Raw genomic sequence first — 72,089 nt, 5'->3', positions numbered from 1 at the left:
ATATGTTTATGTTCACCCTTGGTTTGCATGTATTCCTCTGGGTGCTTTCGGTTTGACTTACATTCTAGGGATAAGGTTTGGGTTTAGTTCTACCATTGGGCACAGTGAAGCTGCAGATGGGCACAGTGAGGCTGCAGATGGGCATTGTTTACCAGTAGCTGCTGCATTTCCGACCCTAGGGTTATACTCGAGTCAATAAGTTTTCCCAGTTTCTTGTGGTAAAATTAGGTGTCTCGGCTTATATTCGGATCACTTATACTCGAGTATATACAGTAAATATAGAAAATATTCATATTGATTTTATCAGTAACATCTGCAGTGGGTGATTGATAGCCCTCTGTAATCTAGGTCTATTTGACTATAATAAATGTCAGATTTTTAGTCAAAAATTCCCCCCGCTGTACTGAAGTCCCTCCCTGACATGAAGCAAGGCAGGCTAGTACCTTAGGTATGTATTTGGCCAACAGCAAAAGCGGTACATCCATGTAGTCTATTGATATACAGTATATATATATAAAATAAAATGCAGCTGGCTGCTGAGTTCCTAGGAGGAGTAAGATTATCTGGCAAAGCAGAGAAAGTGCAGAGTTGCCTGGCCTGTGCTGTGTACAGTCCCACATCACAACCAAACAAACAAAAAAAAAAATGAAAACCTTTAAATACATATAAGAATAAAAAAAAAACATAATAATAATTTGCCACTCTGGAGAAATCAGGCCAGGAATTTTCCACTAAATTATGTAGATAATTTAGTAAAGTCCTGGAACTGCACACTACTTCCAACAGGTAAAATAACTTTATTGTTCAGCACATGCACAAACAGACACTCTATTTAGAATCCTCCCTCTAATGCCGCGTACACACAAGCGGACTTTCCAGCATACTTGGTCCGGTGGACCAGAGCCCACCGGACAATCCGACCGTGTGTAGGCTCCGGCCACGCCCCCTAAAACATCACAGTCCCAGCATGCCCAGGGACTGTGACATCATAAGGGGCGGGGTCTCCGCCTATATAAGTCACAACAGAGCACTCATTGAGCAGTCCAGCTGGAAAGAGCATCGTGTCAACATCTGGAGAAGAGAAGAGGGAAGAAGACAAGAAGCCCAGAAGTCCGGACCTCTGCTGGCAAAAGAGCGGCATGAAGACAGCGGAGGAGCCGGCAGAAGAACTGGAACACCGGGAGAAGAGGCCAGAGGGAGCAGAGAAGAACCAACCGGACGCCGGGAGAAGAGGAACCGGAGGGACCCCCGAACCCGGAAGAAGACCCCGAAGCCAGAGGAAGACCCCCGAAGCCGGAGGAAGACCCCCCCGAGCTGTTTAATAAGTTATTTTAAAAACCTGTGTAGTGTGTTTTATTATTGACACTTTTTCCCTAGGTGAATGGGTAGGGGTACCATGTACCCCATACTCATTCACATAGGGTGGGGGGGCCGGGATCTGGGGGCCCTCTTATTATAGGGGGGCTCCCGAATTCCTATAAGCCCCCCGCCCGCAGACCCCGACAACCAACAGCCAGGGTTGTCGGGAAGAGGCCCTTGTCCTCATCAACATGGGGACAAGGTGCTTTGGGGTGGGGGGCCCCGCAGGGCGCTCCCTCCCCCAAAGCACCCACCCCCCATGTTGAGGGCATGTGGCCTGGTATGGCTCAGGAGGGGGGGCACTCGCTCGTCCCCACCCCCTTTCCTGACCGGCCGGGCTGTGTGCTCGGATCAGGGTCTGGTATGAATTTTAGGGGGGATCCCACGCCGTTTTTTCGGCGTAGGGGCTTTCCTTTATAATCCATACCAGACCTAAGGGCTTGGTATGCCCCACGATGGGGCTCGCAAGGTGTCAATCTCGTCGATAAAAGCGGCAAGATTGACTTCCTTTTCTAGTCCCGTCGTACCTGAGTCACGTTCAAAATGAACGGACTTGTCCATGTGTGGGCAAGTCCGTTCATTCTAAAAGTGCGCCGTAACTCCGGCGAAAGTCCGTCGGAAAGACGGGCGGACCTAGCCTGCCGGAAAGTCCGGTCGTGTGTGGGCAAGTCCGTCCGTTTTAAAGTCCGTTGCACCTGGCGGACAAAGTCCATCGGAAAGTCTGCCGGACCAAGTATGCCAGAAAGTCCGATCGTGTGTACGCGGCATAAGTTGTTTTGCCCCCAAGTGTCGTGAGCACTATTGTGCCAAACTAGATTTCTATATTGTATTCAGTCTTCCTAGCAAAGATTGAACAGAGACATGACACCTGGAAGTAGTCAGTGGACAGAAGATCTTTCAAACTTTATCTTTCACAATTTATAAGTTTTACATGCGTGACATGATAAAGCCCTCTCTGTTTTCAGACTCAGAAAGTTTCTCTGTCTGATGAAAGAGAGAATACCACAATAATCTCTAATTTCTCAGTGGCTCACAAGTCAGTGGAGATATTGAGATGAGAACAAGAGCACAAATTGTTTCTGCATCACAGACACTTGTACCCAGTGGTGACCAACATTCTGAACACTTAAACGCTTTTGAGAAGGTCATGGAACGTTGTTTGAAAAATCCTGTAGCACAAACAGGGTATGGATATTGGAAGCTGTGCAAACCTATTCCTGAGGTGCAAAAGCAGCAGCAAATCATGTAAGGCTTAAGAGGACATGCTACAGAAGTGATTTGCAAACTACAGTTGAAAAAGCAAGACTGTTATGCTGCGTACACACGATCCGACTTTCCGACAACAAAACCGTGGAATATTGTTCGAAGGGTGTTGGCTCTAACTTGTCTTACATACACATGGCTACACAAATGTTGGCCAACAATTACGAACGTAGTGACATACAAGACATACGGCGAGCCGATAAAAAGGAAGTTCAATAGTCGTGCACCACCCTTTGGGCTCCTTCTGCTAATCTCGTGTTTATCTCATGTTTGTAGAAGTTTGGTGAGTGACGATTCGTGCTTTTCAGCCTTGTGCTTTTCAGTTTGTTTCTGCTTTTCAGGTTGTGCTTGGCGGTTCGTATCTGTTTTTCAGTGCGTGCTTGTCAGGTCGTTTCTGTTTTTCAGTGCGTTCTATTTATAGTTTGCCTCTGATATTCAGTGCATGCTTGTCTGGTCGTTTCTGATTTTCAGGTCATGCTTGTCAGGTCCTTTCTGATTTTCAGTGCGTTCTGTCAGTTCGTTCTGAGCAGCCATTCGTTTACTAGCCATGTTGTGTTCTTGTCGGAGACATCGTGCTGTTATTGGGCTTGGTGTTATTGCTTTGACCTGAGTACAGTCCATGAACAGGGGGAGGAGGAGTTCTTGGACCAAGAATTGGTTGCTTAATCGTGACCAATTCTGTCATATGCCTTTGCTGCGGGAGCTCCAGGAGAATAATCCTGATTATTTCAGGAATTATCTCCGGATGACGGACCCAGTCTTTCACCATCTATTGGCTTTGCTGTCCCCTTATATTATGAAGCAGGACACCTGCATATGGCATATGGCAAGTTCACCACTGGGATCTCCCCCCAGGCTCTGGGAATCATTATTCCAGAGACCTGTTCTGCCATCATTCAAGTCCTGCAGAAGGACTATATTAGGGTAAGTTTTATCCTTTAACATCACATTCTATGTATTTTATGTTTGCTAATGTATTGTATTAATTTCTTCATTCCATAATTACCATGATTGTAATATGCTGTGAATGTCCTCTTTGTCCTCATGCATGCTGTAAGCTTTTAATGCTCCTTTTTTTCCTTCATGCATATTTGCCTTCACTAACCTTCCCAGCATGCTATCCTGGGCCCATACACACCTAGCCTACTAACTTTAACAATGTATTTTGTCAGCTCCATTGTAGTGCTTTGCCCTAAACACACCCTAAAATGTGTCCAAATGTTATTGTTGTCCTTATATTCAGGCAGAGTGCAAGAGGCTTTTTTTGGGGGGCCCAAACTCATTTTGAACCCTCCCTCCCCCCCAACCGCTAAGTCAACTGATACCAATACTCTATCTGCTGTCTTTGCCAAACCCATACACACTATGCCTACCTCTTTTGTGGTCAGATTTATGGATGAATTCATCAAAGAATGTAGTGCAAGTGCCTGCCTAAATACTTTCAAATGGTACTGTTTAAAATTTTGTTCTCCTATTATCTTGATAGGTAATTGCAGAATGTTAAAATGTGCTTCAATTTGGACAGTGTGTATTCATATTTTTGTATTATGACACTTCTTACCTGTCCAGTGGGCTGTCAATAGTGTAAGTAAGGAGGGGCTGGCCAAAGTAACACACATTATTTATGCATTCAGCTCTCAATGAAGTGGAGAGGGTTACCTGTCCAAAACATCTATCCACCCCCCCACCATAAAACTTTTCTAATGAGAATGGCAAATGAAAATGGCACCTTGGGGTTGCCACCTCCAGAGGAGAATCTTGAGGGCCTCAATTTCGTGTTTGTGGTGGATGAAGCCTTTGCTCTAGGGGAACATCTGATGAGACCGTTCCCCATGAGGAACATGACCCCAGAGCAGAGGGTTTTTAATTACCGGCTGGCACATACCAGAAGAGTGGTTGAGAATGCCTTTTGCATAATGGCCAGCTGGTTCAGGCTATTCCTTACGTCCATCAACCTGGCCGAATACAAACTTAATCACGTTGTGTTGTGCTGCTGCATTTTGCACAACTTCCTTCAAAAGAATGCAGCCAGCTATCTGGCCTCAGTTGCGACTGAGGCCGACTTTTCAGCAGAACCTGCAGCAATGACGGCGCTCTAAAGTGGCCGTCCTGGCTTGCCCCCCCAAATCGCCCGGGAAGTCAGGCAAAACTATGTAGATTACTTCGTGGGTATGGGGGCATTCACATGTGCGTTATACACGGTTTTGGAACAAACCACCATCTTGGTGTATAACATGTATGTTTGACATAAATTTGCCTTTTTTGGGGCTAAACAGGCATGTTTAAACATTACATACACATCCCCGACTCAGGAACTTACAAAGTTCGACTTTGCTAAAGTGAAGGCCATATGAGATATTAGTATGTCAAAACTGTGTTGATCTTGCCTTCATCAGATGGGGTGATATCACCCCTCTAAAAGCCAAATTTTGAAGATGCACACAAATTGGGACTCAAAATTTGGATTTCCCTCATGATCCCATGCCTAAATTGTGTGTCTTTTCCCTACATCTATTTTGCTAAAGCCACAAAACACGCAGTGCGTCAACGTGCTATCTCCCATCATGGGATATCAATGTACGTATTTTGTGGGTGCAGCCCCTTCCTCCAAACTAAAGTAGGTGAGAGGAAGGGGTTGCACACCCGAAAGACATCCATTGATCCCCCATGACGGGAGCTAGCACATGTTGACAAACTGGGGCTTATTTCAGAAAGGACAATCCACTTTGCCCTACAAGTGCACTTACATTGCACTTGTAGGGCAAAGTGGTTTTGCCTTTTTGAAATAAGCCCCAGTGTGCCAACATGTGCTAGCTCCCATCATGAGGGATCAATGGATGTGTTTCGGGGGTGCAACCCCTTCCTCTCACCTACTTTAGTTTGGAAGAAGGGGTTGTACCCACAAAACGCGTACATTGATATCCCATGATGGGAGATAGCACATGTTGACACACTGTGTGCATTTTCAAAATTTGGCTTTGCAATTCATTTAAAACTGTAAAAACATGTACAACATAACGACAACTTTAATTTTTTTTTTTTTTTTAACTTTGACTAAAATATCTATGATGTTGCTCAGTCTTTTTTGAACATCATTGACTCTTTTCATCCTTTCCAAATCACGATAGCACACCATGATCTCACTGATCAGGATTTGTGCACTTGCACTGCTGAAATTAGTTTCTTCTTCCACAACATCCACATCTCCTAAAAAAAAAAAAAAACACACCATGTATTAAAAATATGCAGACATCCATCTATTACCTGAAGCTGTGGTCTCAGACACTGACCTGTGGTCGTCACCATTTCTAACACTTCACCCAGCACTTCCTGAACCTCTGCATCCACATCTTCAGGGTGTGCGGTGAGTTGCCTTTCTGCATTTGGTGTGGGGTTACTGTCCTCAGGTGTCCCTATTATTTTCTCCCCTATGTGAATACAAAAAAGGTATACTTAGCAGTGTCTTCCAATTATCTGTTTTGGCAGAGTTCCAAGCTGAATTCATGATTTTTTCACTTTCAAAAGCTGGAATACTTACCTGTTTTGTGCAAGTTTTATACATGGAGAGACCCCTAGTATCCACTGGAGCACCTGCGTGGTACACCATAACAAGGGTGCTCCTGTGTCCAGATGTATAAACAGCTGCTGAGTGTCCTCTCCTGACACTGAATAAAGTTGTCATTTTATTATAGTTTCAAACACATCTAGATAACAATGTAATAAACTTATTTTAATCAAAATAAGCATGAACAAATGTAGTTAACCTGCATCTGCCAAAAACGACGTATTAGTGGTCGAATTAATGATGTTTAATACGAACGATTCCTGTGTCCACGAACCTCAAACTTGGCATTTTAAACTGTACAACAGTAAAGAAAAGCACATGGACAGCACGAAAGTAATAATAATAATAGGAACACATGACAAATACTTACTTTTTTGCAGCACTTTCCTGATCTTTCTATACTGATCTTGCTCCCTCAATTTCAGGTCTGACCAATTGATCCTTGGATTGTCGTACCCCAAAATTCCTGTGCAGACTTCTGATAACTTTAGCCATGAGCTTGGCCTTTCTTACATTAGGGTTTCTGTACGGCCCATGATTCCCATCATAGTCTGTCCTCTTTAGGATGTCCACCATCTTCACCATTTCTTCAAAGGACATATTTGAGGCCTTATATCTCCTCCTGGATCTGGAACTGCCTTGCTCTGGGCTTTCGTCATTGCTAATAACAGCACACACCTGCTGTGTCTCCGCCATGTGCTCTCCAACTGCCCTGAAAGAGAAGAGGTGGGGAATACACTAGAAAGGACAGGGGCAGAGTTTCACGCATGCGCAGTGTATATAAAACATAACACGCAGACGATGTAATGGACGTACTTACGATCTGTGAGTGGAGGATGGAGGATCCTTCTCACCGATCGTTCGAACAAAGGTACAATTATAACTTGGGGCATCAGTGGTTAGTGGCCTATACTGCTTTTAGATTGAGGCCTATATTGGGACAAGATTAGGAGAGTTTAGCCTGACATTAGGGTTTGTCTTGTGTTGTGTCTTGCAGATAAAATGGTTGATAAATTTACAGCCCCAGATTTTCTGCCAGACTTTGAAAAATACAGGGAGCTGCCATGACTCTGGCAAGTACAAAGCATGGACTATTCAAACAAGCTAAAGAGAAAGGCAGCGTTGGAAAAACTGTTGGAATTAGTGAAGCCTGTGTATCCCACGGCAGACATCACCTATTTGAAGGCCAAAATTGGTAGCCTAAGGAGCACATTTAATAGGGAGCGCAAGAAAGTCCAGGATTCCCTGAGATCCGGAGCATCAGCAGATGACTTATATGTCCCCAGCCTGTGGTACAACAACAACCTGAGTTTTTTGTCCGACCAGACGGAACCAAGGCCATCGCTCTCAACACTTCCTTCAATATCAGCTGAGGCTCCTGAGGTCCACCCTGGGCCTTCCACCCAGGAAGAAGATGTGGAGGAGCCCATCTTGACCCAGGTATAGCATTGTTGAACATATTTCTTGTCAAAAATTGAATGATGTTAACTAGATGTTAGTGATCACAAATTTCTGATTTAACAAAGTGGTTTACATATCAATAGGCAGTTGTAGCCAAAAATGATTGGGACAAGAATGAAAAATGCCAAGGTCAGAATGATTTTCTATTAGTTAACATTCAATTTGCAACAGTCATGAGCTCAAAATTTTGTGTGATTGATGACCAAAAACCTAAAACTGTGTACCATTTTTATACACAGGAAAGTCACAGGTTCCTCCCCTCCACCCTCCAACCAAAAGGACCAGGAAGGCAAGGAACCTGGAGGAGGCCACGGCTGCTTTCCTTTAACATGCTACTGTGGCAATTAGCACGGTCCCTGATGGCCAGTAGGCATTTGGATGTGTCACAGCAAATAAATTAAAACAGATGGTGGAGGCCCAGTGCACTATATGCAAGGAGATTGTCATAAACAGGTGTGACCAGAACCATGTGATCTGCGACAGAGGACACCAAAACGTATATAAGTGAAAATATAATAATTTATTAAAGTGAGTGAGTAATATAGTACAACCAACTCCAATATGACACAGTGCAATAACCAACCACAGACAGAGACCCACAAATAACAACAGACAGATAAGTACAATAAATGGGAAATACCAGGATCATAAACAGTAGCCAGGCCAGGGTCATACACAGCAGATCAGCAGAAGGACAGGGGATGTTCCAGAGACATAAACGTAAGCCAGGCCAAGGTCATACACAGGGAGATCAGCAGATGGGGTATGGAACACAGGACAGGGAGAGGATGGATGGGTCAGACTGCAGGCAGGGATGCAAGGTAACAGGTGGGACAGGATAGGGATCTGGACGGGGAGACAGGATCAGGTTCAGGGCACAGGATCAGGTTCAGGGCACAGGATCAGGTTCAGGGCACAAGATCAGATCGCTAGCAGGTCAGGAGGCAATGAAGAAACCAAGGCAAACATGTGAGTGCTTGCCGGGTATTTATAGGTCTGTGATTGGCCTCAAGTGACACCTGATTGTAGGAGGTACTGTCTGCTCCACACTGCCAGGATCCATCCGCTGGTGGACGCCAGTACTGCGGCCCAAAGATGACATAACATTAACAGGGAAAAGCTCTCCTGACAGTTCCAAACTGTCAGGAGACACCTGCTGGTGGACCTCAGTACTGCATGTCAAATAACAGATATTACCAGCGGATGGAACATTTCCTGACAGTACCTTCCCTCAAAGGAGCGGCCTCCGGACGCTCCAACTGGTTGTAATTGTCCATAGTCTATGGCATCAAGCAGAACAACAGATGGGGGTACGTCAGGCTGGGCATCAGGCACCTCAGGGCAGACAGCGGGCACATCAGGGCAGAGAGCGGGCTCTGGGTCCTGGAGCTGGGCAGCAGGCTCTGGGTCCTCGAGCTGGGCAGCAGACTCATCGGACTGGACAGCGGGTACCGAGACATCAGACCAGGCAGCAGGTACTGGACCTTCAGATTGGGCAGCAGACACAGGCGCTGGCACATCAGGCAGAACAACAGGTGGTGGCACAACAGGCTGAACGACGGGTGCATCAGACTGGGCAGTAGTCACTGGAGCATCAGACTGGAACATGGACACTGGGATGTCAGGCTGAGCAGCAGGCACTGGGACCTCAAACTGGATAGCGGGCACAGGCATTGGTACAACAGGCTGGGCAGCAGACGGTGGCACCTCAGGCTGGGCAGCAGACAGTGGCACCTCAGGCTGGGCAGCAGGCATGGGCACCTCAGGCTGGGCAGCAGGCATTGGCACCTCAGGCTGGGCAGCAGGCATGGGCACCTCAGGCTGGGCAGCAGGCATGGGCACTTCAAGCTGGGCAGCGGGCTCATCAGGCTGGGCAGCGGGCTCATCAGGCTGGGCAGCGGGCTCATCAAGCTGGGCAGCGGGCTCATCAGGCTGGAGAGCGGGCTCATCAAGCTGGAGAGCAGGCACTGGTACTTCCGGCTGGAACACTGGCACCTCAGGCTGGAACACTGGCACCTAAAGCTGGAACACTGGCACTGAGACATCAGGCTGGAAGGCAGACACCGAGACATCAGGCTGGAGGGCAGGCACGAGACGTCAGGCTGGAGGGCAGGCACCGAGACGTCAGGCTGGAGGGCAGGCACCGAGACGTCAGGCTGGAGGGTAGGCACCGAGATGTTAGGCTGGAGGGCAGGCACCGAGACGTCAGGCTGGAGAGCAGGCACCGAGACGTCAGGCTGGAGGGCAGGCACCGAGACGTCAGGCTGGAGGGCAGGCACCGAGACCTCAGGCTGGAGGGCAGGCACCGAGACGTCAGGCGGGAAGGCAGGCACCAAGACGTCAGGCTGGAAGGCAGGCACCGAGACGTCAGGCTGGAAGGCAGGCACCGAGACATCAGGCTGGAAGGCAGGCACAGAGACATCAGGCTGGAAGGCAGGCACAGAGACATCAGGCTGGAATGCAGGCACCGAGACATCAGGCTGGAAGGCAGGCACCGAGACATCAAGCTGTAAGGCAGGCACCAAGACATCAGGCTGGAAGGCAGGCACTGGGATGTCAGACGGGGTTGGATTAGCTGGTGCGGAGGCAGGTTGGGTTACTGGCAGGATCGTCTTGGTTGGAAAAAACTTTCGTTTTTTCTTTGGCTTAGCCATTGAAGCTCTGTAGGTGAAGGGTGCAGCAGACTGGAAAGGAGGATTGGGATATGGCAGAGAAGAGGTAACAGTAGCTGAAGGAAGTTCCTGTGGGTTTGTGGGCAGCTGAGAAGAGGCAGGTGAGTTGAATGCAGGATAGGTGCAGCGGGTAGAGACAGGGTATTGATATTTGGTGGGAAGCAGGGTATATTGGGCTGAAACGGAGGTTGCCATGGGTGAAGGGGAAAAAGACTCCTGGGCAGGCAGGTGTCTAATAGCAGGTCTGGGTTGTAAAGAGCTGACCGAGGCTGGAAATAATAAGTCTGACCATGCCTGTAGTACAGGTTGAACAAACGTGGGTTCACATACTGTCTGTCTAACCAGGGACTGCACCGAATCTATACAATCCACTAGCACCTGTTTAGGACAAGCTGAATAATGCTCCAGAAAGTATACAGCATCATCCTCCAACAGCCATACCAGAGACTCCACCTGATCACTACTGAAGGGGGGAGAAAAATCATCACTTCCTTTAGGACGGCTAGACAAGGCTAGCTCAGCACACACCTGTATCAGGGGCTGAACGTTTTCAAACAGTAATCTACCCTCATCAACCAGAGAATGGGCCAGACGGATACACTCCAGGAGCTGATCCCTGGCCCACTCTTTCAATACCAGATGACAGTAATTGTTATCCTCCAACACCAGTGAGGCAAGGAGAACAACTGTTTCTGATTGCATTTTAGTAGCAGTAACAGCACTACAATGGTTCCTCTGTGCAGTCACTTCTGGTCAGAGATGGCCTTGGTTTACTGTCATGAACAGGTGTGACCAGAACCATGTGATCTGCGACAGAGGACACAAAAACGTATATAAGTGAAAATATAATAATTTATTAATTTATAATAATTTATTAAAGTGAGTGAGTAATATAGTACAACCAACTCCAATATGACACAGTGCAATAACCAACCACAGACAGAGACCCACAAATAACAACAGACAGATAAGTACAATAAATGGGAAATACCAGGATCATAAACAGTAGCCAGGCCAGGGTCATACACAGCAGATCAGCAGAAGGACAGGGGATGTTCCAGAGACATAAACGTAAGCCAGGCCAAGGTCATACATAGGGAGATCAGCAGATGGGGTATGGAACACAGGACAGGGAGACGATGGATGGGTCAGACTGCAGGCAGGGATGCAAGGTAACAGGTGGGACAGAATAGGGATCTGGATGGGGAGACAGGATCAGGTTCAGGGCACAGGATCAGGTTCAGTGCACAGGATCAGATCGCTAGCAGGTCAGGAGGCAATGAAGAAACCAAGGCAAACATGTGAGTGCTTGTCGGGTATTTATAGGTCTGTGATTGGCCTCAAGTGACACCTTATTGTAGGAGGTACTGTCTGCTCCACACTGCCAGGATCCATCCGCTGGTGGACGCCAGTACTGCGGCCCAAAGATGACATAACATTAACAGGGAAAAGCTCTCCTGACAGTTCCAAACTGCCAGGAGACACCTGCTGGTGGACCTCAGTACTGCATGCCAAATAACAGATATTACCAGCGGATGGAACATTTCCTGACAGAGATAATTCTGTAGGCCCTAAACAAGGGGACGACAGGTGAACTCACCCATCAAACACTCCTCTGTGAGTTGGACTACGCTCCTCCACCACCTCCACCAACAACACAGCCACCCCACCCACCACAGCAGCATGGATGGAAGTCTGGAAGGAAGTGTTGAAAGTGATGGCCTGGGTTTGGTCTGGTCTGGCAAAAAACACAGGCTGTTGTAAATGTACTCCTCAGGTTAACAATTTTAACAGTCAAATAATTGATGTCTGCCCTGGGGTACAAAGGGTTCACCAATTCCAACTGTTTCTCCATTGTTGCCTTCCTCTTTTATTTTGATTATGACCTTGTGCTCCCCATTCAATAAAAAATGTTTGTTTTGACAAATACTTGGCTATGTGTTTTACTTCAAAAAGGACAGTTTGTTTCAGAGTAGGCAGGTACATTTCAAAAATAAAATGTCAAATTAAGGCCAACATAGTTGTATCTTTGAGGTTAAAAAATACAAGATAACAATGGTGTTGTGGTAACTTGACACACAAAACTAACAAAAAAAATTATTCTGGAGATCACTAGAAAAAAAACACAAATATATATATATATATAGATATATATCTATATATATATATATATATATATATATAGATATATATCTATATATATATACAGTGGGGACGGAAAGTATTCAGACCCCCTTAAATTTTTCACTCTTTGTTATATTGCACCCATTTGCTAAAATCATTTAAGTTCATTTTTTTCCTCATTAATGTACACACAGCACCCCATATTGACAGAAAAACACAGAATTCTTGACATTTTTGCAGATTTAGGAACAGATTGGTAGTGTCTTGCTCAGTTGGGAGAAGAAGAATCTGTTTCTGAATCTAATTCAATCCTACTCTGAGATGCAAAGGTTACTGGCCCATGTAGTAAAGGCTCAGGAGATGCAGAAGACAGTAGTTCAAGTGATTCAGACTTCAGGTGGGGATGCTGTAATCACTCACTGATGATCATAAGGCTGTAAATTCCATGGTCACAGAAAGAATGGCAGCATCAGAAGCTAAGTTGGCTAATGGCAGCTTGCTGGCAAGAAATGTTTTTGCTGTGGATGAGTATGTCACTATAAATTACAGTGGTCATTTGCACAGGAGAATGAAAAGGAGTTAGCTGACTGTTTTTAGTTTTTAGGAGCTTTAAGAAATCTGACACTCAAAAAGCTACCCATACTACTTTGAACCTTCAGCTAGGGGAGGTAAAGAAAAATTAATTGCGTCTGCTTCAAAGTCACCTAAGTGGATCAGAGACAGCAGAAGAGCAGCTCAAAGAGTTTCTCTGTTGCATGGCGGAGAAATTTCCACCTCCAAATGAAGTTGCTAGAACCAAATCATTTGTGTAGCACAAATCATAGGACTGCTAGTAAACAAAAGAGAGAACGCTTACTCAAGAGCCCGGTGGGACCTTCTATTCTAGTGTTGATGGTGATAGAAACAGTGTATAGTTGAGCTCTGCTGGATACTGGTGTGTAAAGTATCGTTCTGTATTGAGATTCCTACAAGAAGCACTTGAGACTGCTACCATTAAAGAGAATAGAACACAGATATGTGGCCTAACAATAAGTTACTATGTTATTGATTTTTCTCTGTCAAATTAGAAGTTCTCCACCTCTGTTGGAGGATTTCCAGAGGTCTTCAAAACTCCTACTGTAGTGGGCTCTAGTAGGCATAAGTGCTACAATCCTAGTGAAGGCTAACACAGAATTTGCTTGAAGGATACAGAACATACAATCACTGATGGCCCTACTCAGAGTGCAGGAGAATATTGTCTGAGTAAAATTCCTGACAGCAATCCTCATGTTGAATCTGCACGATTTGAAAGACAGGGTGTTGTTCATATTGAGCTTGTGTCTGAAGAAAGTTCTTTATCTGTCTCAAGAACCTAAAAGCAAGTGCTCAGAGAATGCCCATCCTTTGAACTTTCCCTAGTTGTAAGTTTTGAGCCCCCAGAACGATTAGGTCTCCACAGTGACTCAATTATGATGCCTTGGGTCATAGAGCTCACAAAGCTGCTAACCATTGCTCATTGACAAACCTACACCCATGCACCAATAGCCATTTTCATTAACTGTTCACACCTAGAATTTTGTTTGTCACTGTTTTTACAAACTATCCTTACTAAGTTATAGCATACAGTCACCACAGAATGATGGTGCATATTATTTACAATTGTCTGCATCACTGCGTTTTTAGATTTAGAGGGAGCCATCTGATTCAGGTAGGAGCTGTAACTCATACTTATCAAAGCCAACATCTGGCCTACACATGGCTAATTCTATGGTGTTATATTTGAACAGATATTTTATGGTATCTCATTATTTATAATATTTTATTTAATTCTATTTTTATTAATAAATGTTTAATAAACGATACTTTCATGCTTCAGTATATGCAGTGCATGCTGGGCTATCTAACATGACAACCCAGCATTAGCTCTTTGCTTGCTGACTGCATCTCCAGGCAGGACACCATTTCTAAGGACTCGCTTACACCATGTGCAGTGACCAGCATTAATCTTTACAGATCAACCCAGATTTACAACTAGGGCACATGGAAACTAGTTGTATTCTATGTGTCCTGTTCACATTACAATGCTGCCTTGAGGTGGGTTGCAGTGCATTGCTGCATTTTTCCTGCAATACACCACAGCTCAAATTAAATCACTGTCTGTAACCATACTGCAGCTCCATTGTGGTACACAGGAATGAATGTATTGCCATGTATTGCCATTTGAACATTTCAGTAAAGGTAAAAAAACAAAAAGACAAGGCACCACCCTTCACCGCCACTACACTTTGGACACCAGCCCACACACTGAAAAAGATTGTTTTAGCTTGCGGGTTGGTATGAACAAGTCCTAAAGGAAAGGGGTAGGAGCACAGGTGTGAGCAGCCTATGGCATTAGGATATGTGCTACACAGCTCAAACAGTGCAACAGAAGCAGTGGCTAGGGCCATGGTCGCAATGCTATGTTTCGCAGCCATGGCAGAAATTAGAGAGCAAGCACATGTGAACAAGTCCTTACTTTAACCACTTAAGCCCCGGAGGATTTGGCTCCTCAATGACCAGAGAAATTTTTACAATTTGGCACTGCGCTGTTTTAACTGTTAATTGTGCGGTCATGCAATGCTGTACCCAAACAAAATTTGCGTACTTTTTTTCCCCACAAATAGAGCTTTCTTTTTATGGTATTTGATCGCCTCTGTGATTTTTATTTTTTGAGATATAAACGGAAAAAGACCGAAAATTTTGAAAAGAAAAATGATATTTTCTACTTTTTGTTATAAAAAAATCCAATAATCTCAATTTTAGTCATACATTTAGGCCAAAATGTATTCAGCCACATGTCTTTGGTAAAAAATGTCAATAAGCATATATTTATTGTTTGCGCAAAAGTTATACCGTCTACAAAGTAGGGTAAATTTTCTGGAATTCATGCAGCTTTTAGTTTATGACTGCCCACCTCATTTCTTGAGGTACTAAAATGGCAGGGTAGTACAAACCCCCCAAATGACCCCATTTTGGAAAGTAGACACCCCAAGGAAATTGCTGAGAGGCATGTTGAGCCCATTGAATATTTTTTTTTTTGTCACAAGTGATTGAAAAATGACAAAAAAAAAAAAAATACACAAAGTTGTCACTAAATGATATATTGCTCACACGTGCCATGGTTATATGTGGTATTACACCCCAAAATACATTCTGCTGCTTATAGCACAACCCCCCCCCCCCCCAAATGACCCCTTTTTGGAAAGTAGAGTATTTTGCAGCTGTCAAAAAGTTTTGAAAATTGAAAAAGAGAAAAAAATACATTTTTCTTTTCTTTCTTCATTTTCAAAAATAAATGAGAGCTTATGTCACACATCACCCATTCTTCTAACCACTTGAAGACAAAGCCCTTTCTGACACTTTTTGTTTACATGAAAACTTTTTTTTTTGCAAGAAAATTACTTTGAACCCCCAAACATTATATATTTTTTAAAGCAAAGGCACTACAGATCAAAATGGTGGGTGTCTGCACAGCGATTTTTCAAACGCAATTTTTTTTTGAAAAAACACACCTTTTTTTTCATTTTAATGCACTAAAACACATTATATTGCCCAAATATTTGATGATATAAAAAAGATGATCATATGCCGAGTACATGGATATCAAACATGACATGCTTTAAAATTGCGCACAAACGTGCCGCGGTGAAAAACTACATTTTTAAAAGCCTTTAAAAGCCTTTATAGGTTACCACTTTAGATTTACAGAGGAGGTCCACTGCTAAAGTTACTCCCCCCAATCTGACCTTTTGCGGTGATACCCCACATGCATTGGTCAATTGCTGTTTACATATGACACCAGACTGACGCTTGCGTACGCCTTTGTGTGTGAGCATGGGGGGGGGGGGGGCAGGGGTGATTTTATTTTATTATCATTATTTATTTTGCTTTTTTATTTTATTTTTAAACTGTTCCTTTCAATTTTTTTATCATTGTTATTGTTATCTCAGGGAATGTAAATTTTTTTTTTGAAAAAAATTGGGGTCTATTAGACCCTAGATCTCTCCTCTTCCCTCAAAGTATCTGACTGCACCAAGATCGGTGTGATAAAATGCTTTCCTAATTTCCCAATGGCGCTGTTTATATCCGGCGAAACCTAAGTCATGTAATGCTCGTAGCTTCCAGTTTCTTAAGGCCATACAGATGATTGGAGCCATTCTGGTCTCTGATCAGCTCTATGGTCAGCTGGCGAAAGCACCGGCTGCATTCTTGGGTTCCCTGTTGGGACAGGATAGTCAGAGAAAAACCATGGAAGACAGTGGGGAGGGGTGTTCCCTCCCACTGCTTGTAAAAGCAATCTAGAGGCTAATTAGCCGCTAGGATTGCTTTTACATGAAAGCCGACCGCTGGCTGAAAAGAATGATACCAAGATGATACCTAAACCTGCAGGCATCATTCTGGTATAACCACTCAAAGTCCAGCAACATGCCAGTATATTGCTGGTCCTTGTTGGGCATACATTGTAATGTTCTTTTTTTCATGCAGCCTGTGGCTGCACGAAAAAAAAGATTGATTGGTGGGTATGCCTCACTTTTTTGTAACAGCGTCTGGCCTTATGGGCAACTAGGTACGGTGCCAACAACTGGTCATTGAGGTCAACCCCTCCCATATTAAGGTTATATTCGTGGACACAGAGGGGTTTCTCCACAACACCAGTCGCTGTAGGAATTTGGACCGTCGTGTCTGCATGAAGGGAGGACAGAACAAAAACATTCTTATTATCCCTCACTTCACAGCAAGCAAATTATTACACTTCAAGCAGGCTCTCTCCCCCAGCCTAAGACGGGAATCTACAAGCCGCTGGGGTAAGCCCTGGCGATTAGATCGCACGGTGCCACATGCGCCAATTCCATGTTCAATCAAGTGACTAAAAAGTGGCATGCTCATGTAATGGTTGTCCACATACAAGTGGTACCCCTTTCTGAATAAGGGAGACACCAAGTCCCACACAATCTTACCAGCGCTCCCTATGTAGTCTGAGCAGTTCTCCGGCTCTGCGTAACTATCGCTTCCCTCGTAAACCATAAAACTATATGTATAGCCTGGTGCCCTGTCACAGAGCTTATACATCTTGACCCCATATCTGGCACGCTTGCTGGGAAGATATTGTTTGAAAGACAAGCGGCCAGAAAATTTGATCGGGAGTAAACAAGGCTGCTGGTTGAAGTGGTTTACTAGGTGCCGAATTTTGTAGAGCCGATCATATCCAAGGTCACACTGAGGATGACAGAGTTCATTATCATTGAAGTGCATGAACCGCAAGATCTGTTTGTATCTTGCCCTGGCCATGGAGGCAGAGAACACGGGCATATGGTGAATTGGGTCTTTGGACCAATATGACTACAACTCACTCTTTTTAGTTATGCCCATGAGGAGGGATAGGCCCAGAAAGGTCTTAAATTTGGAAACCGTAATAGGTTTCCATTCTCTGGCAAGGGTCAAATGGGGATTAGCGGTGATGAATTGACCAGCATAAAAATTGCTTTGGTCCACAATAGATCTATAGAGATCTTCCGTGAAAAACAGCGAATAAAAATCAAGTGACTTAAAATCAACTGTTTCCACCTGAATTCCGGGTTGGCCAGTGAATGGGGGAAGTACGGGTGCTGCAGAAGTGGTGGGCTCCCAATTGGGATTGGCAAATGCAGCAGGAAGGGCACTATGGGCTCAACGGGCCTGTCTTTGTCTTCTTGGCTGCGGGACACTAGTTGTGCTAGCCACCTCACCAGCTTGAACTGCACTTATGGGACTCACCACGTCACCACGTGATACTGCAGTGCTGGTTTGACTACGACCAGGGTGTACTAGGCCGCTGGTGCTTGCCAGTTCACCAGAAGGATGAGCGGAACACTAGTACTGCAGAAGAACGGGGTCGGGTATGCCTAAACTTAGCTCTGGCGATGGAGTAGTGGTCCCTGTCATCTGTCAGGGTGCCACTGCTGTCTACAGGATCATATTCTGAGCCTGAATCTGACAGATGAGTGACTTCCTCTTCACTATCTGTCATACTCAGAAACGTGTAGGCCTCTACACTACTGTACCTTTTACATTTTGGTCTCTAAATTTACTGGTACAGTAGTGAGACTCACAGGAAAAAGGGATCCTGACTGTCAGCAACTGCTTCAAATGCTACCCAAAAAACTGTTATGCCCCATACACACGAGCGGATTTTCCGTCGAAAAAAACTTGGATGGTTTTTCCGACGGAAATCCGCTCAAGCTTGCCTTGCATACATATGGTCACACAAAAGTTCTCTAAACTTTCGACCATCAAGAACGCGGTGATGAACAACACTATGACGAGCCAAGAAAATTAAGTTTAATGCTTCCCAGCATGCGTCGAATTGTTTCCGAGCATGCATAGGAATTTTGCGCGTCGGAATTTGTACAGACGATCTCATTTTCGGATAGAAACTTTTCCCGACTGAAAAATAGAGAACATGCTCCCAATCTTTTGCTGGCTGGAATTCCGCCAGCAAAAGACAGATGGAGCATAAACACGGTCGCACTTTCTGCCAAAAAGCTCTCATCTGAGTTTTGCTGGTGGAATTTCCGATCATGTGTATGCGGCATTAGCGTTCTCAGGGGTCAGGCCTGACTCTGCAAACTCTGCAGTTATGTGTGTTATGTTTTTGTAAATGACCGTGATCGATTCATACTGCACTTGGGTAAGCTGGGCTGGGCTGGGCTGGGCTGGGCGGAGGGGCTAAATGCAAGTGCTAGTAGGTATCTGGGCTGATTCCACTATCGCTGATTTTTTGGGAACCCTAAACTATTGGGGATGCTAATATCAAAGATCAAAGATATTGATGCGTTCAGACACTATACTACTAAGGGAGGTGTATGGTGTGTGCGTGGGTGTTAGCGCTACTGGCACTAATCTGACGCTGCCTGGGGCTACGCAGAACCTGACTGATGCTAAAACCTAACTGATATCACCCACTGGGCGATCAGGGAGTTAAACCTTTATTGGGTAATATACGGTGGGTGTCCTGATGCTATAAAAAACAAACTAACTAACCATCATCACCCGTAACACTAATACAGTAATCACTGGTGACAGGGGGTGAAAGGTTTAACTAGGGGGCAATCAGGGGGTTAAACCCTTTATTAGGTAATATATGGGGGTACCTGACGCAATAAAAACCTGACGGTGAAACTAATCAACTAACTGACTAACTAGCGTTACCTGTGACACAAATACGGTGATCAGAAAAAAGATTGATTAGTGACACTGGCGACAGGGGGTGAAAGGGTTAACTGGGGGGCGATCAAGCGGTTAAACCTTTATTAGGGGGGTTTAATGGGGTACCCTAGACCCACCTGGGCCTACTACTAACTTCCCTAACACTTATTACAGTCACAAATAACACCAATGCAGTGATCAGTGAAAAATCTGAAAACTGCAATTGGTGACACAGTGACAGGGAGTGAAGGGGTTAACTGGGGGGGGGGCGATCGGGGGGTGACAAGTGTACCTATGTGTACTGGTGTTAGTGCAGTGTTGTGCAACTCACGTTTAGACGTCCTCTCACTGGAATCAAAAAGACTCCACGAGGAGAGATGAATCACTTCCCCTGTCTGTGTTTACATTTACACAGGCAGGGGAAGAATTTCATTTGTCAGGACCGATCAGCAGGTCCAGGCCATAAATCATTGGCCTGGACCTGAGGACTGATCGGTTCTCTAATGAATCCGACTGCTGCAGGCACGGGGGGCGCAGTTGCCCCCCCGCCCAAGGGAAGGGAGGGATGTACAGGTACGCCCATTTGGTAATATAGTTCTGATCAGATCAAAGATATTGATCCGTTCAGACACTATACTACTAAGGGAGGTGTATGGTGCGTGCGTGGGTGTTAGCGCTACTGGCACTAATCTGACGCTGCCTGGGGCTACGCAGACCCTGACTGATGCTAAAACCTAACTGATATCACCCACCGGCGATCAGGGAGTGAAACCTTTATTGAGTAATATACGGCGGGTGTCTTGACGCTATAAAAAACAAACTAACTAACCATCATCACTCGTAACACTAATACAGTAATAACTGGTGACAGGGGGTGAAAGGGTTAACTAGGGGGCAATCAGGGGGTTAAAACCTTTATTAGGTAATATATGGAGGTACCTGACGCTATAAAAACCTGACGGTGAAACTAATCAACTAACTTGCTAACTAGCGTTACCTGTGACACAAATATGGTGATCAGAAAAAGGATCTATTAGTGACACTGGCGACAGGGGGTGAAAGGGTTAACTGGGGGTCGATCAAGGGGTTAAACTTTTATTAGGGGGGTTTAGTGGGGTACCCTAGACCAACCTGGGCTTACTACTAACTTCCCTAATGCTTATTACAGTCACAAATAACACCAATGCAGTGATCAGTGAAAAATCTGAAAACTGCAATTGGTGACACAGTGACAGGGTGTGAAGGGGTTAACTGGGGGGCAATCAGGGGGTTAAAACCTTTATTAGGTAATATATGGAGGTACCTGACGCTATAAAAACCTGACAGTGAAACTAATCAACTAACTTGCTAACTAGCGTTACCTGTGACACAAATATGGTGATCAGAAAAAGGATCTATTAGTGACACTGGCGACAGGGGGTGAAAGGGTTAACTGGGGGTCGATCAAGGGGTTAAACTTTTATTAGGGGGGTTTAGTGGGGTACCCTAGACCTACCTGGGCTTACTACTAACTTCCCTAATGCTTATTACAGTCACAAATAACACCAATGCAGTGATCAGTGAAAAATCTGAAAACTGCAATTGGTGACACAGTGACAGGGTGTGAAGGGGTTAACTGGGGGGGGGGGATCGGGGGGTGACAAGTGTACCTATGTGTACTGGTGTTAGTGCAGTGTTGTGCAACTCACGTTTAGACGTCCTCTCACCTCTCACTGGAATCAAGAAGACTCCAAGAGGAGAGATGACATCACTTCCCCTGTCTGCGTTTACATTTACACAGGTAGGGGAAGAATTTCATTCGTCAGAACTGATCAGCAGGTCCAGGCCATAAATCATTGGCCTGGACCTGAGGACTGATCGGTTCTCCCCACCCATGGGGAGGGAGGGACGTACAGGTATGCCCATTTGCCCACCTGTGCCATTCTGCCGACGTATATCGGCGTGTGGCGGTCGGCAAATGGTTAAAAACTTTTTTTAGAATTTTACTGTTTTTTCTTTTTTGTTTAGATTTTATTTACTTACATTTTTTAGCTGCCTTAGTGGGGAGCTTTGGTGAAATATCGTGTCTAAACAGACCCCTGATGTCTCATATTTAAGACTAAGAAAGGGACTAAGGACATAGATTCATCAGTGCCTTTCTCTGTGGCCTCTCTCATGCCTCTGTAGAATGTTTCAGGATGGAGAGCCGGGTAAGGGGCAGCGAGGGAAGCCAGCATTGCTGCGGGGGAAAGGGACACACAGGGGGGTCCAGACAGCAGAGGGATGGGGGGCAGATACTAGAACTGATCCCCCTGCAGCACAGCCATAGGGAGGGAGAGGAGAAGCCGGCAGTGCTGCAGGTGGAGGAACAATAGAATCTGTGCCTACAATAAGGCAGTACAGCTGGTCCTCCTGCTCAACAGGTGCCTGGGCTCCCCTTTTGAACTGAGAGGGCTTGGGACAGGAGGGCCAGCTGTACTGCCTTGTGAGCGGCTCTGGCGCACAGGATGAGTAGGCACACAGGCACATCGGAACACCCTGTGCACACGCCTATGAGTAGGAGTATCTGACTCATTCAGCTGTTTGTATGTGTCACCTGAGATCTTGCTATTAGGCCTATAGTCACAGTTCAGCTGTAAACCAGCAATCTTGAGTACTAGATTACAAAAAGTTAAATATGAAACGTGTATGTGCAACATATTTTCCAAATCGGAATATATATATATTACTAAGGACTGACTGACTGACTTTTATAAATGTCCTGCATATAATGAACCACAAAAGTCAAATTTGCATAGACGTGTACATGTCTCGACTCTGTATGTTAATGTGCACAAAAAGATATGTATCTTGAAACCAGTGGCTTGAACATTGCCTAGGTGTATAATAATTGCAGCAGAGAGAGGGACACGAGATTTGAGATGGATGAGATCCTTATTTGTTGAAAGTGGTGACACAGAGGATTAACAGCATGTAGAAGGCCGGGTTCCTGTGTTTTAAAATTGTTTGGAAGCCAATTGAAGGTTGACAAATTAGTCTAGACAACCATCCATCGTTGCTACTTATGGCGAGACTAGAATGGCAAGAGAATGAATAGACAGTTCTTGATCAGTCTGAAAGAACTAAATTGGCTTTTCCTTCTAAATCTACAAATAGACCCCGGTTTTTAATACTTATCAAGTAACTTGGAAGATTCTGATCTACTTCTGATTGCTCATGCAAAATCCTTAATGGGTTGAAATCTTGATTGTGTGCGTATGCACATATATGTGCATTAATGCATGTAAACACACATGCACACACATAAACGCATATGTGCCAACATTTGTAGTTAATCATTGCAATGAAAGAAAAATTGAATACAGTACGTCTAATTGCTGTGCACATCTATATGTATCTAATAGAGATAGGCCGAACCCCTCCCTAACCCGAACCCCGTTGAAGTTCATGGGAGCTGAACAGGAAAAATCAAAAGTGCCCATTTTGAAGGCTTATATGCAAGTAATTTGCCATAAAAGGGGTATGGGGGTCTGGATACTGCCCTGGGGGACATTAATGCAAAACTTTTTTTTTTAAAACAATCGTTTTTTCAGAAGCAGTGATTTTAATGATGCTTAAGGTGCAACAATAAAAATGAAAAAGTCCTTTAAATATAGTGCTTGGGGGGTCCCCTTAGTCTGCCTGTAAAGTGGCGCATCTGTAGCACATATAGAACATGCAGCAAAAATGACATTTCTAAAAAAAAAGTCAAATCACATTTAAATTGACTCGCGGTTGCAATTGCCGACACCCGGCTATTGAAAAAAAACAAAAAAAAAGAGCACCGCCCCCCTTGTGACACCAAAGACGGTGCATGCTGGGTCGTTGACATCACAAGGGGTTGTGCAATAAGGTGATGTCGCCAGGTGGCTCCACCCTTACCTATATAAGAACTGTCAAACAGGTGGGAACAGCTTCAACATGGGGACAAGGAGAGAGCTTGCCCCGCCCCTTTCCTGACCTGCCAGGTTGCATAGTTGGATAAGGGTCTGGCATGGATTCTGGGGGGACCCCATGCCGTTTTTTTTTTTGTTTGTTTGTTTTTAGTATTTTTTAACCTGTAAATGTTTTTTTTTTTTTTTATTCAGCTGTCAGCGGGGAAGCCTAGTGACAGCTGATGACTCATCGGTTTTTTAGGACGCCCTGACCGGCTTCCTGGCCCCACTCCTTAACAACCAGCTTTTACTGCGCCCTGATTGGGCAAAGCTGTGCCCAATTAGGGTGCAGAATGCAGTGCGCATTGCATTGCAGGGCGTTGAGTGGGGCGAACACCCGCCAAACACCCTGCAAATTCGGTTGTTCCCCAAACTGGGTAAACAGCCAATGTTTGGCCCGAACTTATGCTTGGGCTGAACTGTTTGCCCAACACTAGTGTCTAACCATGCCTAAGTGCAAATACTTTATGCGCATATTTTACGGAAGATCTTCTGCTAGTTCTGTCAGCAAGAACCTGCGTTCTGTGCAGAAAATACGCATATGCCAATGTGAATGAGCCCTAAAGTGTAACTATGGCCAGGCTATGGGCTTTCAATTATATACATATTCTTAACAAATTGTAACCCTATGTTTACACTGCTGAATGTGGCTGTGGTTGCGGGAATTGCAGTGTATCCCGCAACCACCCACATGAAACGCACTGCTCTGCAGAAAAGCGCAATGAATGCAAAGTGTTCTCTGATTAGACAAGGTGGAAAGATGGGGCAGTGATGTCATGCACAGCAAAGGAAGGAGTCCTCTCAAAAATCTTAGCGCTGCTCTCACATAGCCCTAGAGATAGGCGGTATGGTACAATTTCCTCCTTGAATAAATTTCAATTTTTTGAATAGAAAACAGAAAACCATAATAGTTTGGATAGAGTTCCCTTTTAGTTCTGGTAGTATGTGCTTCTTAAGGTATGAACATGTCTTATCCAAAAATCCATTTTCAAAAAGCTTCCTTTTAATTATTGGTTCATTTCCAGTCCAAGTCCATCATGGCTTGGTCAGGTGAACAATTCCAGTAATTAAGTAATTAATCAAAAGAGATAAACAATGGTATGTCATTTTCTTCAGGAACACAAGAGCAAATTTGTTTCATTAAACTGAAACACTACGCTGCTTTCTTCATGTCTTTATCTATTTTCTACTGTTTTTTTTCCCCACTACTTGTCACGTTCTTGTTTTATGTCTTGGTAGCTAGCAAGTTATGCTTGTAATTTATGGTGAAAATTGAGCATGAACAAATCACAGAATATTTTCATTGATTACCCTAAATTGTCTAATCTCCGGTATGTTTTTAAGAGTTGATTGGGTGGTATTTACTGATTGCTTTAGTGTAATTTAAAAATCAATCAATAGTTACAATGGGCTGCTAGAAGATAAATCCACTGTAATGTTGCATAAAAGCAGAAATATCAGTCAGCGAATCTGTTTTCAATGAGATTTGTGGGATGCTCTAATACATAAAACAAAATGTCTGGGAGCTTTATTTGTGTAGCATATCATGTGAAAATTGCTCTCTGTAGCATGGCATTCTGTTATTATATTGTTGACTTAAGTTAATTTTCTACTGCTAAAATGAACATATTTCACTACAATAAAACTGTAACAAACCACAAAGAATGGGAATGCTTAAAGTTTAAAGGCTTTTCTCTACCCAATAACATCCATGTATAATAGCCAGAATTACCATAACATCACTTGTTCTTATAGCCACCTACCATTCTGAAGATTTATAGGGCTTTTTTTGTAACGAAAATGCATTTTCAGTGTTCAGAATGAATATATATATTTCTTAAGGCATAAACATCACTTGATCTATGAAAATGAAAAATAGGGATTTTTTTTATCTGGTCTGATGTGATTTCTAGAGATTAATTGCATAGTGTTTTTAAAATAATCTTGGTTGGAACACAGTTTTGGACAATAGCTTTCTGCTATACAGTGTGGCTTATAGGGTAGTGTTTCCAAATATGTGACATCGAGGGCTCATATGCCCACTTGTATTAGATATCCTTAAGAAAACCCTGTCGGGTAATATAGAAAGGGGGAAGGTGCAGGTGTAAAGTCCAGGCATGTAGAGATCCCTGCATTTACCTGCAGTAGCCTTCCAAGCTTTAATGTCAAGACAAATCTCAGGCAATTCTGAGAGGCAAGATACTGACACTTTCTGGCCCGCACCTTCCTATTTGTCCATCACTATGATGGGCAGCCTCCCCAGGCAATTGGAATGTGCAGGAGGTAGGAGGGGATGGGGAAGCTTTGGTTTTATCTGAAGGTGTTAACGCTTTAGCTGTCACTTGGCTGTAACAAGTCAGTATTGAAGTTTGCTGCTAGTACTGTACATGGCGTTTTGTAATATGTAACATCTGTAGGTGTTTGCACCTGCAATGGTTTCCCACCCCAACAGTCTCTTTAAACAGCAAGTGTATTTCAGGTTTGTTTACATACATACTGTCATTATGTATGCTGGTTTTTACTTTATCCTACAATATAACTCTATAATGCATTTCAACACTCACGTGGGCTTATATGTAAAAATATCTCAATATTTGTTCAGTAATAACTTCAAATGGTCAAATGTGCCTACAAACTTGCTTCCAAGCAGCTCCTTTTGTACTGCAGTGCAAATCTAGGATTTCTAGAACTGAAAATCAAGGAAGCCTAGATATACAGTATATTTTTCACGATAAACACCTGGTATTTTATCTTCTGGGGACATAGGATGGAATAGCAAATACCACCCCTACAAGAGGATGTATTTGTAACCCAGAGCCAACAGAGTAGGATAGGTAAAGCGTCCCTCCACTGGTGATTGGGAGAAGGTAGCAAGGATGGTATTCTCTCATTTGTGCAAGTTCTGGAGTCTTCCAGTCAAGGCATGTAAAGCAAGTAAAGAATATGGTATAGGGATGGGAGAGCACCACTATCTAAGCATAGTAGTCATGAAGAAACCAGTAAACAACATACTAAAGTTAGATACTGCACTCGCATACTGATGGATGAACACAGCATGTCAAAGGGTATTCTGTGGCAGCACCAGCAGGTGACAGCATATAGGATGAATGAACATGGCACATTGATAGGTATTCTATGACGACATCCACTGGTGGTGGCTTCTTGAATTCTCCAGAAGGTAAAAAATAATAAGAGCTAGGGAGAGAGGGTACCACTGTCTAATTGTAATATTATTGAGGAAGCTGATGAACAATATAAAAAAGGCAGTGGCATCTCCAGCTTTCATATTTAGGGGGGGCACATGGGGAGACAGGGACAAAAGTAGGGGGGCCAACTATAAAAATGTATATATATATATATATATATATATATATCTGGCATCCCTCCCCCCAGATGGACAAGCAGCGCACCGTATGTCGACGTCAAGTGATGTTAGGGTAGTATACTGGCAGATTGGGGTGACATAGTGCCAGGTTAGGGTGATATACAATAGTGCCAGGTTAGGTGATAGTGTCAAGTTAGGTGATATATAATAGTGCCAGGTTAGGTGGCAGTGCCAGGTTAGGTGATATACAATAGTGCCAGGTTAGGTGGTAGCGGCAGGCTAGGTGGCAGTGCCAAGTTAGGTGGTAGTGCCAGGTTAAGTGATAGTGCCAGGTAGGGCGGTAGTGCCAGGTTAGGTAATAGTGCCAGGTTAGGGTGGTAGTGTCAGGTTAGGGTGGTAGTGCCAGGTTGGGTGGTAATGCCAGGTCAGGTAATAGTGGCAGGTAGGGTGGTACTGCCAGGTTAGGTAATAGTGCCAGGTTAGGGTGGTAGTGCCAGGTTAGGTAATAGTGCCATGTTAGGGTGGTAGTGCCAGGTTAGGTAATAGTGCCAGGTTAGGGTGGTAGTGCCAGGTTAGGTAATAGTGCCAGGTTAGGGTGGTAGTGCCAGGTTAGGTAATAGTGCAAGGTTAGGTAATAGTGCCAGGTTAAGGTGGTAGTGCCAGGTTAGGTAATAGTGTCAGGTAGGGTGGTAGTGCCAGGTTAGGTAATAGTGCCAGGTTAGGGTGGTAGTGCCAGGTTAGGTAATAGTGTCAGGTAGGGTGGTAGTGCCAGGTTAGGGTGGTAGTGCCAGGTTAGGTAATAGTGCCAGGTTAGGTAATAATGCCAGGTTAGGGTGGTAGTGCCAGGTTAGGTAATAGTGCCAGGTTATGTTGTAGTGCCAGGTTAGGGTGGTAGTGCCAGGTTAGGTAATAGTGCCAGGTTAGGTTGTAGTGCCAGGTTAGGGTGGTAGTGCCAGGCTAGGTAATAGTGCCAGGTTATGTTGTAGTGCCAGGTTAGGGTGGTAGTGCCAGGTTAGGTAATAGTGCCAGGTTATGTTGTAGTGCCAGGTTAGGGTGGTAGTGCCAGGTTAGGTAATAGTGCCAGGTTATGTTGTAGTGCCAGGTTAGGGTGGTAGTGCCAGGTTAGGTAATAGTGCCAGGTTATGTTGTAGTGCCAGGTTAGGGTGGTAGTGCCAGGTTAGGTAATAGTGCCAGGTTATGTTGTAGTGCCAGGTTAGGGTGGTAGAGCCAGGTTAGGTAATAGTGCCAGGTTAGGGTGGTAGTGCCAGGTTAGGGTGGTAGTGCCAGGTTAGGTAATAGTGCCATGTTAGGGTGGTAGTGCCAGGTTAGGTAATAGAGCCAGGTTAGGGTGGTACTGCCAGGTTAGGTAATAGTGCCAGGTTAGGGTGGTAGTGCCAGGTTAGGTGGTAGTGCCAGGTTAGGTAATAGTGCCAGGTAAGGTGATATTCAATAGTGCCAGGTTAGGTGGTAGTGCCAGTTTAGATGATATAAAATAGTGCCAGGTTAGGTGGTAGTGGCAGGCTAGGTGGCAGTGCCAGGTCAGGTGGCAGTGCCAGGTTAGGTAATAGTGCAAGGTTAGGTAACAGTGCCAGGTTAGGGTGGTAGTGCCAGGTTAGGTAATAGTGTCAGGTAGGGTGGTAGTGCCAGGTTAGGTAATAGTGTCAGGTAGGGTGGTAGTGCCAGGTTAGGGTGGTAGTGCCAGGTTAGGTGACTACTAACTCTGAGGTGGAGCATCTTATTAATGTTGTGTGGGTGGGATGTGTACTGCACCAATCATATGGGATGAATAGAGGAGGAGAGTAAGCAGGGATTGGCGCAGTACACATCCCACCCACACAAGCAACAGCAATGGTACGATGCTCCACCTCGGGGTTCTTCCTTAAGCCCTGAAAAAAATGGGGGGCAGGGGGGGGGGGTGGGAATGAGAACCATGGGGTGGGGGAGGAGGAGGAAGGGGGGGTGGAGGTGGGTATGAGATGGGGGATGGGTAGAGGAGAACTGGAATGAAAGAGGAGGATCCTGGTTTGTATAGGGATAAAAAAGGTGGAGGATTTGTGCTGGCATGAGGGAAGGGTGTGGGGGGGGGGGCAAATAGATGGGTGTCAAGGGGACTGGGGAGGGATGGGCATGGGGAATACTGTCTAAAAGTAAATGGGCTGTCTGGCTAGGAGGGGGAGAGGGACAGATTTCCATTACCTAGTAAAGAGTGTTGGGGGTGTACAGGGTGGGGGATTTCTGCCATTTGCAGTGTTTGTAGATCCTAGGACACACACCTGCATGAAGGTGAAGTGTCTGCAGAGGAGAAGACAGGGGAAAGAAGGCTAAGGGGAGTGAGGGAAAGTGTTAGGAAAAGAATTCGGCCGGCTGGGGAAGAGACTGTAAATCAGCAGGGCTGCGAGATGTCGGCAAACCGGCTGGGAGAAGGGAGCAAGGGTTAACAACGATCTGAGAGGCAGTGTGACAGGCAGAGATAGATCTGTGTGCTGGATGGGATAGTAGTGGCTGAGGTGGGGAGGAAGATGCCGGGGAGGGAGAAAGCACTGAAGACAGCTGAGAGACAGATAACAGAACTCACCTGTAGTGTAGCAAGAGATGGTCAAAGTGAGGGGAACTGTTGCCACTGCTAGAATACTGCTGGGAGGAAACTTCTAGGGCCCTCCATACCCCAAGGACCCCTGGGCAGTTTGCAGAAGAGCCTGTGCGTTAAGACAGCCCTAAGAAGGGGCTCCTTCCCCCACTCTGTGTCCTGACAGATCCATCTGTTTTGTGGCAGAGGAAAACGGGCAGTGCTGTGGGGATGCCCGGACAGGGAGGCAGATTGGTGCGCTGTGACAGTCACAGAAAGATGCCATGTGTGTGCCTCTCCCTCCTGTCGGCTTTCAGCTATTGGATTAATTGGGGGGGCACATGGGGGGGCCCAGTAGGATGTTGGGGGGGGTCAGGGCCCCCTGTGGCCCCAGGCTGGTGACGCCTCTGAAAAAAGGTAGGTTTTGTAGTGTCTTTTAATAATGCTTATATTATGATTCAATACATGTGCAATGTTGTTTTTCATTTGTTTTTACTGATTTTAATAAAAACTACTGAGTATCAAACTTTCTCCTTGCTTTTATTTTATTTAATTTATGCCCAGGACACATTGGCTGGTGATGCTATCTACCAAATACTCTTCTACTAACCTTCCCATGCGACTACAGTAAGGACCTTTAGAAAGATATCATCCGCTGGATCCCAAGAGCAATGCCTATGTTCCATCTTCTAAAAAACAGTTTTGCTGATGCTGTCATAGAATACTTATCGATATGCTGTGTTCATTCATCTGTATGAAAGTGCAATAACTACATTTCTTTATCGTACATCACAAGACACAGAGCCACAGTAATTACTGTATGGGTTATATAGGCACCTTTAGGTGATGGACAATGGCACACCCTAGACAGGAAGTTTAGCTCCCTATATAACCCCTCCCCTTACTGAGAGTGCCTCAGTTTTTTCGCCAGTGTCTTAGGTGTTGGTCACGAGTAAAGATGTGCTGGTCTGAGCTCCACTGGAATATTCCTTTGCTGGGGCAAGCTATGCAACCGGATCCATTCAAAGTGTCTTTTCCAGGCCGAATTGAATGGTACCCGGGCCTCGTGTCAGAAGAAACGAGGTTTTGCCTGTAACGCTTCTCTTTTTAGAGAGCTGGACCCCGGGATCCAGTGCTTGGTTTTTTCAGTCATATTTCCTGGCGGGGTGCTTTACGGGTCCAAGGGTGTGGAACCCTCGATAAAAAGGGGCCCCTGTCCTTGAAGGTTTTTTAAATGGAGCCCACCGTGAGTGGTAAAGGTTGGGTCTGTCTGTTTTACCACAGAACCCTGCAGCTGGATAAGGTAAGTGGAGATTCTTAAGGAATTTTTCTAATTCTTATGGGGTTTCTCCTTTAAGTAAATGTTGTCATGCCTAAAGTCGCCACCGGGGGGGCTGTCAAGAGCATGTACCTGTTCCATGCTTGTTAGTCTCGCTCTGTGTCAGTACAAGCTGCACGCTTCCTCCAGTCCCAAGCCTGAGGTAAGATGTTGGAAGGGGGCTTTTCTTTTAGACATCCCCCACCTGGACTGAGGTATTTCTTTCACTCCAGGAGGCCGAGGGAACACAGACCAGTCGGCGGTATGCCGCGCCACTCCCGCAGCCACTGCCATAGCATGGTGGTTTTCTTCCAGCAGCTCTCCTCCACCCCAGCCCCTCTACATGCCGATCCAGTCGGATCAGGGCCTCACTTGTGCGGGAAAGCAGTCTTTTTGAAAAGAGTGAGGGGGCGCGGTGGGAAGTCAGAGGGAGGGGGCAGGGCTTAGCGCGTTGTCAGCGTGCTTCAACATTCACAATGCAGGGGCTGTGTAGGCTATAAATACACCTTTTGCAGGTGCATTCAGCTGATGGAGGGACACAGAGCAGACAGGGACATATGAATGTTGGTAACACAGGCATTCCCAAGGCATATTTACTTGAGCATCAGCCTGAGCCTTGATAGCAGCGGCAGTTGCTGAACTATTTGCTCAGCAGTGGGTGCATTTTCTGGCAGTACCTCTGCATTTGTGCTTAGCACTATGGGCAGAAGGGGAGATACAAATACCCCAAGAAACAGGGATCACCCTCAGGCTCTGAGAACCCTCCCTCTGCAACGCCATCCTCCCCTAAAAGACCTAGGGAGGCTGGTCAGAGCGAGCCATCGGGGTTGTCAGGTTGCAACTGCTTCCGGCATTTCAGCCCCTGCATATATTACTGAGGAGGTTTTCTCCTCAGCCATGATTGAATTAGAGGAAAGATTAGCGGCTTTAATCGCATCTTCACAGAGTGGAAGAAAACGCATTAGGTCCCCTTCTACCACCCAGGACCCTCAAACAGAGGAACAGTGGGAGGGGGAAGATGAGTCCCCCTCTGGGGACTATGAAGAGGCTGATGACTCCTCTTCCGAGGGATCAAGTGGGGAAGGACCTTCGTCAGCTTTACAGGCAGAAAAATTGCTGGTGCAATCTCTTACTGATATGGTCCGCTCCACATTTAAGCTACCCTTAACTGAGTCGGTTGAAAAGCCCACTTCTTGTTTGGGTTCACTGAAGCCTCCTCAAGCTTTGCGTGCCTTTCCTGTTCATTCATTGCTGGAAAAGCTTATGCATTCTGAGTGGGATCACCCAGATAAGCATTTTTCCCTCCTAAAAAGTTTTCAACACTTTATCCTATGGAGGAACAGTTTACAAAGATGTGGAGTATACCAGCAATTGACGCTGCCATATCCTCTGTGAATAAAAGTTTGACTTGTCCTGTTGACAATGCGCAAATGCTTAGGGATCCAACCGATAAAAAAATGGAATTCCTGTTAAAAAACATTTTTTCTTTGGCAGGTTCAGTAGCTCAACCTGCAGTGGCGGCAATTGGGGTATGTCAATCCTTGAGAGACCACTTGAAACAGGTGCTCAAGGTTTTCCCTGAACAGCAGGCCCAGGATTTTGCCGAGCTGCCAGGGGCTTTGCGTTTTGCAGTTGACGCAATCAGAGATTCTATTCTTCAGACCTCTCGCCTTACGCTTGGGTTGGTGCATATGCGTAGAATCTTATGGTTGAAAAATTGGTCAGCCGAAGCACCATGCAAAAAGCTCCTGACTGGGTTTCCTTTCCGCGGTGAAAGGCTGTTTGGGGATGATTTAGACAAATATATCCAAAAGATATCAAGTGGGAAAAGTACCCTTTTGCCAGTTAAGAAAAGGAGTAAACGTCCCTCATTTGAATGGGCTCTTTCTCCAGTGCCAGGGACATCAGCCTCCAGGCAGTCACGACGGCCTCCACCGTCAGGTTCAAGAGGTAAACCTCAGGGTCAACCCCAGGGACAAAAGAAGTCCTGGGAGAGGAAACCTACAAGACAGAACGCTAAAGCCTCTTTATGAAGGGGTGTCCCCGCTCGTTCGAGTGGGGGAAAGACTGCTACAGTTTTTAAGGGTCTGACAGGAGGAGTTTCAAGACAGATGGGTGGTCTCCACAGTAACTCTAGGTTACAAACTAGAGTTCCGAGAATCCTCAGGTCAAATGTTCCCAAAGATCCAGAGAAAAAAGTTTTTCCTTCAAGCGTTAGACCGACTTTTGTAACAAAAAGTGATCATGGTGGTCCCCATGGAAGAGCAGGGGTTGGGGCTTTATTCAAACCTTTTCATAGTGCCAAAACCAAATGGAGATGTCAGACCCATTCTAGATCTCAAAGATCTAAACCGGTTACTAAAAATCCGCTCTTTTCGCATGGAATCAATCCTATCAGTAGTCTCCATCCTACAAGGAGGAGAACTTCTGGCGTCAATCAACATCAAGGATGCATATCTGCATGTACCTATTTCCCCCGCTCATCAGAAATATCCACGTTTCGAAGTAGAAAAACTTCATTTTCAGTTTGTAGCTCTTACTTTTGGTCTAGCTACTGTACCCCAGGTGTTTACTAAACTTCTGGCCCTTCCTCTGGCCAGATTAAGGACTTAGGGTATAAAAAATATAGCATACCTAGACAACCTGCTCTTGATAGATCGGTAGGTAGCCCGCTTAGACCAAAGCATGGTCACCACAGTCAACTACCTGGAATACCTAGGTTGGGTCCTCAACCTAGAGATATCTTCTTTAAAGCCAGTAAGAAGACTAGAGTACTTGGGTCTGGTTATAGATACAGCCCAGAAGAGGGTGTTTTTACCCCAGGCAAGATCATTGCCATAAAGGAGCTGGTTCAGATGGTCAGGGCGAAGAAGGGTCCTTCTATTCGCCTTTGCATGAGGTTGTTGGGAAAGATGGTGGCTTCATTCAAAGTGGTTCCCTATGCTCAGTCTCATTTGAGACTGCTGCAAAACAGCATCCTGTCTGCCTGGAACAAGGAGGTCCAGGCGCTAGATTTTCCAATGCGTTTGTCGCCAAAAGTGCACCAGAGCCTCAGTTGGTGGAGGATATCCGAGAATCTGCGGAAGGGGAAATCCTTCTTGCCAGTTACCTGGAAGGTGGTAACAACAGATGCCAGCCTTTCGGTTTGGGGAGCAGTCCTGGAAGAGGCGACTGTCCAAGGGAAATGGTCCAGAACTGAAAGGACCTTGCCCATCAACATTCTAGAGATTTGGGCAGCGTACCTAGCCCTAAAGGCATGGACCTTCAGATTGCGGAATTGTCCTTTCAGGATTCAATCCGACAATGCCACAGCAGTGGCTTATATCAATCACCAAGGGGGCACCAGAAGTCATGCAGCCCAGGGAGAGGTAAACCATATCCTAACCTGGGCAGAATAGCATGTGCTGTGCATTTCGGCAATCTTCATTCCAGGAGTAGAGAATTGGTAGGCGGACTACTTAAGTCGCCAGCAGTTGTTTCCGGGGGAATGATCTTTTCACCCCGACATCTTCCTGGCTATATGCCAAAGATGGGGGATCTTGGACATAGATCTGTTTGCGTCCAGGTTCAACAACAAAGTCATCAACTTTGTATTGAGAACAAGGGATCCACTCGCATACGGAACAGATGCGTTGGTGACCCTGTGGGATCACTTCTCACTGATTTATGCATTCCCTCCTATTCTGCTGCTACTCTGACTTCTTTGCAGGATCAAGCAGCAAAGGAAGTCGGTAGTGCTTGTGGCCCCAGCATGGCCCAGAAGATCTTGGTATGCAGAGATCGTAAAAATGGCGGTAGGGGCCCCATGGACCCTACCACTACGTCCAGACCAGTGTTCCATCCTACCTTACAAATGCTAAATTAACGGTTTGGCTATTAAAACCCACATTCTAAAGAATCGTGGGCTTTCACGCTCAGTGATATCTACATTGATTATAGGTAGAATCCTTGCCTTTCTGCAAATGGGGTTAGAGATGATGCTGGCCTTGAGTACTATCAAAGGCCAGGTCTCAGCCTTATCGGTATTGTTTCAACGACCACTTGCTTCGCATTCTTTGGTCCGTAGCTTTATACAGGGTGTAACGTGGCTTAATCCACCAGTTAGGTCACCCCTGAACCCTCAGGACTTGAATTTAGTTCTGTCGGCATTACAGAAACAGCCTTTTGAGCCGATACGGCATATTCCCTTGGTCCCTTTGACAAGGAAGCTAGTTTTTCTGGTGGCCATATCTTCTGCAAGAAGGGTATCAGAATTGGCTGCTATTTCTTGTAAAGAGCCATATTTAATCATTCACAAGGATAGAGTAGTGTTGCGTCCTCATCCTAGTTTTTTTGCGGAAGGTGGTTTCGGGTTTTCATCTAAACCAGAATATTGTTCTACCTTCATTTTTTCCAGAACCCTGTTCTACAGAAGAAAAGTCACTACATTCTCTGGATGTAGTGAGAGCAGTCAAAATCTATTTGGAGGCGACTGCTCAGATTCTGAAAACAGAAGAGTCAAAATCTAATATTGCTAAGTGGATTCGGCAAGTAATTATTCAAGCTTATGATTTGAAGAGGAAAGTTCCACCTTTTCAAATCAAAGCGCACTCCACCAGGGCTGTTAGTGCTTCGTGGGCAGTGCATCACCAAGCCTCCATGGCTCAAATCTGCAAGACCGCAAGTTGTTCTTCAGTCCATTCCTTCACCAGATTCTATCAGGTGGATGTAAGAAGACATGAGGATTTCGCCTTTGGGAGCAGTGTGCTGCAGGCAGCAGTATAGGTCCTCAGGTCTGATTGCACCCTACTTTTGTTTGCGTCTGCCTCCCCTCAGATAGCATTGCTCTGGGACATCCCATACAGTAATTACTGTGGCTCTGTGTCCCGTGATGTACGATAAAGAAAATAGGATTTTTATAACAGCTTAAATGTAAAATCCTTTTCTTGGAGTACATCACGGGACACAGAGGTCCCTCCCCTCTTTCTGATTACATGTGTATTGCTTTGCTACAAAACTGAGGCACTCCCAGTAAGGGGAGGGGTTATATAGGGAGATAAACTTCCTGTCTAGGGTGTGCCAGTGTCCACCACATAAAGGTGCCTATATAACTCATCCAGTAATTACTGTGGGTCTGTGTCCCGTGATGTACTCCAAGAAATTACAGGTAAGCTGTTATAAAAAATCCTATTTTTTTATATTGTTTATTGGTTTTCTCATTATTACTACACTTAGACAGTGGTGCGTTCTCTCTTTCTGTCTCTCTCTCTCTCATCATTTCATGCCTTCTGGAGAGTTCAAGAAACTGCCACCAGTGGATTCTGTCACAGCATACCTACTGATGTGACATGTTCATTCATCCTATATGCCATCACCTGTCTGTGCTGCCACAGAATACCTTTTGACATGCTATGTTCATCCATTTGTATGTGACTGCAATATCAACCTTTCCCATGTTGTTTATTGGTTTCCTCATGAGTACTATGCTTAGATAGTGGCACTCTCTCGCCTCTCTCCCATATTCTTTATTTATTTTATCCTCTGGACCTATAGCCCATTGTTGTTATGTACCACCCAAGGCTGAAGATATGAAAAGTATGGTGTGTAGTATGCAGGTTGTTTATTGCTAGTTAGTGGCTGGCCCAGGCGGTGCGGGGGGGGGGGGGGGGGGTGCTTAAGTGTGTGTGCTCAGTTCCTGTGTTTTTTGGATCAGGCCTACTTACTAGTGGTATAAATATGGGTGAAGGTTGGGTTATGGGCTCTTGGCTCATAATTGACTGCATATAAATGAAGGAGGATTGCTGCGTCTTGCAGTTCATTGGAGGGCCCGGGGACCTGGAGATCAACCAGCACCTGGAGAACGGCAGCAAGGACTACTACCTTAAAGTGGGACACCTGGGCAGCCATTCAGCTGTAGTAAGGGTTAGGAAATGGACTCTGTTCATGAACTCTATTACTAAAAGATTTTTTTGGTAAAGTTGCATCAACTATTTTGAGCCTGGTCTGAAGTTATTAAAAGGGGTGCATGTTGGTTCTGGTGTATCAAAGGAACCAAAGTCTGTAAAACACATAGTGGTTTGAAGCTTAGCTACTACAAAAGAGTTAACTCGGCTAGATAAGGAGGAGGAATGTAGTTGCTATGAGTAACCAAGCACTAGTTGAAGACAAAAAGCAACCAGTCAATAGGTGTGGTACCTGGTAAAGTTGACAGGACCTCCATTAGCAAGGGGGTAGATGTTCTGGCTCCCTCCCCTAGCGGTCAGCATCCAATAGCAACTGTAACCGAACCTGAATTACTGAGATCCATGGCCTGATCACATGGTAGGGAAGTGAAGGCATTAACAAGTGCGCGCATGAGGTCCATGCTATGTGCATGGTGGTACCTCATTCTGTTACTTGGAATGAGGTAACAGAGGTACGCTGGACTGGTGTAGTGGGTGCAGGCTCAGCATGTGCCTCCTAATGCAAGTTACAGTGTGTAGTGACATGGGTCAGTATATTTTCAGATGAATTCTGTAATTTTACTGCACACAGTGTAAAGGCTCTAAGTTGGGGAACTGCCTTAATGTTAGATTTTTCACATGACCACAGTCTCCGCTTGGTCCCAGGCATTGATGGGCATGCTCCGCTTGAGCGTGTGCAGGGCGAAGTGACCCCACCCACAGGTGGCTCCATGGTTAACATGAATACCTTTGATAGCTTTGAATTCTCTTCCATCTATTTCAAAATAAGCATTGAATCTGCATGCACCTGTCATGTTTATATTGATCTTGTCTGGGTAAATGTGTATGTCTACTTGAGAAGGAAAGATGGTGGCATAGCTATCAAGTGTGGGACTTAAGAGGTTAGGTTGTTTACACATCAAGCTATAATACTTCACTCTCCTGTTTCCAGCACCACCACCAATATCCCCAATACAGAGCATTTACCAGCTCACGATGACCACAAGACTGAAGGTCAATATACAGTATATGTTCATAGACTTCTATCTCCACTCTTTGCTTATCTTGCTTTGCATTTCTATTCAAGATTACTCCTCTGTCTTTTTTTTCTCTGCAATGGTGTTATGTGGGACAGGATAAAAGAAAAATCACGCATTGCAAAAAAAGTTTCGCAAATCAGCTAAAGTATCACAACTTTTCCAGTTCATATTAAAGAGGAACTGATCTCTGGAAGCTGTGTTCAACAAAAGGTAGATGGTGTGCAAGAGACTAGTCACCAGTCTTGCACCTCGTCTCCCAGACGATCCCAGACAAAAGGCATATTTATAAGGGTAGTGCTTAGGTACAATTAACATTTCTAAATTGTCCCAAATCTTCACTTTTATGTTCAGTTCCTCTTTATGGCCTCATGCACACTGGATGTTATAAAAAGCCAGTAGCGTTAGCTGTAGAAAGCTGTAGCTGTAGAATGAGCTTTGCAGCGTTTTTGAAGTAGCGTTTTTCAGCATTTTTTAGCTGTAGTGTTCTTTAGCTTTTTTAAAATTTTTTAATTTTTTTTTTAGCTAAACTATACTCCCACAAAAGCTTATGGCTCAAAAACACTGATAAAGGCTGAATAGCCATGTTTTTCATAATTTTTAAGCTTTTTTCAGAGTTAGAGCTTTTTTGACAGTGACACCAATAGCAGTTTTAATTTTTTTATTGAGCACTGCATTGGTGTCATTTTGTGACTGTTATAAGTGTTAAGGCAATTAGTGGTAGGCCCCTTTAGGTCTAGGGTACCCTCCAAACCCCCCTAATAAAGGTTTAACCCCTTGATCGCCCCCCAGTTAACCCTTTAACCCTCTGTCGCCAGTGTCACTAATCAATCATTTTTCTGATCGCCGTATTGGTGTCAAGGGTGACGCTAGTTAGCCTGTTAGTTATTTCGGTTCACCGTCAGCTTTTTATAGCGTCAGGTACCCCCATATACTACCTAATAAAAGTTTTAACCCCCTGATTGCCCCCTAGTTAACCCTTTCACCAGTGATCACCGTATAACGGGTGATCACCCGTGTTACGGGTGACGCTGGTTAGTTTGTATTTTATACCCGCCGTTTATTACCCAATAAAGGTTTAACTCCCTGATTGCCCAGCGGGTGATATCAGTTATTTTTTAGGGTCAGTTAGGGTCTGCGTCGCCCCAGGCAGCGCCAGATTAGTGCCAGTACTGCTAACACCCACGCATGCAGCATACACCTCCCTTAGTGGTATAGTGTCTGAACGGATTAATATCTGATCTGATCAGATAAATACTAGTGTCCCCAGCAGTTTAGGGTTCCCAAAAACACAGTGTTAGTGGGATCAGCCCCGATACTTGCTAGCACCTGCGTTTTGCCCCTCCGCCCAGCCCAGCCCAGCCCACCCAAGTGCAGTATCGATCGATCACTGTCACTTACAAAACACTAAACACATAACTGCAGCGTTCACACAGTCAGACCTGATCCCTGCGATCGCTAACAGTTTTTTGGTAGCGTTTGATACAGTTGCTGACAGCCTAGGAGCTTTTTTACCCGTGAGTCTCACTAGAGTACCAGTAAATTTAGAGCCCAAAATGGCAAATCGAAGGTACACTAGTGAAGAGGCCTACACGTTTCTGAGCATGACAGATAGTGAAGAGGAAGTTACTCATCTGTCAGATTCAGGCTCAGAATATGATCCTGTAGACCACAGTGGTTCCGTGACAGATAGCTCTTACGACGGAGTTGTGGTCCCTGCTAAGGTCAGGCGTACCAGACCCCGATCTTCTTCTGCTGTTGTTGAGGTGCAAGAACCGCAGGGCTCTCGTATGGAGCAGAGAAGTATTAGTGCCGCTCATCCTTCTGGTGAACTGGCAAGCACCAGCGGCCTAGTACACCCTGGTCATGCATCCAGCACTGCAGTATCATGTGGTGCCGTGGCGAGTTCCATAAGTGCAGTTCAAGCTGGCGAGGTGGCAAGCACAAGTAGTGTTCCACTGCCACCAAGAAGATAAAGACAGGCCCGTCATGCCCATAGTGTCCTTCCTGCAGAATTTGCCAATCCTGATTGGGAGCCCACCACTTCTGCAGCACCCGTACTTCCCCCATTCACTGGCCAACCCGGAATTCAGGTGGAAATAGTTGATTTTACGTCACTTGATTTTTATTCACTGTTTTTCACAGAAGATCTCTATAGATCTATTGTGGACCAAAGTAAATTGTATGCTGGTCAATTCATCGCCGCTAATCCCCAGTCCTCCCTTGCCAGAGATTGGAAACCAATTATGGTTTCCGAATTTAAGACCTTTCTGGGCCTATCCCTCAACATGGGCATAGTTAAAATGAGTACGTTGCGGTCATATTGGTCCTCGTGGAGACCCTGGATACAATCGGCGCTACAAAATACGGCCCCTCGTAAACCACTTTAACGAACGTTTTGCAGCCTTGTTTACTCCCCATCAAGTTGTCTGCGTTGATGAGTCCCTCATTAAGTTTTAAGCTTGTCTTTCAAACAGTATCTTCCCAGCAAGCGTGCCAGATATGGGGTCAAGATATATAAGCTCTGTGACAGGGCCACAGGCTATGCAAACAGTTTTATGGTTTACGAGGGAAAAGTTAGTCACATAGAGCCGCCGAACTGCCCAGATTACATAGGGAGCGCTGGCAAGATTGTGTGGGACTTGGTGTTACCCTTATTCGGAAAGGGGTACCATTTGTATGTGGACAATTATTACATGAGCGTGCCACTTTTTAGTCACTTGTTTGATCATCAGATTGGCACCCGTGGCACCGTGCCAGGGCTTACCCCAGAGGCTTGTAGATTCCCGTCTTAGGCTGGGGGAGAGAGCCTGCTTGAAGTGTAATAACTTGCTCGCTGTGAAGTGGAGGGATAATAAGAATGTTTTCGTTCTGTCCTCCCTTCATGCAGACACGACAGTCCAAATTCCTACGGCGACTGGTGTTGTGGAGAAACTCCTCTGTGTCCACGAAACCCCTCTGTGTCCAAAATATGGGAGGGGTGGACCCCAACGACCAGTTGTTGGCGCCGTACCAAGTTGGCCAGACGCTGGTACAAAAAACTGTCTGTATACTTATTTCAATTGGCTTTGCTGAATGCTCATGTGCTATACAGAGCTTCAGGGCAGACTGGATCCTTCTTTAAATTCCAGGAAGAGATCGTCAGAGCTCTTCTGTTTCCAGACGGTGCTCCACCTCACCTTCCCAATCCAAATGCAGTCAGCCGGCTGCATGAGAGGCATTTTCCGTATGTCCTCCCGAGTACCCCTACCCAACGAGCCACCCAAAGGTGGCCAACTGAACCGTTACAGTTACAGTCACAAATAAAAGTGTAAAAAAAAAAAGTAAAAAAAAAAAAAAAAAATATATATATATATATATATATATATATATATATATAATAAAAGAAACCAAAAATAGTTGTCGTTTTTTTCTCTCTCTCTCTCTCTCTCTCTCTCTCTATTCTCTCTCTATTGTTCTGCTCTTTTTTACTGTATTCTATTCTGCAATGTTTTATTGTTATTATGTTTTATCATGTTTGCTTTTCAGGTATGTAATTTTTTTATACTTTACTGTTTACTGTGTTTTATTGTTAGCTATTTGCTGAGAGGTATGGTGAGTGTTTTGCAGATCTCGCTTTTTGTCACAAAGTTTTGAAAATTGAAAAAAGAAAAAAAAAATACAATTTTCTTTTTTCTTTCTTCATTTTCAAAAACAGATGAGAGCTGCAAAATACTCACCATGCCTCTCAGAAAATAGCTTGGGGTGTCTACTTTCCAAAATGGGGTCATTTGGGGGGGGGTTGTGCCATCTTGGCATTTTATGGCCTTCAAAACTGTGATAGGTAGTGAGGAGTGAAATCAAAAATTTACGCTCTTAGAAATCCTAAAGCCTGTGATTGGTTTTGGGGCCCCGTACGCGGCTTGGCTCCCCAAAAGTCCCACACATGTGGTATCCCTGTACTCAGGAGAAGCAGCAGACTGTTTCAGTCTTTTTCCATTTATATCGCAAAAAATAAAAATTGCAGAGGCAATCAAATACCATCCAAGGAAAGCTCTATTTGTGGGAAAAAAGGACACAAATTTCGTTTGGGTACAACATTGCATGACCATGCAATTGCCAATTAATTTTTCCCACAATAGAGCTTTATTTTGGTGGTATTTGATTGCCTCTGAGGTTTTTATTTTTTGCGCTATAAACAAAAAAAGAGCGACAATTTTGAAAAAAAAAAAACACAATATTTTTACTTTTTGCTATAATAAATATCCCCATATTTTTTTTAAAAAAAGCAAATTATTTCTCAGTTTAGGCCAATATGTATTCTTCTACATATTTTTGGTAAAACAATATCTCAATAAGTGTATATTGATTGGTTTGCGCAAAAGTTATAGCGTCTACAAAATAGGGGATAAATTTATAGTATTTTTATTATTTTTTTTTTTCTAGTAATGGCGGCGATCTGCGATTTTTTTTTTATTGGGACTGCGACATTATGGCGGACACTTTTGACACATTTTTGGGACCATTGGCATTTATACAGCGATCATTGCTATAAAATGCACTGATTACTGTATAAATGTCACTAGCAGTGAAGGGGTTAACACTAGGGGACGATCAAGGGGTTAACTGTGTTCTCTGCTACATGTTTCTAACTGAAGGGGGAGGGGACTGACTAGCGGAAGTGACGGATTGTGGTTCCTAGCTAATAGGAACACACGATCAGTCACTCCTCTCAGAACAGAACAGGGATTTGTGTGCTTACACACACACTAGTGAATATAAACGTGACTGCGCTAACTAAAAGTGAAATGAGAAAAAGCAGCTACAAAAAATGTGACAAACATAAAGTGTAAATGGTGATGTAAATGGTACAAGTGACAAATATATAAGGACATATATAAGAAGATAGTAGAACAGGGACGTGTTGTGCTGACACCGTCCAAACAGAAAAACGTCAAGATGAAACTTTAATGAGAGGAAAAAGTATATATACTCTTTCCAGTACTGGTGGACTCAAGTGTCAGCGACAGAGTCATATTGTTATGGGTGCCGGAATCGGTGGTCACACGGAACTCCAAAGGATCCCGAGCCTCCACCAACGTGTAGGGATGGCCACCAAACGAACCTCCGGTGGAAAGAACACCAAGACTGGATCCGAAAGGTCAGAGACCCGACTGGACAGCAGGGCAATCTCTCATCCGGGCGTTATGAAAAAAAGGAATGCTTCCAATAGTGTAGATCAAAAAAGTATGTTTTTTTTATTTTTAAAAACCGGCATACAGCATAAAAACCTGTGATCACAAGTTAAGACTTTTGACCAATGTGAGGAACGATAAGCCTGGCCCATTTATATATAAATGTAAATATAAAATAAAAATAAGAAAAACATATTTTTAAGGAAAATTAAGCTTGATTTATAAAAGAGTTAATATCCCACTCGACATTCATGCCGAACGGCGAATAGGATTTAAGCTCCTATATCCAGTAAGTATGTGCTGTAACGGTGGAGGTAAACGTAAGATGGACACGTTTACCTCCACCGTTACAGCACGTACTTACCCCATGAAACATTTTACCACGTGTAAAGTATATTGTGTCTATCTTTTGACCTGCCCATGTAAAAAGCAGTATGTTTGTCATACCATCAGGACATTTTCCATATGTGTTAATGAATATCTGGCTGCCATCAAAAACGGAAAAATCAATCACAGCGTACCCCATCATTTCTTAAGATTTCACAACAAAGACCCAACTGGTACACATTTCCAGATTTTAGATACATTTGTATCCCATCGGAGGGTGTCTCTCGCCTTGAGACATATTGGATAAATGAGCTTAAATCCTACTCGCCATTCGGCATGACTGTCGAGTGGGATATTAACTCTTTTATCAATCAAGCTTAATTTTCCTTAAAAATATGTTTTTCTTATTTTTATTTCATATTTACATTTATATATATATATATATGAATATATATATATATATATATATATATATATATATATATATATATATATATATATATATATATATTTTTTTTTTTTTTTTTAGGTGTATTTTGTTGACTTTTTGACCAATAATTCTCTTTATATTATGTTCATATTTGTGTGGTGATTATCTATATATGGATTTTCCCATTTCTTGTATTGGAAATCCTCCCTTTTCCCAAATTACCATATATTTTTGTTTCTTTAGTTATATTACTGCTGGCGGTTCGGTTAGGGCGTGGTGGCCTAAGTGCGTTAAGGGGTGGCGCTGTGTGGCCGACCCGCCCTCACTTTTCTGGCCGGCAGTTGAGGATTTGATAGTTCCTCTATGTCATTATAGTTCATTATGATGTCAGTGGATTTTTTCTCTATGTCATTATAGTTCATTATGATGTCAGTGGATTTTTTCTTTGCCTGAGATGTGATTTGTCTAGTCTCGGTGGCCGTAACTTTTCCCGACCACGTGACGGGTGACTTCCAGTTACGTTTGTTGGCGTTTGGGGTCTCCCTTACATGAGATTGTTTTGGTTTCGACAGCTGCGGTTATTTCCGCCTACGTGTTCTATCACTTCCGGTTTACCACCTCCTGTCTCCTGTTTGGGGATAACTTCCTTCCTATAGCTTTGATTGATCCCGATGGCCGTACTTATTTCCGGCCGCATGATCAACCATTGTCTGATTGGTCCCAGCGGCCGTGTTTACTTCTGGCCACGTAACCAACTGCTTCTGTTCACCACTTCCAGTTTTGGGTGGGAACATAGTTCTCCTTTACACGGTCCGATTGGTCCCGGCGGCCGTTTTTACTTCCGGCCGCGAGACCAAACACTGTTGTTAATACAATTTTGAACATTCAGGTTCTGTATATATGCCCAGTTGGAGGTTATCATTAACCTAACACGAGTGTATTGCAGAACATTTAGTTTGGGTACCCAGTGATAAAGGGACCGGTGACTTTTGAATAATGTTTGGCCCATTTTTGTCACATGATCACATGGCTTTTCACCCGAAATTTGCGGACTTTTAGCACGAGGGGGTTGCCCTCTGCTGGCCACATGACTTCTGGGTGAGCGTTGCATATACTTCTGGGGTGATGCAAGATGGTTTGGAGTCCCATGTGATCGGCGTTCTCCCTTTGTATTGGTCCCCACATTGAGGCTTGGAGCTCATGTGGTCAGATCATTTTCGCTCCAATCAGTAGTCTCTGTATTGTCGAATGATGATTGGTCCCTCATTACAGTTCTTTTTTCATGTAGTCTATAAATAACAACAATGTGAGCGATCATATGCCCCAGTTGAAGGCCTTTTTGGTCGAAACACATCAGGCCAGGCTTATCGTTCCTCACATTGCCCAAAACTTTTAACTTGTGATCACAGTTTTTTATGCTGTATGCCAGTTTTTATAAATAAAAAAACATACTTTTTTCATCTACTGTCAGAACTTATACTCACCGAGGCCAAGATGCCGAGAGCGGCTCGTCCTTACGACCACGCGCACCCGACCCCTGGAAGTGATACAGGAGTTGGGGGCACGCGGAGGCATGGACTTCCGGTAGTGGTGGGATTCCTGAAGGCCGGAGGGAGGTCCGGGTAGACGTTGGATACTGAGGAACTGCAAAGACAAGCGGTTAGATCTGAGCTGGGGTATCAGGTAGCACAAGTCCGTAATTCAGGCAGAGGTCAGAACCGGGGTATCAAGCAGAGCAAAGTCCGTAATTCAGGCAGAGGTCAGAACCGGGGTATCAAGCAGAGCAAAGAGAGCAATCCGTTAATCAGGCAGAGGTCAGGGGTATCAGGCAGGCATAGAGAGTAATCCGTTAATCAGGCAGAGGTCAGGGGTATCAGGCAGGCAAGAGAGTAGTCCGTTTAATCAGGCAGGAATCAAGGGTATCAGGCAGGCAAGAGAGTAGTCCGTTTAACCAGGCAGGAATCAAGGGTATCAGGCAGGCAAGAGAGTAGTCCGTTTAACAGGCAGAGGGTTCAGCACAAGACACTTGGATATACAGGTTTAAATAGCAGGGACAGGGACCAGGGTACAGCTGACGACAAACCAGCAACCCGACTGGGTGCTGGAGCCGTCAGATGTAGCCCTCCGGCGAGCGCGTCAGCGTGACGCGCTGCCCGGCACCCGCACGGCCACGGCGCGCACACGGGGACCGCCGTGCACCCGCGCGCGCCGCACCATCGGGCCGCGAACGGGTGTACGGCGCAGCGTAAGTCCTCCGCGCATGCGCCCTGGAGTCCGGCGGACGGAGGCGGCTTGTGCCTCCTGACAGTGCCCCCCTCCTACGGGCGGACACTGGACGCCCAGGCTGGACATCAATTCCGGATGGTCTCGATGAAAAGCTTGAATTAAGCGTGGTGCATGCAGATTCCTTGCGGGTTCCCAAGAGTTGTCTTCAGGTGGGTATCCCTTCCACTGGATCAAATACTGCAGTTGTCTGCCCTTCTTCCTACAGTTAAGGATGGATTCCACCTCAAACTCATTTTCCCCATCCACCCTAACTGGTGGGGGAGGAAGTTCACCTCTCTCTGGAAAAGTGCTGTCCACCACGGGCTTCAGCAAGGACACATGGAAAACAGGATGGATCCTGTATGTCTTTGGTAATGCTAACTCCATAGCCACAGGGTTGATAATCCTTTTGATGGGAAAAGGACCGATGAACTTGGGCCCCAGTTTCCGAGAAGGCACAGACAGTTTGAGGTTGGTGGTGGACAACCAGACCTCCTCTCCTATATTAAAGGTTGGATTCTCCCTCCTGCCCCGGTCATACTGTTTCTTGTAATCCGCTTGAGCTCTTTGCAACATATCTTGAATCCTCTGGAAATTGATTTGTAAAGAGGTTATTCTGTCATGCACTGCAGGAACTGTTATCTCTGGAACGTCGTTGGACAGAAATGTGGGGTGGAATCCGCAATTTGCCCAGAAAGGCGTTTGGTTGGTGGCAGAGTGGATGGAATTGTTATACGCGAACTCCGCGTATGGGAGAAGACTTGTCCAATCATCCTGGGATCCTGAGCAAAAACACCGCAGGTATTGCTCTAGGGTCTGGTTCGTCCTCTCCGTTTGGCCGTTACTCTGCGGATGGTAAGCTGATGAGAGGCAGACCTTGATATCTAGAGCTTTGCAGAGCTCCCTCCAGAACTTGGACGTAAATTGTACACCCCTGTCTGACACAATACTCCTTGGTACACCATGGAGCCTGATGACTTCTTTCAGAAAAATATTAGCCGTCTCCAAGGCCGAAGGAGTGCCCCTCATGGGCAAAAAATGGGCCATTTTGGAGAGACGGTCGACCACAACAAAAATAGTGGTAAAACCCCCCGAGGCTGGCAAGTCCACTATGAAATCCATGGAGACGTCAGACCATGGCCGTTCTGGAATGGGTAGGGGTTTTAGTAAACCCCAAGACTTGGCACTTTGACCTTTGTTCCGCTGACATAGAGGACAAGAAGCCACATATTCCTTGCAATCCCTTCTCCACCCAGGCCACCAAAAAGAGCGAGAGACCAGCTCGGACGTTTTCCTTATTCCAAAGTGCCCTGCGAGTTTGTGATCATGGCACATTTTAAGGGTTAGTGACCGTGTCTCCCGAGGTACAAAGATTTTCCCACGGATCCAGAAAAAATTCCCATTTCTTTTCAAGGATTGTACCACTGGTTCTATACAGGAGTTAGACGATGATTTAATGGATGACATCAGGTCCACCTGTGCCATCCCAAGGAAATTTTGGGGAGAGAGGATTGTACTAGGTTCCGGGGTTTGGGAGTCTGCTGAGAACATCCGTGAAAGTGCATCCGCTTTTCCGTTCTTAGTGCCAGGTCTATAGGATATGTGGAAATTGAAGCGAGAGAAAAAGAGAGCCCAACGAGCTTGTCTAGGTTTCAGCCGCTTTGCTGTCCGTAAGTACTCGAGGTTTTTATGATCTGTAAAGATCATCACTGGGTGTAAAGCGCCTTCGAGCAGATACCTCCATTCTTCTAGAGCGAATTTTATGGCCAGCAGCTCCCTGTCCCCCACATCGTAGTTTAATTCCGGTGGGCTGAGTCTCCGAGATGCGAATGCAACGGGATGAAGGATGGCTTTGGGCCCTTGTCTTTGGGAAAGAATTGCTCCTGTTGCAATTTCCGAGGCGTCCACCTCCAGTACAAATGGTTGAGAAGGATCGGGGTGGCAAAGAATTGGAGCAGAACTAAACAGGCTTTTCAATTTCAGGAAGGCCTCTTGTGCGGCTTCAGACCACCGGAAGGAACCGTGCTGGCGGGTTAGCTGGGTGATGGGTGCCACAATGGCCGAGAATCCGATAATGAATTTTCGGTAAAAGTTGGCAAATCCTATGAACCGTTGGACCCCTTTTTTATCGGACGGAGCTGGCCACTCCTGAATGGCTTGTATCTTCTGGGGATCCATTGCGATCCCATCTGCCGATATGATGAATCCCAAGAATTGCACCACTGATCTCTCGAATTCGCACTTCTCCACTTTCAAATAAAGCTTGTGCTGCTTCAATATAGTAAGGACCTTTTTGACGTGCCCCTTGTGTAGCTCCATCGTGGAGGAGAAAATGAGTATATCATCTAGATAGACAACAAGGAAGTCGTCCAGGTATTCTCGGAATATATCATTGACTAGGTGCTGGAAAGTGGCAGGAGCATTACACAGCCCGAATGGCATCACCAAGTACTCGAAGTGTCCGAACCTGGACCTGAATGCTGTCTTCCATTCGTCCCCGGCTCTGATTCTAACAAGGTTGTAGGCACCCCGGAGGTCTAATTTGGAAAAGACCTTGGCGGATCGGAATCGTTGAAATAGCTCCGGAATAAGCGGCAGTGGGTACCGGTTCTTGATGGTGATATTGTTAAGCTGCCGGTAGTCCACACAAGGTCTAAGGGACCCATCCTTCTTCCCAACAAAGAATATCCCTGCTCCGGCAGGTGAGGATGAGGGACGTATAAAACCCTTTTCCAGGTTCTCATTGATGTATTGCTTGAGAGCCTCTAGTTCAGTCTCTGAGAGGGGAAAAATACGCCCGAACGGAATCACTGACCCCGGCAGCAGATCGATCGGACAGTCATAAGGCCGATGAGGTGGTAGGCGGTCGGCCATTTGTTTACTAAAGACCTCTTGGAACTCAAGATATTCGGAGGGGATCTGCTGAAGTTTATCTGATGGAACCGTAACCGTAGCACAAACCTTCGGAATCGAAGGGAGGCAATGCTCAGAGCAATATGGAGAAGAAAAAGATACTGACTTAGTGCTCCACTGGATCTGTGGGTCATGAGCCTGCAACCAGGGCAGGCCTAGGATGACTGGGAAAATGGGAGAATGGATGAGATCAAGCCGTAGGAGCTCTTGATGCCCGGAGTCGGTGGTTACTAGGATAGGCCGAGTCTCCTGGGTGATTGGACCCGAACTAGGAAGAGAGCCATCAGCCAGATGCACCTGTAGACCTTGAGCTTTCGTTTGCAAGGGGATACGGAGGCTGCGGGCCAGGGCTGCATCCATGAAGCAGCTACAAGCTCCTGAATCAATGATGGCGGGTAGGCGAGACTCCCCTTCCGGTAGCTGCAAGGAAACAAACAACATCACGTAAGACTTTGGAGCAGTATTATCTTGGTAATTCATCAATTTAGGCTGAAAAGACTTACTAGGCCTTATTGGACAGCTGCGCAGGAAGTGTCCAGCTCCCCCGCAATAGAGACACAAATTAGACTGCCGTCTGCGTTGCCTTTCTTCTGAAGTTAATGGGGCCCGGACCAGGCCTAACTGCATGGGTTCGGCTTCGGGAGGTGGTGTAGGAGATGGTGACGGCATGGGAGAGGCTCTGAATGGCTTCCACGTAGGGCGTGGACCCTGGAACCGTTCTGAGCGACGCTCCCGCAAGCGCCTGTCCAATTTCGTAGCTGCCTGGATTAACTCTTCCAAGGAATCAGGAGTCTCCATTCTGGCTAGTTCATCTTTGAGGAGTTCGGACAAGCCTAGACGGTACTGGTAGCGCAGAGCCGCCTCATTCCAATCTGTGTCAGCTGCCCATTTACGGAATTCTACCGTATAGTCTTCAATTGGTCTCCTCCCTTGGGACAGATGATGTAAGATGGCTTCAGCCGTAGCCTTCCGCTGAGGGTCGTCATAGAGTTGGGCCATACTCTCGAAGAAGGTATCTATGGAATTTAACACAGGACTTCCTTGTTCCATTAAGCCATGGGCCCAAGCCTGAGGTTCTTCTGACAGCAATGAGACTGCGAACCCTACTTTGATGATTTCCGATGCGAACGTCCGGGGCTGAAGAGCAAAGTAAAGAGAGCATGCGTTTTTAAACGCCCTGAATTTTTTGCGGTCCCCTGCGAACCGTTCCGGTGTAGGGACCCTAGGTTCGGGAAGCGCCATAACCACTGTAGGGTTGGTGGTGGCCTGGGGAGGCGGACTTTCATTGCTGGGTACGGGAGCAGCAGCGGCGGAAGGAAGTAACCCAGTAATTTGTTGGAGGCGGTTGTCAATCTGAATATACCCCTCTTGTAGTTTCTGGACTGAGTCGGCCAGCGTGGAAACCTGCTGGCACAGGATCTCCAAAGGAGAGCGCGCTCTGTCGGCCTCGGACATCTGGCTGGTTTGTACTGTCAGAACTTATACTCACCGAGGCCAAGATGCCGAGAGCGGCTCGTCCTTACGACCACGCGCACCCGACCCCTGGAAGTGATACAGGAGTTGGGGGCACGCGGAGGCACGGACTTCCGGTAGTGGTGGGATTCCTGAAGGCCGGAGGGAGGTCCGGGTAGACGTTGGATACTGAGGAACTGCAAAGACAAGCGGTTAGATCTGAGCTGGGGTATCAGGTAGCACAAGTCCGTAATTCAGGCAGAGGTCAGAACCGGGGTATCAAGCAGAGCAAAGTCCGTAATTCAGGCAGAGGTCAGAACCGGGGTATCAAGCAGAGCAAAGAGAGCAATCCGTTAATCAGGCAGAGGTCAGGGGTATCAGGCAGGCATAGAGAGTAATCCGTTAATCAGGCAGAGGTCAGGGGTATCAGGCAGGCAAGAGAGTAGTCCGTTTAATCAGGCAGGAATCAAGGGTATCAGGCAGGCAAGAGAGTAGTCCGTTTAACCAGGCAGGAATCAAGGGTATCAGGCAGGCAAGAGAGTAGTCCGTTTAACAGGCAGAGGGTTCAGCACAAGACACTTGGATATACAGGTTTAAATAGCAGGGACAGGGACCAGGGTACAGCTGACGACAAACCAGCAACCCGACTGGGTGCTGGAGCCGTCAGATGTAGCCCTCCGGCGAGCGCGTCAGCGTGACGCGCTGCCCGGCACCCGCACGGCCACGGCGCGCACACGGGGACCGCCGTGCACCCGCGCGCGCCGCACCATCGGGCCGCGAACGGGTGTACGGCGCAGCGTAAGTCCTCCGCGCATGCGCCCTGGAGTCCGGCGGACGGAGGCGGCTTGTGCCTCCTGACATCTACACTATTGGAAGCATTCCTTTTTCTCATACTGCCCGAATGAGAGATTGCCCTGCTGTCCAGTCGGGTCTCTGACCTTTCAGATCCAGTCTTGGTGTTCGTTCCATCGGAGGTTTGTTTGGTGGTCATCCCTACACGTTGGTGGAGGCTCGGGATCCCTTGGAGTTCCGCGTGACCGCCGATTCTGGCACCCATGCCTATATGACTCTTTGTCACTGAAACTTGAGTCCACCAGTTCCAGTAAGAGTATATATACTTTTTCCTCTCATTGAAGAAGTACTATCTTGACGTTTTTCTGGTTGGACGGTGTCAGCACAACACGTCCCTGTTCTACCATCTCTTTGCAGATGATCTATAGGCCATCTACCACAGGTTCAGTTTATCCATTGGATTTTTTTTTCACATTTGTCCTTATATATTTGTCACTTGTACATTTGACCCTTTGCACGGTTTTCTTTAAAAATTTAAGTGTACATGTATTAGCGCTACAACTTTCACCATTTACACACACACGTCCCTGTTCTGCCTTTCGTGCTCGCGATCGCTCGTGGCTGGCGGTCATCACGACCGTTCGGCCACGAGCATCGGCACCCAAGCAGTGCAGTGGGCGTGTGCGTGCTATCCCAATCCCATGAGCCGACGTATAGCTACGATGGTTCGCAGGATCATGCCGACTTGCCGCAGTATAATGACAGTGGTTGGTCGGCAAGCAGTTAATGTAAAAAGAGCTTAACCTATGCAGCCCCGGGAGATTTGGCTGCGCAATGACCAGAGCACTTTTTACAATTTGGCACTGTGCTGCTTTAACTGGTAATTGCGTGGTCATGCAATGCTGTACCCAAACAAAATTTGCGTCCTTTTTTTTCCACAAATAAAGCTTTCTTTTGATGGTATTTGATTGCCTCTGTGATTTTAATTTTTTTGCGAAATAATATTTTCTACTTTTTGTTGTAATAAAAATCCAAAATGTATTCAGCCACGTGTCTTTGGTAATAAAAATTTCAATAAGTGTATACTTATTGGTTTGTGCAAAAGTTATAGCGTCTACAAACTAGGGTACGTTTTCTGGAATTTACGCAACTTTTAGTTTATAACTCATAATTATAACTCATTATAACTCATTTCTTGAGGTGCTAAAATGGCAGGGCAGTACAACCCCCCCCCCCCCCCAAAATGACCCCATTTTGGAAAGTAGACACCCCAAGGAAATTGCTGAGAGGTATGTTGAGCCCATTGAATATTTTATTTTTTGTCACAAGTGATCGAAAAATTACAAAAAATAAATTACACAAAGTTGTCACTAAATGATATATTGCTCAAACATGCCATGGGCATATGTGAAATTACAGTCCAAAATACATTCTGCTGCTTCTCCTGAGTATGGGGATACCACATGTGTGAGACTTTTTGGGAGCCTAACCATGTACAGGACCCCGAAAACCAATCACCGCCTTCAGGCTTTCTAAGGGCGTAAAAGGGGTGATTTCACTTCCTCACTACCTATCACAGTCTCAGAGGCCATGAAATGTCAAGATAGCACAACCCCCCCAATGACTCCATTTTGGAGAGAAGACACTTCAAGCTAATTGCTGAGAGGCATGTTGAGTCCATGGAATATTTTATATTTTGCCACAAGTTTCGGGAAAATTAAATTTTTTTTTTCACAAAGTTGTCACTAAATGATATATTGTTCAAACATGGCATGGTTATGTGTGAAATTACACCCCAAAATACATTCTGCTACTTCTCCTGAGTATGGGGATACCACATGTTGGAGACTTTTTGGTAGTCTAACTGCGTACAGGACCCACGAAAACCTATCACCGCGTTTAGGCTTTCTAAGGGCGTAAATTTTTTTTTTTAACCACTTCCCTACCCAGCCATAGTCATATGACGTCCACAGATGGGATCTCCCATCCTGGGTGGACGTCATATGACGTCCTGGGATTCCCGGCCGTCTAGGGGGCGCGCGCGCGCCGCCGGGAGCGCGCACACGCACCCGCCGCGTTGCTCGGGACCTGGTGCGTGTGCCCGGCGGCCGCGATGTCCGCCGGGCACCTGCAATTGCCCGTTAACCGGGCCAGACCGTGGATGTACAGATAAACACACAGATCCACAGCCTGTCAGCTCTGAGGAGAGCGATCTGTGTTCCCAGAACGGAGGAACACAGATCGGTCTCCTCCCCTTGAGCGTCCCCTCCCCCTTCAGTTAGAATCATTCCCTAGGAAACATATTAACCCCTCCCCGCCCCCTAATGGTTAACCCCTTCACTGCCTGTCACATTTACACAGTAATCAATGCAATTTTATAGCATTGATCGCTGTATAAATGTGAATGGTCCCAAAAATGTGTCAAAAGTGTCCGATGTGTCTGCCATAATGTCGCAGTCATGAAAAAAAATCGCGATCGCCGCTAAAAAAATAAATAAATATTTTTTTTGTAAAAATGCCATAAATCTATCCCATATTTTGTAGACACTATAACTTTTGCGCAAACCAATCAATATACGCTTATTGCGATTTTTTTTTACCAAAAATATGTAGAAGAATACGTATCGGCTGAAACTGAGGAAAAAATTTGTTTTTTAAAAAAAAAATTGGGATATTTATTATAGCAAAAAGTAAAAAATATTGTGTTTTTTTCAAAATTGTCACTCTTCTTTTGTTTATAGCGCAAAAAATAAAAACCGCAGAGGCGATCAAATACCACCAAAAGAAAGCTCTATTTGTGGGGAAAAAAGGACGTCAATTTTTTTTGGGTACAACGTCGCACGACCGCGCAATTGACGTTCAAAGTGCGACAGCGCTGAAAACTAAAAATTGGCCTGGGAAGGAATGGGGTGAAATTGCCCTGTATTGAACCGGTTAAATTGTATTTTTATTGGGTTATAAAAAGATACATGTAAACTTGTTACACAATGTACATTGAACCAGTAATGAAGATGTAATGTTAACATACATACAAAAGAAAAAGAAGATAATACAGAAAAAGTAAATGCATATAAGCAATGTCCACAGATACAGGACACAGGGGAGTACTGTATCGCTCTTAAAAAATTATAAACAACTCATAGGTATGCCTAGGAGTCCAAAACTAGAGTGCAGTCAAAAATATAAATAGGGTAAAGGGTTTTTTTGGGGGGTATGAAATAACCAATAAAAGACCATTAAAGCATCAATTGGCATATTTAGCAATGGGGAGAGGAAGAGGGAGAATGAACAGAAACATTGTTATGTCAACATAAATTAGGAGGCGGAGGTTGGCACATGTGTCCCATATTCCGATAGATCCCAAGGTTCCCACACTTTAGTAAATTGGGGAATGGAATCATGTACCAAAGCCATTAGGAACTCCATCCTCTGGATCTCAGCCACCAGTTGCAGGAATCTAGACCACGGAGGAGGTGCGTTGGAGAGCCAGCACAATGGAATAAGCCTTTTGGCAGCTAGCAAAATGTAAGAGATTAGTCGGTTTGTTTTTTTGGGAACGCCTGGAATAGGGAGGCCCAGCAGATAATTTAAAGGATCTAGCGGGAGGGACACATCCACCACCTTCTGTATAAGTATGTTCACATCATACCAAAAAAGGTTGAATCAGAGACATTGCCAAAAAATATGAAATAAAGAACCTATGTCAATTCTGCAATGCTAATAGTGCGGCGAGACTGAGGGGGTATTTGTGAATTACATCAGGAGTCTTATACCAAAACATAAGAATCTTGATGGATGTCTCCCTTTGAGTGACATAGTTGGAGGACTTGAAAACAGAAGACCAGATCTTGTCCCACAACTGTACAGTGATAGGTCGGGCCAATAGATGGGACCACCTTTTCATATAGTGGTGCGTGGTCTCCTCTAGAGTAGTTGACTCATGGAGGATGCGATAGATACAGGATATTAAATGTCATTGGTGAGGGCCCTGAGCGCATAGAAATTCAAAGGCGGTTGGTTTATCAAGGGTTAAGGTTGAGGATTTAGAGTGAAAAAAGTGTCTAACCTGTAGATAAAAATGGAAAAGGTGGGAGGGTATATCAAATTTCTCACATAAAGTATTGAAGGTATATAATCTCCGCGTGATGGGATGGACCAAATTCCATAGCTGAAAAAGAGGTGCGTGTAACCATGAGAAGACCCTACCTAGGGACATACTGTCTGGTATGAATGGATTGAAGAGCACATTCACTAGAGGAGAGCAAGGAGAGGTGAGAGAATAGTCCTTTAAACATTTACACCAGATGTCTAGGGTAAAGGTCATTGGAGCAGTGCACTGGCGTTTATAAATGGGATCCAGGGAGGGAGGGGTACCCCACAACAAGGAGCACGAGTGGACTGGGTATAGCACTCCTTTCTCAATGGCAGTCCACTGGTTCAATGCGTGCAGAGAGGACCAAGAGGTAATGGCCCTTAAGTGCATAGCAAAGTAATATTTAGCAATGTCCGGGGCTCCCAAACCCCCCTGGATCTTAGGGAAAAAAAACACTGAGCTCGCAATGCGATGAGCCCTACCGTCCCATATGAATTTTAGGAAACTCCTCTGAAGTGCTTTTAGTTGAGAGGAAGGCAGGGCAACCGGTAGTGTTTCAAAGTGGTAGAGCAATCTGGGTAAAATAGACATTTTGAGGACGCTGATCCTACCTAACAGGGACAGAGGATATTTTGTCCAGGTTGACAGGGATTTGTTGATATCTAGAATCAGAGGGGGAAAGTTAGCAGAATAGAGGGATGAATAGGAGGGGGTAAGAAGGACACCCAAATATTTGAGAGAGGAAGTACACCATTTATAGGAGTATGAGTCTTTGAGCTGAGACAGTTGAGATGGTGTTATGTGTATGGGGAGGGCTTCAGTTTTGGAAGTATTAACTTTATAACCAGATATGGCACTAAAGGAAGCCAATAGTTTATGTAGCGAGGGGAGAGAGATCAACAGATTGGTAATGGTAAGCAGGATGTCGTCTGCAAAAAGAGACAATTTATATTCCCCCTGTCTCGTCTCTACCCCCCGAATGTCCGGATGAGTGCGGATGGACTGGGCTAGGGGTTCTAAACATAAGATAAAAAGTAATGGTGATAGGGGGCATCCCTGCCGAGTTCCGTTTGTCATGGGAAAGCAGGGCGATAGGAAGGACGACATCTGCACTTGGGCCGTGACAGTTGAATAAAGAGCCTCTAAAGCTTTTAAAAAAGGACCATCAAAGCCATATATTTTTAAGGTGGCAACCATATAAGGCCAGCTCAGCCTGTCAAAGGCCTTCTGTGTGTCTAAACTTAAAATCAGTGCCGAGCGAGATGACCTGTCCAGGAGATCTATCAGATCTATCGTACGTCGGGTGTTGTCTCCCGCATGTTTACCAGGGACAAAGCCCACTTGGTCTCTATGTTTCAGTTTGAGGACAAGCCTGGATAATCTGGATGCAAGTATTTTGGTAAATATTTTATAGTCCGAATTTAGAAGGGCTATGGGTCTATAGTTATCCGGAGTAGAGGGGTCCTTACCAGGCTTTGGAATAACTGAGATGTAAGAGTGAGAAAAGTGTGAATGTGGGGATGTGCCTTTAAGTAGAGAGTCATACAGAGTTAACATGTGTGGGGATAGGATGTCAAAGAAGGTATGTAGTAGGAGTATGGTAAGCCGCCAGGGCCGGGGGATTTATGCAGCGGGAGAGTCTTAATTATGGACAGGAGTTCCTCAGCTGTTATGGCCGCATTCAAGCTATCTAGATCTGCTACAGATAGTTTTGGAAGCTTTATGTTGGAGAAGAAAGACTCAAATTTTTCCTGGGTGAAATTGAAGTGATTCTCCGGGGTCAGACAATTATATAGTTTACTGTAAAATTCACCAAATATTTTGGACATCTCATGAGGGCAGTGTGCTCTAGAACCATCTGCCTGGAGAAAGTCAGGGAACGAACTAAATAGACGCGGGCATAGTTTATTTACTAACATTCTATGGGGTTTATTAGAATATTCATAAAATTTCTGTTTCATCCAGAGTAAGGATCTGACCGTCTTGTCAAGCTGTGTTGATTTAATTTGCTCTCTGAGGGAGGTGACTTTACGTAGTTTCACCACTGTGGGAGCACACAACAGCTTCCGCTCCGCAACTATCAAAGCGGATGTCAGGGACTGTATAAAACCATCTCTATCTCTCCTCAATCGAGAACTTTCAGCTATGCATGCACCACGAAATACAGCCTTGTGTGCCTCCCACAGTGTAGAAACCCCCGACACCCACCCAATGTTGAGCTGAAAATAGTCTACCAAACTTTTTGCTAAAATAGATTGGGATACCTCGGACTGTAAGAGATGATCATTAAGACACCAATGACAGGATTTGGTGTAGGCCTGAGAAAGCATAAGATCCAGGATGATGGGTGCATGATCCGACCATGTAATGGGGGATATATCAGACTCAACCACGTAAGGGAGGAGAGGGGCTGAAATGAAGAAATGGTCAAGGCGTGAGTACATTTTATGAGCTGGGGAGTAGAACATGAACTGTTTAGCAGAGGGATGCCTAATCCTCCATGAGTCGAATAGTCAGCGGGCCCTAATACATTTACGGAAAGCATTAGCTTGGGACAAGATTCTTTTGGATGGTACAGTACTGAGGAGGGTCTGTCTATCTCTAAAGGGTGACATAACCAGATTGAAATCCCCCCCGATGATCATAAAGGGTTGTGTGCAGTATTGAGGGGTATCAAAAAGGAAGTCAATCTGGCCTGTATTAGGGGCATAGAGATTGACAAGAGTAAAGGAAGCAGACATATATTCACAGTTTAAAATAAGGAATCTCCCATCGGGGTCTGCATGAGATTTTTTTACCTTAACAGGGCACGACTTCCTAATCAGAATTGCCACTCCCGCCTTGCCCATGGAGTCAGAGGCAAGGAAGAAAGTGGGGAAAAACTTTGAGGCGAAGTTAAATGAACTTCCTGCCCGGAAGTGAGTTTCCTGGATCATTATCACGTCTGCGACTGAGGCTCGGAAATCCTTCAGGGCCATCCAGTGTTTACTGATAGAAGTAGAGCAATACAATGTAGACAACATAGGAATAGATACAATTCTGATTGTGAGTGTTACCATTAGCAGTAACTCCTCGGTATGTGGGTGTTAACATATGTACTCTGTAATTAAACAAACAGTGTGATTGCAACCTATAAAGCTGATCTATAAACATGGACATAAGAAAGAAAAAAAACAACAAACAAAACATAAAAAGGAAACAAAATACTTAAATTTTCGAAAGCCTGAGATGTTACTGCATCTCAGGAAGCCCTGGACATAATCCAAGGCCTGGTAGGGGCATGTATGGACTTCCATCAGGAGACTCTGGGCAGGAAAACTGGGAAGGGCCCGCTGCTCACCTTATGAGCTTGGTAACATGTAAAATAAAACTGGCAATATGAAACCTGTTTACAATAAAAAGGAAAAGTCAGCTGAAAAACAGGAGCAGGTGTTATCTAAGGTGTAAAAACCTTAAAGATACCTCATGTAATGGTAAAAAAAATTCTACCCCGAACAGGGAACAGGTTAGATACAAAACTTTAAGAACAAGAGCAGCAAACTTCGTTTCATCTGTAACGAAGAAACGGGAAGCAGGGAGTAATGAGAAAAAAGGATCCAAAAAAAAAGATGTACAGAAGATTCAAGGCAGTTGTTTGGAGGAGTGTGGACGTTGAGGTGTAGATAGGTGCTTCTTAGATTTGCCCCTAACAGGTGTCCAGATGCAACTAGGAGTATTTGGTGGTAGACGAACCTGGGCGACAGGAGGAATCAAATCTTCTTCTGGAAGAGGAGGCAGGCCAAGGTTTTTCCAGGAAGGCCTTATCTTTTTGTAGGTCACGCAGAGTGTACTGGGTACCTTCCTTAGACACAGCAAGGCGAAAGGGGAAACCCCAGTAGTATGGAATCTTGTGAAGCTGTAGATGGGAGGTAAATGGACGCAAGTTCCTTCATTTAGCAAGAGTGATGGGAGAGAGGTCACTAAAAATCTGCAATTTCACACCCTTGTACAGAATTTGGGATTTATTACGCGTGGCCAAGGTCAGCGCTTCTTTGCTTTCAAAAAAGTGAAACTTCACTATAACATCCGTACGCCTAGCTCCAGCCGGAGGCTTTGGGCCCAAGGACAGGTGTGTCCTGTCCAGGCGCCAGTCTATGTCCACCACTGTGGGGGCCAGAGTGTTAAAAAGACCCAAAAGATAGGCACGTAGGTCAGGGTCACCTACCGTCTGCCGAATTCCTCTGAAGCGCAGGTTCTGTCTCCTCTCTCTGTTCTCCAAGTCCTCTTGTTGTAGTTGTAACTGAGAGACTGAGAGACACAGATTGTGATTTTTCTCTTCAATAGCCTGTACATAGCTTATCATCTCATCAATTTGTTTTCGAGGGTATCAGTACGTTCCCCAATTTGGTTTATTCCCCCTCTCAGTTCGTTTGCCAATTTGCTTACCTCTGCCAAGACGTTAAACGTGATTTGTTGAAACAAAAGCTGTAGTTTAGCGTCCAGAATGTCAGGGGTGAGAGCCTCATGTGGGGATGATGGATTGATGACTTGACTCTGGGTATTAGCTAGTTGAGGGTTCTCTGTATCTTTCGTATCTAGAGATGGATCCATTGTGGCGAGTGGGTTTACGGAGGAGTTCAAGGTTGTGGAATGTGATCTAGTAACAAAGCGTTCCATATTTATTCCTTCGCGTGGCCCAAACTGTGGCTTATAATAAGGCTGCTGCTGGCCAACTTTGCCCATGAGGTGCTCAGGAAATGTAATGATCAGGCAAGCTTACCTCCAGGACTATACATAGCTACTATAACATTGCGGAGGTCTCGGAGAGCAGACAAGGGCCCAGGAATCACTTAGGCAGTGATTTTCATAGCAAGGGAAAGGACTCTGTTAAACATGATGGGGCCGTTGGTCAGTAGCCCTGTGGACCTATATAGTATTTGTGAGGGGGTGATTATTAGGGCAGGTGGTCCTCAAAGCTCCGTGAAAGGATGGCCAGCCGAGTATCAGGAGATAAATTTGCTTGAGAGCCTCTGGAGTACCAAGATGGCCGCCGCCCTCCAGGTGTAGGCCAAAGCCACAGATTTTCCTAAGGTGCGGCCACCGGACGTGTGAGATCCGCTCCGTTGAGGCCCAAAACCCCCAGCCAAGGACAGGTATAGTCTCACAGGAGGGCGGGCACCTCAGGGGGTGTCGTCCGCGGGCTGATGTTACTCACTGTGACCCGAGAGGAGATCTGTGGCCGAGTCCGGAGGCCCCTAGAGAACGGCCGGCCACGGAGCAGGAGGGGTCGGTAATGGGAGGTTTCTCTCACATTCTTCTGGCTGGAATTCTGCCAAAACTCCTCCGGAAGCGGGTTAGTCTACAGCCGAGATCTGGGCACTTGTTCTCTCCGCGGATCACGGTCGTAGGAGGTAAAAGAACGCCGGGCGGTCTGTAGCCCCCAAGATGGCGGGGGCCGCCGCGCTGTGTAGTCGGTCGCCGATCCGGGCCCAGCTAGCTACAAAGCACACTAGCTCCCTGGACCAAGGTAGGAGAGATCCAGGCACCAAGGGAGGCGATCTGGGGATTCACCAGGGCAAGGATGAGCAGCAGAGGGTGGTGGATTAACTCTGGGTATGGAGAGCTCAGTGTCTGCACGTCTTCCCAGCTTCACGTGCAGGTCACGCCCCTCAGGGCATACATTTTTGATTTCACTCCTCACTGCCTATCACAATTTCGGAAGCACAACCCCCCACACCCAAATGACCCCATTTTGGAAAGTAGACACCCCAATCTATTTGCTGAGAGGCATGTTGAGTTACTTGCAGATCTCGCTTTTTGTCACAAAGTTTTGAAAATTGAAAAAAGAAAAAAAAAATTATTTTTTCTTCATTTTCAAAAACAAATGAGAGCTGCTATATATATATATATATATATATATATATATATATATATATATATATATATATATATAGACAGTCTCGTATATATATATATATATATATATATATATATATATACACATTCACCCCTAGTGCAGTTGCTACTACTTTTCTGGTGGTGTATACAATACATACAGTGCACCCATAGTTGTTATTACACTTCTGTTGGTGTACACAGTACCATGCACCCATAGTGCAGTTGCTACTACTTTTCTGGTGGTTTACACAATACATATAGTGCACCCATAGTTGTTATTACACTTCTGTTGATGTACACAGTACCGTGCACCTATAGTGCAGTTACTACTACTTTTCTGGTGGTGTACACAGTAAAACAAAATCCCCATCATGTCTGAAAAGCCACCAAGGAGAGGCAGACTCTCACGGGCCACTAAAAGAGGGCAAGCAGGCTCTGTGTCTACAGTCAACAGTGCTGGTCATGGACATGGTGCATCTTCTGCAGGTGGCCGTGGGGCACGCTTGTCTTTTTTTCTGCTGCTGGGGCAGGGGCAGAAAAATTGGGCCTTTGGTGCTAGTGCCATAACACTGTAACCCCTCACAGATACTCTTGTTGGGTGCAGGAATGGGCCCTGCTGTGAAATATTAGATCAAAAATTGTAATTAGATGCCCCTGTTAAACAGGGACAGAAAAATTGGGCCTTAGGCAGTGGTGGTGGTGCCCTAAACCAAAAATATTGTTGTAAGCTACCATCATCAAGATTGAGGAGGAATGGGATAGTCACTCAGCATTAGGGATGAGCCAAACACCCCCCTGTTCGGTTCGCACCGGAACATGCGAACAGGCAAAAAATTTGTTCGAACACGCGAACACCGTTAAAGTCTATGGGACACAAACATGAATAATCAAAAGTGCTAATTTTAAAGGCTTATATGCAAGTTATTGTCATAAAAAGTGTTTAGGGACCTAGGTCCTGCCCCAGGGGACATGGATCAATGCAAAAAAAGTTTTAAAAACGGCCAACGGGGTACAAAAGTACCCCTACCATTTCACAAAAAAGTGTCAAAAAGGTTAAAAATGACAAGAGACAGTTTTTGACAATTTTAAATGCTTCTTCTTTCTTCTATCTTCCTTCGGTTTCTTCCTCCATCTTCTTCTTCTTGTGGTTCTTCTGGTCCTTCTGGTTCTTCCTCCGGTGTTCTCGCCCGGCATCTTCCTCCGCGGCGCCGGCGTCTTCTTCCCTTCGTCTTCTGGCCCGCTCCGCATCCAGCATGATGGGATGGGAGGCTCCCGCTGTGTGACACTTCTCCTCTTCTGACGGTTCTTAAATAATGGAGGGCGGGACCACCTGGTGACCCCGCCCCCTCAGACGCACGGGGACTTCCCGGTGGCATTCCCCATGACGTCAGAGGGGGGCGGTCACCGTGTGTCAGAGGGGGGTGGGGTCATCGGGTTGCCCTGCCCTCCGTTATTTAAGAACCGTCAGAAGAGGAGAAATGTTAAACACATTGGGAGCCTCCCATCCCATCATGCTGGATGCGGAGCGGCCCAGAAGACAAAGGGAAGAGGACGCCGGCGCCGCGGAGAAGGATGCCGGACAAGAACACCGGAGGAAGAACCAGAAGAACCAGAAGAAGAAGAAGATGGAGGAAGAAACCGAAGGAAGATAGAAGAAAGAAGATAGAAGAAAGAAGAAGCATTTAAATAAAGGAATTGTCAAAAACTGTCTCTTGTCATTTTTAACATTTTTGACACTTTTTTTGTGAAATGGTAGGGGTACTTTTTTACCCCCTTACCATTTCACACAGGGGGGGGTCGGATCTGGGGGTCCCCTTGTTAAAGGGGGCTTCCAGATTCCAATAAGCCCCCCGCCTGCAGACCCCCACAACCACCGGGCAAGGTTTGTGGGGATGAGGCCCTTGTCCCCATCAATATGGGGACAAGGTGTTTTGGGGGGCTACCCCAAAGCACCCTCCCAATGTTGAGGGCATGTGGCCTGGTACGGTTCAGGAGGGGGATGCTCTCTCATCCCCCCCTCTTTTCCTGCGGCCTGCCAGGTTGCGTGCTCGGATAAGGGTCTGGTATGGATTTTTGGGGAGACCCCACGCAATTTTTTAAAAAATTTTGGCGCAGGGTTCCCCTTAAAATCTATACCAGACTTGAGGGGGACCCCATGTCATTTTTTTTGTGTAAAATTTTGGCCGGGGTTCCCATTAATATCCATACCAGACCTGAAGGGCCTGGTATGGAATTTGGCGGGACCCCCCACGTCATTTTTTTTTAAATTTTGGTTCGGGGTTCCCCTGTGGGGAATTCCCATGCCGTTTTTATCAATGAACTTTTATGTGTATTGTCGGACCGGCAATTCATTAATAGCCGCGAGTAGTTTTAAATGACTTTTTTTCCTTTGAAACATGCGCCCCTTTACAGGCATACTATAGACACCCCCCGGTACGAAATTTAAAGGGATATTACACTTTTATTGTTTCACTTTAAGCATTATTAAAATCACTGCTCCTGAAAAAACTGACGTTTTTAAAACTTTTTTTTTCATTGATCCATGTCCCCTGGGGCAGGACCCAGGTCCCCAAACACTTTTTATGACAATAACTTGCATATAAGCCTTTAAAATGATCATTTTTGATTTCTCCCATAGACTTTTAAAGAGTGTTCAGTGGCTTTCGAATTTGCCGTGAACACCCCAAATTGTTCGCTGTTCAGCGAACAGCCGATGTTCGAGTCGAACATGAGTTCGACTCGAACTCGAAGCTCATCCCTACTCAGCATAGACAGTCTTCAAGGGATCCCACATCCATAGAAAAATCAATCAGTTACATCAGCATCAGGTGCTTGATAGCTGCTGCTGATTTGCTGATTCATTTTTATGAATGTAAGCCTATCAATGGAGTCTGTGGACAGGCGCATTCTATGATCCATTACAAACCCTCCAGCAGCACTGAATGTGCGTTCAGAAAGAATGCTGGATGCAGGACAGGCCAGTATCTCAATTGCATATTGAGCTAGTTCTGGCCAGTGGTCCATCCTCCAGACCCAGTAACCCAGTGGATGCTCTGTTTGAAAGGTCTCCAAGTCTGCTCTTGCCCTTAGATATTCCCGCACCATGTAATGCAGACGCTGGCAATGGTTGCTTGAACCAATCAGACCTTGGCTCTGAGGACTGAAAATTGTCTAAAGGCATCGGTCAGCCAGCCACCTTCTCCACTGCTCTTCCTTTGACTGAACAAAGCCACAGCAACACGTTGTCCAGCACCAGGAAATTGTAACCTCACAAGGTCTGGAAATGCATTGCACAAACCTTTCTTCAAGTCCTCCTGAAGATGTTTCATCCTCTGCTCCCTCTGCGAAGTCAGGATGAGTTTTGCAACCTTACCCTTGTAACGTGGCTCAAGAAGGGTTGCCAGCCAGTAATGATCCCTCTCTTTGATACCATGAATCCTAGGGTCCTTACGCTGCATGGCCTCCCTGTTTATGCAAAGCCTGCAAAAGTTTGCAGAGGCATTCGATTCTGAGTCCTCTGGGTCACTAAGGATCACATGATTCGTAACAACCTCCTCCCAGCCATGTACAACTCATTGGTTTTCTGGGGAGTGAAAACCATCCCTTGAAGACTGCTGCTGAGTGTTATCCTCCACATCCATGCTGACACAATCCTCCTCCTCCTCCTCTTCTTCCTGTGTGTTTGGCAGGTCTGCAGGTATAATATCTGGATAAAGGGGGCCTTGAGAGGTAAGGAAGTCCTCCTCTTCCTCCCACTGTTCTGCCTTAAGTACCCTGCCCATTATTCCATGAAGCGTGTGCTCCAACAGGAAGACAAGAGGGACAGTATCATTGATGCATGCATTGTCGCTGCTCACCATCCTCGTGGCCTCCTCAAATGATCAATCCTTGATCAGTAGCCACTGGCGTGGCGAAAAGAAGCCAAGCTCCCCTGACCCTGTCCTGGTTCCATACTCACACAGGTACTCATTGATGGCCCACTGCTGTGCGTACAGCCGCTGCAGCATTGCCAACGTTGAGTTCCACCTGGTGGACATGTCACAAAGGAGGCGGTTTGTGGCCGGTTGCATTCCCTTTGAATGTCAGCCAGCCGAGCACTGGCATTGTATGACTGGTGGAAATGACCACAGACTTTTCTGGCCTGCCTCAGAAGATCTTGTAAGCCTGGGAACCTGCTCAAGAACCGCTGCACCAGCAAATTCAGGATGTGTGCCAAACATGGAACATGGGTCAAGTGTCCCTGTTGGAGGGTGGAGAGAAGGTTAGTGCCATTGTCACATACAACCATTCCTGGCTGAAGCTGGTGTGGCATCAACCACCTCTGAGCCTGCCCCTGCAGAGCTGCCAGAATTTCTGCCCCAGTGTGGCTCCTGTCCCATAAGTAGACCAACTCATGCACTGCATGGCATCTTTTTGCCTGAGTGCTTGCGTAGCCCCTTGAATGCTTATGAAACACCACTGGTACAGAGAACAAATCTGCAGAAGAGGCCATAGAGGAAGAAGAAGAGGAGGGGGTGGAGGAGAGAGCTGTTGCAGAATCACAGCTAGCATTTTGGAGGCGTGGTGATGGAACAAGCTCCGACAATACTGAACCATGTCCAGCATCCTTCCCAGCTGCCAGCAGAGTTACCAGTGCGCTGTGAAGGAAAGGTAACATCCCTGCCCATGCCTGTTAGACCATGAGTCAGTGGTAATATACACCTTACTGCTGACCAACAAGACAAAAACATTGCCTTTCATATGGTGGTAGAGAGCTGGAATTGCCTTCCGTGGAAAGAAATGGCGTTTTGGAACCTGCAACTGAGGTACAGCACATTCCTCAAATTCACAAAAGGAAGCAGAGACTACCAGCTGAAAAGGCAGTATTTGCAGTGCTAGCAATTTGGCCAAGATAGCATTCAGACGCTGAGCAATGGGATGACTGGGACCGAATTTCTTTTTACGGTTTAGCAACTGGGGTAGGGAAATTCACCTGCTAAAATCAGGTGATGGTGTACTGCTAGCAGATTGGCTGCAAGTACTTGGGACACCTATTGCTGTACCTTCATTCCTCTCAGTGCAGGTTTTCGAGAGGACTGGAGGTATAGTGAGGTTGGAGATCCCAGGTGAGGAGCAAGGACAAGTCCGCCTTTTTCTTTAATGTGGGTCTTTCAAGTGCTGTTGCCAACGGACTTGTTGCCTTATGAGTTTATGTGAAATCTCCATTAATAGCTGTAAAATATTGTAATTATGAATATATTTAATTTAGCTTGTATCTATGTAGGGCGGAACATATTTTCACAGAAATCTCTAGTAGACCAGACAAGTCGGTGCCTAGGCTTGTGTATACAAACAATGGGATCCAAACCTCATTGTTTTACACATACTCACTTCAAAGGATCCCATGCTGGGCTATGCAATGAAGGGAGTCCAACTCATAATCAATAATACTTAACTTCCCGGGAAAATTTAAGTTAATCTCCTGCTCTGAATAGTCACAAGGATTTGCATTAAAGAGGGCTGACTTATGCAAAGTATAGGGATTGGAGATGTAGCCAGCCCTTAACCAGGAATGGTGAAGCTCACCAATTAGAGCCACGCTATGCCAACCAATGAGGCATCAGCATGTAATGATATACACAGACTAGATGGGAGGGAAACACACACTTTTATGGGAGAGCAACTTTTATGGGAGAATGAACCTTAGTGCAAAGGGTAATTATGGGAAAGGTCTGCATTTTACTTGTAACTAAATATGTTTGTAAATTAATTTTTTAAGGAATATACCCTGTATTCCTTCATGTAATTCTCTTATTTTAACCTAATATTTTCTTCCTTGGTGTAGACTATAGATAGATGGTTGTGTATTAGATAGACTTTCAACTACTCACCAATAAATGTTGTTATTGTGTTAAAGCTTTCACTCATGGTCAAAGAACTCTCATTTAACCCAAATCATATCTGAGAGATATTAAATCTGAAATATAATATACGGGAAACAGACTGCATGGGAGGTCATCATATGTCTGATCAAGCATGTGGTGCCCAAGCGGCTGCTGTTCTGGCCATGCTTGATCCGCTTCAGACATAGGTTGCAAACAGCAACGGTGCGATCTGCTGCACACGTGTCCAAAAAGACCCACACCAAGGAACTTTTCAAAATCAGCAGGGAGTCAGCAGCGCCCTGCGCCTGCAGTGTGATGCAGTAGGGTGGCTGCCCTTAAGCTGCCCCCTAGAGGACATCCTGCCTCATTGGAGTTGTGCTTCCTACTCCTCTATTCTATCAAGTACCCAAGTAGAGTCAGTGACCTCATCATCCCCTCCCTCCTCGTCACTGGAGCAAACTTTGCACTATGCTGCAGCTGGGGAACATGACTGCCAGTTTCTTGTCCTTCTTGGGCACCCCTCTCTTTAGGCTCACATTACTCCCTTCCTCAACCCGGGAACCAACATCGAAGTCTTCAAATCGCTGCGCATCCTCCAGCAGCATGTATCCGACACTGTGGTCGGATAGTTCGGGGGACTCCTCCGTGCATGATGGTGAGGCTATGGAAGGAGTGACTGTAGACAAGGTGCCGGTGGAATAGGCCGCTTTGGTAGCTGCATAGGAAGGAAAACTACTCTGAGCCTAGGTGACAGAGGATGAGGATGGCTTTGTTATCCACTCCACCAACTCTTCTGCATGTTCTGGCTCAATAATACGGCCAGCAGCAGAAAAAAAGGACAAGTGTGCCCCACAGTCACCTGCAGAGGATGCACCATGTTCACGACCAGCACTGTTGACTGTAGACACAAAGCCTGCTTGCCCTCTTTTAGTGGCCTGTGAGCTTCTGCCTCTCCTTGGTGGCCTTCTGGACATGATGTATATTTTGTTTTGCAACACCGCACTACACTGTATTATGTACTGTGTACACCACCAGAAAAGTAGTAGCAACTGCACTATGGCTGCACTATATTGTGTACTGTGTACACCACCAGAAAAGTAGTAGCAGCTGCACTACGGCTGCACTGTATTGTAATTACAATTTTTGATCTAATATTTCACAGCAGGGCCCATTCCTGCGCCCAATAAGAGTATCTGTGAGGGGTTACAGTGTTGTGGCACCACCACCACCACTGCCTAAGGCCTAATTTTTCTGCCCCTGTTTAACAGGGGCATGTAATTACAATTTTTGATCTAATATTTCACAGCAGGGCCCGTTCCTGCGCCCACCAAGAGTAACTGTGAGGCTTTACAGTGTTGTTCCACCACCACCGCCTAAGGCCCAATTTTTCTGTCCCTGTTTAACAGGGGCATGTAATTACAATTCTTGATATAATATTTCACAGCAGGGCCCGTTCCAGCACCCACCAAGAGTAACTGTGAGGGCTTACAGTATTCTGGTACGACCAACACCTAAGGCCCAATTTTCCGCAGAGTGTATAGGGCAAGCCGTATAGTATATACAGGTGGTCCCCTATTTTCAAACATCAGACTTACAAATGACTCCTACTTACAAATAGAGGGAGACAACAGGAAGTGGGAGGAAATCTACCCCTAGGAAGGGAAATTCTCTCCTGTAAGAGTTAATATGGGAAAAAGGTGTCTCCACTGATGCTTTATTATCAATCCTTGTTTCCCTAATAACCCGAAATTTTCAAAATCCAATTGTCATTGGGACAGAAAGTGAGGTGAAATCTTCTGAACAGGGGCACAGACAGCAAAACAAATGTTACAGGGGTGATAACCCTTCCCTATGTTATCCAAAAAGCTTAAAAATAGATTTACACTTACAAAATGTACCTGTTCCAAATTACAAACAGATTCAACATAAGAACAAACCTACAGTATCTTGTTTGTAACCCGGGGACTGCCTGTATACTGATGTTCAGAGTATATAGGGCCTGGGGGCCCCACGCCTTTTTTTTTTAATTTGGGTGCGGGGTTCCCCTTAATATCCATATCAGACCCAAAGAGCCTGGTAATGGGCTGGGGGGGGGTACCAATGCCGTTTTTCTCAATGATTTTCATCTATATTACCATGACCTGACATTACATTACAGCCGCAAGCAGTTTTGAATGACATTTATTCCTTTAGAAATGTCATTTTGTGCAGGGACTGTTCTAAATACGGGAAAAATGCACCACTTTACAAGCATACTATAGTCACCCCCCAGGCACGATATTTAAAGGAATATTCCACTTTTATTGTTTCACTTTAAGCATTATTAAAATCACTGCTCCCCAAAAAAATGGCCATTTTTTAAAAACTTTTTTGCATTGATACATGTAGGACCCGGGTCCCCAAACACTTTTTATGACAATAACTTGCATATTAGCCTTTAAAATTAGCACTTTTGATTTTTCATGTTCGAGTCCCATAGACTTTAATGGTGTTCGCACAAATTTTTTGCCAGTTCGCATGTCCTGCCGGGGGTTGTTCGGCTCATCCCTACTCCCTAACTGTGATAGGTAATGAGGAGTAAAATCACAATTTTACGCCTTTAGAAAGCCTGAAAGCGGTGCTTGGTTTTTGGGGTCCTGTACGCGGCTAGGCTCCCAAAAATTCTCACACATGTGATATCCCCATACTCATGAGAAGCAGCAGAATAGATTTTGGGGTGTAATTCCACATATAACCATGCCATGTTTGAACAATATTTCATTTAGTGACAACTTTGTGTAAAAAAATAAAATAAAAAAATAAAATTTGAATTTTCCCGAAACTTGTGGCAAAATATTAAATATTCCATGGACACAACATGCATCTCAGCAAAAAGCTTGAAGTGTCTACTTTCCAAAATGGGGTCATTTGTGGGGGTTTTGTGCTAGCTTGACATTTCATGGCCTCCGAAACTGATAGGTAGTGAGGAAGTGATTGGTTTTCGGGGTACTGTACACGGCTGGGCTCCCAAAAAGTCTCACACATGTAGTATCCCCATACTCAGGAGAAGCAGCAGAATGTATTTTGGGGTGTAATTCCACATATGCCCATGGCATGTTTGAGCAGTATATCATTTAGTGACAACTTTGTGAAAAAAAACAAAAGTTTGTCATTTTCCCTAAACTTGTAGCAAAATATAAAATATTCCATGGACTCAACATGCCTCTCAGCAAATAGCTTGGGGTGTCTACTTTCCAAAAAGGGGTCATGGGGGGGGGGTGAACTGTCCTGGCATTTTATGAGCAACATTAGAAGCTTAGATAAAGCCCTTTCTGACAATTTTTGTTTACATGAAAAAACATTTTTTTTGCTACAAAATTACTTTGATCCCCCAAACATTATATATTTTTTAAAGCAAAGGCCCTACGGATTAAAATGGTGGGTGTTGCAATTTTTTTTTCACACAGTATTTGCGCAGCAATTTTTCAAAATTTTTTTGGAAAAAAAACACTTTTTTTCATTTTGATGCACTAAAACACATTTTCCTGATGCCAACATGGCGGCATAGTAGTGATAGAGCCATGCCTCTTGACCACTCCCTCAGGACCAGTGAATTGCATTAATGAAAGGCCTAGTTAGGCCCCCCCTATTCTTCTTTTTTTCCTCATAACGCATTAGTGAAGAGTAAGCAGTACTATGTTCCCCCTCTGCCTCCATGCAGCATCCTGCTGGGTTGAGCCTCTCCCAGTGCGAAGTCCCAGCGCTCAGGCTGCTAAAATGTGCTATAGTCTGGAAGCCCCTTCTGTGGGTCTTATTGGGGCCCCTGCAGTGTTTCCTCTTTAGGAACAAAATCTGCTTTTAAAATTGGTAACTGCAGCGCTTGTGGAATATGGGGGGGGGGGGGGGCAGCTATGCTTTATCTCTCTTTTGGCCCCTTGTGCCATACAGGGTTGCCTGTACCTTTTACCTATGTCTCCCTCTTTTGTCTTTCATTACCTTTCCCATTCCTTGCTGCCCTCTGCAGGTGTTGCATGTGTGTGTAGGTAGGTGTATATATGTATGTATGTATGTATATTTCATATGGGTGTGTGTATACGTATATACACATTAAAAAAAAAATGTATGTGGATGTGTGGGTATACATATGTGTATGTATGTATACGTGTGTGGGTGTATGTAAATACATGTATGTATTGTTGGGGATCAAAGGGGTGAAAGGCCGGTTCAGACAGTTCAGTAAAATAAAAATGGCTTTATTCAGCAAAACAAACAGAAGAAGGCTTGTCTTGTCACACAGGTGCAGAGATAGGAAAAGTTCAGTCTCTTTAGCCAACAGGCTGATACATAGACAAAGTACATGGCTCTAGCCAGAGCTACAGTCTCTGGTACGGTTTTGCTCACCCCAGCAGGTACACAATCCAGCAATGGTTCCTCTCACACAACATGCTGCTGTGTCTCTCTCTCTCCAAACACACAACTCCTCTCTGACATCTTCAGCTCAGCTGACAGTAAGCAGGTCTGAAGGGGAAGTTTCTGCCCTCTTCAATTAAGCCTTTCTTAACCCGCCCCAGACTGACCCTCTGCAGTATATGTGTGTAGGTGTGTGTGTGTATGTGTATATGTATATGTGTGTGTGTATATATATATATATACATATATATATATATGTATGTGTATATATATATATATATATATATATATATATATATATATATATATGTATGTGTATGTATGTAGATATATGTGTGTGTACATATGTAGATATGTGTGTATATACATGTAGGTATATGTAGATAAATAAAAAAAGGAAGGTGGAATCCTTTCTCCTATATCCACTCCTGCTCCTTCTGTCACTTTTCAGCTATCCTCAACTCAGCTGGCCGTCCCATTTCTCCACAGATCAAGAGTCAGTTACTGCTCAGACAAAGACCCCCAACAACTAGGGTGGGGGCCACCGTATCGTTAAGTTTTCAGGAAAAGAGGGCCCTTTCGTGCGGATTGCTTTGATTTGCTTCAGCCCCGCACGCCCACGCTCTCAAAAGGGCCAAGGCAACATGGACGTTCATCAGAGGAGCATGGCCCGGATGGCACTCCCACTCAGGAGAAAATTTCCAAGGAATATGTCTTTGCTCCTCTTCCCCAGATCCAGCACCCCA

This window comes from Aquarana catesbeiana, linkage group LG11, assembly GCF_042186555.1.
Source record: "Aquarana catesbeiana isolate 2022-GZ linkage group LG11, ASM4218655v1, whole genome shotgun sequence".
Lineage (NCBI taxonomy): Eukaryota > Metazoa > Chordata > Amphibia > Anura > Ranidae > Aquarana > Aquarana catesbeiana.
This window is presented reverse-complemented; position numbering follows the sequence as displayed.